The sequence below is a fragment of the Oncorhynchus gorbuscha genome, linkage group LG10, assembly GCF_021184085.1.
Source record: "Oncorhynchus gorbuscha isolate QuinsamMale2020 ecotype Even-year linkage group LG10, OgorEven_v1.0, whole genome shotgun sequence".
NCBI classification, from domain to species: Eukaryota; Metazoa; Chordata; class Actinopteri; order Salmoniformes; family Salmonidae; genus Oncorhynchus; species Oncorhynchus gorbuscha.
The window spans coordinates 58,121,792-58,176,958 of NC_060182.1; the positions used below are offsets into that span (position 1 = coordinate 58,121,792).

A 55,167-nucleotide genomic window follows, 5' to 3' on the forward strand; every position below is an offset into this window, starting at 1 on the left:
CACCTGTGTGTAAGCGTAGTTTCTTGGCTGGAGGCACACAGCCATATGCAGGGCCGACTCTAGTCTTTTGGGGGCCCTAAGCGAGATTTGGTTGGATGGATCTGTGCAAACCTGCTACAGTAAATGTATATTTTTTATTTGAAAGATTATTTCTCACTGTTATGAAAAATAAGCTCCATGTTTCAAAAGCCGTATCGCAAGCAATGATTATTGACTTTCTAAATGTTAAAACAGAGCATTGGGATCGTAGTTCACATGATCCCAACGGTAAACTGTGCGTATAGCTGAGTACCTTTGGGATAAAGCAGAATGCCTTGTTAATGCCTTGGGTTCTCGAGAGCTAGAGTAATGCATATCAGAGCCAACACGCTCATTACACATAATAGAGCTGACAACTTTCAAGGAACTCTTTGACTTTCATGCTATGTATTATGTTTATTAATCTAATGTAAAATATCAAAGGGGACTTGAACAGAAACTAAAAGAACTAAAGCCCTTCTGCCAAATCATCATTTAAATTACAAATGCACAGCCTAAACGATAAGATGAGGAGAGTAATGAATAATGATCTAGCAAGCCCATAGCATAGGGGGAAAACATATTAATCAAATCTATTTATCCTACAATACTTGAAAATAGTTAATCACTTACTTTCTCTACACAAATTACTTGTTCATAGTAGTGATGGGGGGGGGCAAAATCTATATCTCTCACGATATATTGTATCGTATTGTTTATACAATATCGGAATATTAGTTTTGCGCTAGTTTGTTGTACCTGCACCAAAACTCCAGTATTTTCCCTTCATATGCTATATATACAAAAGTATGTAGACACCCCTTCAAATTAGTGGATTCGGCTATTTCAGCCACACCAGTTGCTAACAGGTGTATAAAATCGAGCACACAGCCATGCATTCTCCATAAACAAACATTGGCAGTAGAATGGCCTTACTGAAGATCTCTGTGACTTTCAACGTGGCACCGTCATAGGATGTCACCTTTCCAACAAGCCAGTTCATCAAAATTCTGCCCTGCTAGAGCTGCCCTGGTAAACTGTAAGTGCTGTTATTGTGAAGTGGAAACATCTAGAAGCAACAACGGCTCAGCCGCAAAGTGGTAGGCCACAAAAGCTCACAGAACGGGACGTCTGAGGCACGTAGCGCTTAAAATTAGTCTGTCCTCGGTGGCAACACTCATTAACGACTTCCAAACTGCCTCTGGATGCAATGTCAGCACAATAACTGTTTCTCAGGAGCTTCGTGAAATAGGTTTCCATGGCCGAGCAGCCACACACAAGTCTAAGATCAACATGCACAATGCCATGCATCAGCTGGAGTGGTGTAATGCTCACCTCCATTGGACTCTGGAGCAATGGAAACTCATTCTCTGGAGTGATGAATCATGCTTCACCATCTGGCAATCCGACGACCGAATCTGAGTTTGGCGTATTGCCAGAAGAATGCTACCTGCCCGACTGCATAGTGTCAACTGTAAAGTTTGGTGGATGAGGAATATTGGTCTGGGGCTGTTTTTCATTGTTTGGTCTAGGCCCCTTAGTTCCAGTGAAGGGAAACCTTAACGCTACCGCATACAATAACATTCTAGACGTTTCTGTGCTTCCAACTTTGTGGTAACAGTTTGAGGAAGGCCCTTTCCTGTTTCAGCATGACAATTCCCCGTGCACAAAGTGAGGTCACTACTAAAATTATTTGTTGAGATCGATGTGGAAGAACTTGACTGACCTGCAAAGAGCCCTGACCTCAACCTTTGGGATGAATTGGAACACTGACTAATGGCGCAACATCAGTGCCCGACCTCACTAATGCTCTGAGGCTGAATGGAAGCAAGTCCCCACATCAATGTTCCAACATCTAGTGGAAAGCCTTCCCAGAAGAGTGGAGGCTGTTATAGCAACAAAGAATGGAAGAACTCCATATTAACGTCCATGACTTTGGAATGAGATGTTCGGCGAGCAGGTGCCCACATATTTTTGGTCATGTAGTGTAGCTTGTTCTCCATCTTCTTTTTAAACAGGGAGACTATTTATTTTCAGTCCTTTTATTTCCATGACTGATCAAAACCCGTTTTCGCATGTCTCTTTGTTGTCCGTCTGCAGCAGACATATCGTGAGCAATATGTTTGGAACATCGAATCGCAAAAATCACAGTATCGAATCTCAACCCATAAGAATCGTGATAATTGCAATACATATCCTATTGGTATCGTGAAAATATTGTACAGTGAGATCTCTGGCAATTCTCAGCCCTAATTCGTAGGTACCATCCTAAACTGTCCAAACAGTCATACTTTTAGATTGTCATACACAATAAAAAACAGTTCGTAAATTACAAAACTGAACAGCTGATGGAGAATTGTATACTTTTGTAATTGAATAACAATGCTGCAGTTAATAATTAGTGTAACTAATGCTTTGTAATAACTAGAGTATAAAACAATGTTATACCTACGGTAGTACAAACTTATGGTTACCTCTATCTGTGCAAGGATTCCCATTCCAGAGGGACGGTGGAAAGCAAACCCTAGGAGATATGGAGAGTTTTCGGATATGACTGCTGTAGAGTCAGGTCACCAAGCTCAGCATTTCCTGTCGATAAAGCACTGCGGTGTGGGGGCATATAGTGGGCCTATGTGCATATTTATGAAGCTCAGAACGCCCTTCCAACCACCCCTTCCAGCAACAGAAATTGATTATGAGTGTGACATATTCAGAAAAAAATTGCATATTTTACAATGACGGCTCGTTTATCCATAAGTCTTCTGTCTGCCAAGTGAATAAATTAGGTACAAACCTATCATTAGGGTCCTGTCTTCCTCAAATGGTGATCCTAGAGCTCATGAATGACAAGGGCACTGCATAATGACATTGGTCATGCCCTTTGCTCATGCTCCATAGCTTATGAATGAGGAAAGGTCATGCTCAAATTGCTCTGGTAAAATATGAAACTCTGGGCATTCGAGCCAACTCCTCATAGCAACAGTAAGTGATACGATTGTGGTGGAGTATCATGCAATATTGATAGGATAGAGGCTATGATAAACATTTGAAGTGTGCCAGTTTAGCAGTTTTTATTTTTTATTTTAGAACCAATGACTATCAAAGCTGTTCATCAGCAAATCCTCATCTACTCAAACTATACTGGGTTTTGTGAACACTGTATAGGCCTGGTTGTTTGTTTTGTTGAAGTTCTTTGTTCACATCATAAGTGTATGAAACAAGCCAAGGAAGAGGGTGACACGCTGTGGTGGAAAAAGGCATTTTCAAGGGTGTTTTTTGATTACGGCTCTCTCTCAACAAATGATGATTTCAACTCACTAGAAGCAGGGTCATATTCATTATAGGCACCAAACTGAAGAAAACAGACTGAACTTGTCCAATAAGAAACAGGTGTTTTCTGTTTTGCTATGTTTGCAGTGTGCACTAGTGATTAAAACCCATGCTGATTTACCAGGACAGTTTGACTGAGAGAACAATACCGGCCTCTACGCCTCAGGGGTTTGCACAAATCAGTGTGCCTGATTGTTCTTCTAAAATATTCAGTGGAATTCAATAGAATCTGAACTGTGCAAAAACATGACTGAGACACTATTTGAGACACTAGTTATGTCTAAAAAATGGTAATAAAGTTGAAAATAGCCCATCACAATGGTCTCAAGAACAGCCAACCAGTTTGGGTTGAGGTTTATTAAATGTAAAATCTGGCATTTCAGGAATAGTTTCAAATTCTAATTCAAGACCTGTGAAGTTCCACAATTTAAATTTCATTGGATATTTTTCAATTCCAAAACTTCCTGAATGGACCCAAAACATAAAATGACTGATATACTGTTAACAAATATTTAGAATTCTAACAATAATTTAGGCTAAGGTGCTTAACATTGTTATGATAGCTTTTGAACAATAGGCTATCTTTACAGAAATGTTGAGTTTTAATCCTCGCCTCTATCTTGCCATTCAAGCCATTTCAGATGCAAAATCGAGGCAAAATATCACTGTAGCACGACATACAAATCATTTCCCAATCTACTGTAGAGTAAAGGCATAGAAAGCAAGCCCGTGCATGGGTGTCTAAGAAACCCCATTGACGAGACAAAACTCGCAGCGTGAACGTGGCAGCCATTTTACATCCTCAAGAGTGAATGAGTGGAGCCGAACTAGTGCCGGGAGTTGTACACTTTTCCTCTTGTAATTATCAAAATTTCCTTCCGAAATAATCAACACCATACAAGTTGGTGATCCATCGGCAGGTATGATGAATACTACTAACTGGTCACGTGATCATAGCACAATTTATAGCTAAAGTAGTTGAGCGTGTGGTGTTTCAAACAATGTGGAAACGGGTGGTTGGGACGGGTTCTCCAGACCGGCTTTTTGAAAATGGACTCTCCCTATGTGGCGGCACGTTGACAAACCACGAAGCTAGCTAGTCACCATACTACAAGGCCTCTCTCTGCTCCACATATGGACATGTCGAGCCGAATTAAGTCAACCATCAAACTATATATGAGCTTTCGCGGTTTTAATGGTGTCGCTAGTTAACTCAGCCAAGTGGGATAATTATGCTACATCATGAATGACTTGATCGTTGTCACTACCTAACTGAACCAGCCAACCAGGGAGCTAACCTCTGAGCGTGTAAACTTCGAGATAATTGCCTTTGTCAGATAGTTTTGATTCAACTCGCGAACTAACGTTAGTTTAGCGTAACCAATTTGGCTAGCAAAACATTTGGTCGTCACTCCGCTAATTGCCTAGCTAGTATGGATAACTAGCTAGGTTTGTTATTGTGACTTGACAGGGTTGGAGGACCGTGATAATTTAGATTGTCGTGCTATTATTTAGCTGGCTAGCTAACGTTATGGATAACGCAGCTAGGTGATGTCTGAACACTTGTGGTTATAGCTAACTAAATTAATTTAAATATGAAAACGTAACGATGTTGCTTGTCAGGTTTAGCTAGATAATTGGGTAACGTTAGCTAGTTCGCAAACGTTACGTTAGTTGGCTGCAATGAATACTTTTTGCATGAGCACAAACTGAAATGGCTTCGCGTTAGACTGCTCCCTTTACCCTAACTAGCCAAATTTGCTATCAGTGGTTTGCGACACGTTATCAAACATTTGAACTAGATAGATGTAACGTTAGTCTACCACACCATGTAATTTGCTCCTGCACAAATGCTTGCGGACTGTCTTATTAGTTACCGGAAACGGGTGGCTTAGAAACTCTGTCGCGGTACTCTACCGAAGGAACACGTGTATCAGCTAGCTAGTTAGTCCTGAAGTCTGCAATCAGTAGGCTAATTTAGTAATCAGTCCATGCCATTGTACCCAGCGGGAGATTAACGTAATGTTAGCAGCCATAGTGTTGTGCCAAGTTGTTATTCTAACACAGTCAAAGGCGGGAAATGTATCATTACGTGTACACATTTCACCATGTAGCCTATGCTAACTCTCCTCATACATTGCACATGCAAACGAAAATAAGTATACGGTGTGCAGTTATCATAAATATCAATTGATACTTTTATTGGGTGTCAGCATTTTCAAAATTGATACAGACATGCAAATTCCAATATCGTAATTGAAATGTGACTTGATTCCACTCTTAAGGGACCACATGAACCCACATGTGTGCCTGTTGCACATGACACCCCCCCCCAAAAAGCTATCAACAGTCTTGCACTTGAACCAGGATTAATTTGGCTCATTGCATTTGCACAGATTTCTGGAGACATGGCCACAGAACATATTAATGGAAATGGTCCAGAAGAACCAATGGACACCACTGCTGCAGTTACCCATTCTGAACACTTCCAGACTTTATTAGAAGCTGGTTTACCACAGAAAGTTGCTGAAAAACTAGATGAAATTTACATAGCAGGTAAGGCACATTGAATATCCAGCATATTCGTACACAAATTATACTTTTGCTATTGCATGTGCTGTCATATTTTACATTAACTTTGAATGTGGGAATTGGGATCCTCAAGCAACTTTTTGTGGTTTCCTACCAAAATGGGTACTGCAGTGTAATGGACAAAAGAGAATTCATACACCACCAATATCGATGTAAAATAAATGTTTTGGGTACATTGTCTTAAAGGTATATCTGGGCAGAGCACTGGTGTCACGGACACTTTTTTTCTCAACAATTAAAGTGTAGCAGCATCGATGAGCAAAGAGTTAGGGCACAGTTCAGCGGAGGTCTCTGGAAAGTCTCAGGCAGAGAGTGCAGCCAGATGGGCACATGCAGCAACAATGGCAGCAGCTGTCGGTGGCTGGGACAGGTGATGGGCCCTCCAAGAGCAGAATGTGCACAAGCTCATTAGGGGCGTACAGTGCACAGGACTGCCATATCAAGTTAAAACATCATGTCTGTTGTGATGAGTTTTGCAGAGGTTGAAGAAAGTGCTTTTACTCAATGCACTTTGTCCATTTTAAAATATCTCCTGAGATGGTTCCTTTTCTCTTATGTTATGCAAATTATTCAAATTTAAGCAATAAACTAAAGAAGTCACAGAAATAAGTGAACTTTGATACCCCCAAACATGCATTGTGGCTAGATCCGTTTGAAAAGATGTCATCCCGTAGTTCTGTTCCTGCTTATAGTAACCAATGTTTTTTTGATGTCCCTCAGGTTTGGTATCACACAGTGACCTAGATGATAGAGCGATTGAGGCTCTGAAAGAGTTCAACGAAGAAGGTGCTCTGCAAGTTCTGTTGCAGTTCAAGGACAGCGACCTCTCACATGTTCAGGTATGTATGGCGAGGGATGGTGGATTATTTGCATATGGGATCACGTCTTGAAATCAAATGCTACCATTTCGTCCTCTAAAGTGTACAGATTTTTCTTTCATCGACAGAACAAAAGTGCCTTTCTTTGTGGAGTTATGAAGACATATAGACAGAGGGAGAAACAGGGTACCAAAGTCTCAGACTCCAATAAAGGACCAGATGAGGCCAAAATCAAAGTATGGTTTTAACGAACATTCTTGAAGTGATAATGGAGACATGTCATCATTATCATATACTGTGCAGTTGTTCTCTGGAAGGCGTTTGACTTCAATCATGTTATTTCAATAAACAGGCCCTGTTGGAGAGAACTGGCTATACGCTCGATGTGACAACAGGTCAGCGGAAGTATGGAGGCCCCCCTCCAGATTCTGCTCACACAGGGGCACAGCCCACAATTGGTACAGAGGTATGTCTCTACAATAATTCAATGGTGTATTTGATTAGTGCGTTATAGTTTACTTAAGTGTGTATGATAGTGTTTCTGCATTCTGTCCAAATAATGAAAATGTGTCATTTTTCCTGGAGTAACTCAGATTGCGCCGTTTTACTGCTAAGATCTGACTGTATTTTGGAGATTTATTGCGTAACAATGGCCCAATGTTTCTTTCACACCAAGTTAACCTAATTTTGCTTTCATCTCAGATTTTTGTTGGCAAGATCCCTAGAGATCTATTTGAGGATGAGCTGGTCCCTCTGTTTGAGAAAGCCGGGCCCATTTGGGACCTGCGTCTGATGATGGACCCCCTCAGTGGCCTGAACAGAGGTTACGCCTTTGTCACTTTCTGCACTAAAGAGGCGGCGCAGGAGGCTGTCAAGCTGGTATGTACCACTTGTTGAAATCCTCTCTCATGATAGGAATGGAGAATTTAGCCCACCCAATCATGACATGTCATGCACTCTCTCATACCCACTCCCCTCTTTCCACAGTGTAACAACAATGAAATTCGACCCGGCAAACACATTGGTGTGTGCATCTCTGTGGCCAATAATAGACTATTCGTTGGCTCCATCCCGAAGAGTAAAACAAAAGAGCAGATTGTGGAAGAATTTGCCAAAGTCACGGGTAAGCAGCACCTCTTTTTGTTAAATGATCTTCTGGGACAAATTGACATTTTGCTTGGCCAGTCATATTCGGTCTTGACAAAGATTTATATTTACTTTGACAACTGTGTTTAAACATTGCCTTATGTTACTGAATGCAGCAATCATGATCAACTGCTAGTGTGTTAGATTGCATTTAGTCTGAGTTTAGGTTTATGTACGTACGGTATGCTATGTAAAGCTGGGCTATATTTGCTCAACAGTTTAATTGCTCATTTCCAATGTCAGAGTTCAGTGTCTAAATGATGAAATACATCTATTCTATCCTGGAGTAACTCTGGTTACGCTGATAGTTTACCGCTAAGATCTGACTGGACACTTTGCACTTAACTAGGCACAAATCCATGGTCTCAAGACTTGTCCAAAGAGAACAGCTGTGTCAAAGAAAGGGGACACTAAATGTTTTGACTAAACCGAAGGAAACATTCCATGAATGTGTGATATTTTGTTCTGCTGCCAACTGTTTTAGTAAGGTACTCTCTAGAGTAACTCCGTTCCATTCCTTTTTGCTTAGCATTTTGCATGGAGATGGAGCAAGCTTTCTTGTGCACTGGTCACTGTTCAGCTAGGATACCTTTTTATGCCTTTCCCCTTCTGCCTCTCTTTCAACAGAGGGTCTTAACGATGTCATACTGTACCATCAGCCAGAAGACAAGAAAAAGAACAGAGGCTTTTGCTTCTTGGAATATGAAGACCACAAAACTGCCGCTCAGGCCCGCCGCCGGCTGATGAGTGGCAAGGTCAAGGTGTGGGCGAACGTGGTGACTGTGGAGTGGGCTGACCCCATAGAAGACCCTGATCCTGAGGTCATGGCCAAGGTAAGTGGAGCAAAGTTAACAGGACTCATTTCGCCTGAGATAATTTGTATTTGTATTGTCCACCCATTAAACTTGTGAAATATTTCAGAGTTAACATTGATTTGATTTCGACGTTGTTTACCAGGGTGTAGGAATGTAAGTAACCACCAGTGTATGAGACAGGACAGAGACACAGACTTTAAGTGTAATTGATAAGCCACTACCATTTTCCTTCCAGGTGAAAGTGCTGTTTGTTCGAAACCTTGCGAGCACTGTAACGGAGGAAATACTTGAAAAGGCCTTCAGTCACTTTGGCAAGTTGGAGCGGGTGAAGAAGCTGAAAGACTACGCCTTCATCCACTTTGAGGAGAGAGACGGCGCAGTCAAGGTACATGCTGGAGTCTTTATATTACTCTCACCAATGTATCACAAAACTGGTAACAATGGCAGTTTTTTGTGTAGTTATTCAACTTGCCTCTTTTGACAGGCCTTGGCCGACCTGAATGGGAAAGACCTGGAGGGAGAGCACATTGAAATAGTCTTTGCAAAGCCACCAGACCAGAAGAGGAAAGAACGCAAAGCCCAGAGACAAGCGGCTAAGACACAAATGTAAGCAAAGACAATTGATTTTCAATTACTTGAGACCTGCAAATACTGGCCAAAATTACAGTTGCGTTGTTGGGCGGCCTTTCACCATTGATTTCTTTTGAATGATTGAATAGAAAAGTTAGCGTGATCTAACAAGCGCAAATGCATCCTGTACGGTTACTAAACAAGTGCATATCCTCTCCCCAGGTATGACGATTACTATTACTACGGCCCACCTCACATGCCACCTCCCACAAGAGGCAGGGGACGAGGTGGCGGCCGAGGAGGCTACTCTTACCCCCATGACTACTACGGCTATGAAGATTACTACGATTACTATGGCTACGACTACCACAACTACCGGGGTGGCTATGAAGACCCCTACTACGGCTATGAGGACTTCCAAGCTCCCAGCCGAGGACGAGGGGCCCGAGGCGGAGCCCGTGGTGGTGCCACCCTATCCTCCCGGGGCCGTGGAGCTGCCACACCCAGGGGCAGAGTGGGTGGCTTTTCTCAGCGAGGTGGAAGTGGCCCTGGATCGAGCAGAGGTGTGCAGGGGACCAAAGGGGCACTGGGTAAATAGGGACTAGCTGTGTTGGCAAATGGTTGCTATCAGCTACACAAAAATGCAAACATACTAGTTGGGTAGGACTTACCCCCCCCCCCAGACACACACTTGAATAACCTTAAACTAATGTTATCAGCCTGCATTAATTTCTTCCTTATGGCATAAATTGGCCGTAGTTCGCTATTTGCATTCTGTGTAAAATATAGGCCTTGAAAGTAAGGAATCATATAGATGCAGACCTGCCAACAGGCATGTATCTTGCGTACCATGCATGCAATTTGATGTCAAAGTACGCTGGTACGAAAAACAACCCTAAAATAAATAGGCTTCTAGTTGGCACATTGTGGTTTTTGACAACTGAACCAATCCACTTCCATCCATTGATACTACTGATGTGTGAGGGGAAAATGGAGAACGAACTGTTTGCCGACTACATTTTCCAGAATTGTATGTGTTAGTTACAGCGTTTAGCGAGTACACTTTTCTTGGTCGCACATGCTTTGATCTCTGCAAAGGTAGTAGGCGCGAGCGCATTGATGAGCAAGGAAACGGTGAAGTGTTGCGGTAGTGTGTGGATGGCAATAAACATGGCAGAGAACTGTTACGCTAATACCGTCCTTCACAGAAAGTTATGTTCAAGTGTAGTAGGCCTATGTTAGTTAGTCAGTTCTTGGTCTGTCCTCTTGATATAGCTGTCAACAGTAGGCTGCTAATGACGTGCTAATAGGTAGTTCGCCAATGACCAAGGTATGTTGAATGAATGGCAGCCTAGTAGTCCAACCTAATTTGACAGATTATGTCAGGGATGGAGATCTGAAACAAGCTCAAAGGCCTAGTTCAGTTTCATATACCAAATAGCCTACAGTAAACCAGACTACTGAATGTTACATTGCATCCAGTAATTTAATTATATTCAGAATTCTCTCCCCAAACTAAATTAAGCCCGTTTTACACTTTCACTAGACTATCCACATAAAGACACCTATTAATTAGAATAATCAACCCCCCTAAATTTAACAGAATTTAAAATTTTTGGATCAAACAAGACTTCTGTTGACTACATTGTTTGATGTACTTTAAGGCTGTTTCAGGAAATAGCAGTTACAGGTTTTTCAAAAATTATAAATCCTAACTTCCTCTGGACCACCCCCTACCCAGCCTACATCTGTACCACCTTTGTAGTTATCTACTGAAGAGCAGCCACTTACCAAGTACCCATAACAGTCTAGTCTACCATTCCTACTGAGCCAGTCTTCTGCCAACATTAGGCAAAAAAAGGAGGCGCATTTGCCTATGATTTGAGCAGTGTGGGTGTCGACGCGTGCTGTAATGGGAGCTGGGGGTGCCGCCACCACGCTGAAGTGGTACTTGTAAAAAATGATTCAATGTTGGCAGGTCTGCACCATTTTTATTCCTTGTCTTTTGAAAGCTGAGCCTCACATTCAATTGGTAATTTTCAATGTACAGATATGTATTTGGCTTTCAGTGTCCAAATGATGACAATATGTATATTCTATCCTGAATTAACTCTGGTTACGCTGATAGTTTACTGCGAAGATCTGACGACATGTTTGATATTTTTATTTATTTCTGTCCATGTCTTTAGAAGACTTCCTCAAATTAGTGATGAGTATTAGTGATGGGTATGTATGCGTAACATTTGAAAACACCTGACTTTTGGCCTTAGGTCGAAACCTTGACAGGTGTCACCTGCTCCTCTGCAGATTTAGGGTCACCCTTTTTTAAATGTAATTTTACATGATTGGATGTCATTAGTCATGTTTATGTCCTGTGTTGTGATTTGTTTTTTATTATTATTTTGAATTCCAATCCTGTCTCTTATTTGCTTGGTCAGCAGGGAAAAGGGGTCGAGGCCGGTCCTGACCTGTCACTATGAAGACTGACTTACTGTGTTGGGTTACACCAGAAGCTGCAATGGATATGGATGGAAAAGTCAGCAACATGGTCCAATATTCCAGCCTTACAGAAGCATCTCCCCCAAACTGCCACCTAAACAATCAGCGGATTATTTAGAAAAACTTGCCTCCCCCTGTATGCCCACACCCCTCAAAAAATGCCATTTTAAATAATTATTGAAGAATTTGCACTTTTTAAGTTTCTTAGTTTGAAGTGGCTCAAAGGAGCTTGATGCTATTGTATATTTTTGTGCTAATCACAATTTTTATTGTTGGAATATCCCTGTTAATCTTAATAGTTTGATTTGGATGTTTGAAGAGAACATTTGCAGGTTTTAGGTGTAACCACCTGGCATGGATAAGTCAGGCATTCCAGGAAAGTGGTTCTTTTCAGAACTTGTCTTTTTTAAAGGGTTGGTTAACTACCTCAGTACAGAGGATTAAACTACCCGGCCTGTACTGTAAATAGGGAAACTATATTGATGAAAGCAGGGCTTGTTTCCTACAAAATATGCACAAGAGCAGCAGCACAACCGGAAGGACTTGCTGCAGCTCTGACATGGCAAACAGTCAAACTGGGCATGCAAAAATAATCTCATATGATGAGCCTGAACAAGCCCTGCTTTTATCCTATTTTGAACTGAATAAGCCACCTTGCTTCTTCAGATTATTGTAGTTACTGGTTGTATAGTTTGGAAAATGTTACTTTTGTAAAGGCTTGAACATCAACAAGGGTGTCAACTGCCTTTGAAAAAGCCCTGCAGTGTCCCTTTGCCACTCCCAATTATTTTGATTGTTTTTAGAATAGATCAGAATTATGTTCAGTACCACCCCCTTTACTGTAAAATAAATATCCCAATCATGTGACATCTTGAATGATCCCTCTAACTCTAAGCCAGCTACTATGTAATCAAGTCTTTTGATTAAAAAGGAATTGCCATACTGCCCAGCCAGCGAGCATGTGTGCCTGTAGCTGTTTTGAAGGGGATCGTGATCATACAGTGGTAAAAGGGATACTGCAGCTGTTATTCGTATTCCATGTATAGCGAAAAGGAGACTGAACTATTCATCTGGTTTTGTACACTGTTAACTCCCTCAATAAAATAATTACAACCACCTTTTGAAAAAATGTTAGCAGTTTTAAACTATTGTTGGTGGCCAACCACGTTTTTGCATTCCTGCAAATAAATTGTTTTATACTGTAAAATGGAGGTGAGTGTAACTTATTTTTGTAATAAAGTTTTTGATTTCTATCTGTGTCTTACTCTCTGTATGACATCTTGTTAAACCATGTCACACATTTTATGCACTGATTATAGTGTAAATACCCTGGGTTTATAGCTTCTTCTTTTTATAGCTTTCTAATGCGCATCACACAATCACTTTCTCATTCCCAGGGAGGCTTCAACCAGAGGCGCATGTGTAACGTCACTATCCTGTGATTTCAATTGAATAATTACATTCAGTTATAATAAACATTTCGCTGACAGTGAAAACTGCTGCCACGCATGTTAGTCGTTTGCTTCCAGCATGCCACAACACGAAATCAGTACTATAGCAATGTGATTACATTTTGGAATATTGTATATTCACCGTTATGTTGGCAGGTGAAATGGGCTATAAAAAAATAACGGGCAAGAATGTTGCACGATCCCATAATGAACCGGATGTGACATCAGCCCGACGACGACTGACTGTCCAGTTATTTTTAACGACGAAAATACATACACATGGTGAAGTTTGGTGGACATTGATAATAATTATATTCAGAAGTATATAGACGGTGAACGCATGAGAAGCCGTTACTGACTCGACTGGTTACACAGGTTTACAGCAGACTGGCGCGTGTCCTGCACACGTCAAAGAGCGTGCGCATGTCTATGAGCGCGCTGCGTGCAGTATAGAGAGGGGATGTTGACGTTTGGCTAGCGTGATGATAGATAGCGTTTCATACATCAACTATCTAGCTTGACTTATCCTGCATATTGGATTGTGGTGAGTATAGACGACAAATTATCAAATTGCACCGTTATTCTGCATAGCCTAGGTATATGACGTTTCTAACATCGCACTTATTTGTCGCAGTGTTTATCATGGAAGGTCCTCCATTGCTCTCCAGTGAAAGTGCAACATAATTACGTGATTATAATTACTTGTGTACGTTGTCCATCCTGACAATGGGATGCATCAGAGTCTACCTGCAGAAGATGAGGCACAGGATGAAGCTGGACCTATTGAGAGAACTGGGCCGCCAGTATCCAGTATTCTGCTTCCTTCTACTTGTCTTGCTCTTATCCACTGTTTTGTTGAACAGGTAGGTACAAATAGGCCTACTGTATTCTTACAATGTTTCACACGTTTACAGATTGTAGGCCTGTCTACAATAAAACAGACTATTGCATGATGCTCAGAATCACGAATAGGCAGTATTTGCATCAGTTTGAGTTAGCATATCGATTTAGCAATGACTGAGGTAGACTAATGAGTCACAATACATTCCCAATGTAAGCATATGTGTAAAATGTTATTGAATTCACAGATATCTGCACATTATTATGGTTTTCTGGTCGTTCCTGGCTGGAGTTGTCACATTCTACTGCTCTCTTGGCCCAGAGACTGTTGCCTAATTTCTTACTGTCTATAAAGCCAAAGACAAAGGTAGGTTTACCTTATGTACAGAAAATATACACCTGTAACTAGAGGTCGACCGAATTTATTATTTTTCAAAGCCCATACCGATTATTGGAGGACCAGAAAAAGCCGATAACGATTAATCTGACAATGTAATTTTTTATATATATTTTTGTATGTGTAAAACAATACTCAATGAACACTTATTTTAACTTTAATATAATACATAAAATATGTTTATTATCTCAAATAAATAATGAAACATGTTCAATTTGGTTTAAATAATGCAAAAACACAGTGTTGGAGAAGAAAGTAAAAGTGCAATATGTGCCATGTAAAAAAAAGCTCATGTTTAAGTTTCTTGCTCAGAACATGAGAACATTTATTTATTTATTTTATTTAACCTTTATTTAACCAGGAATGCAAGTTGAGAACAAGTTCTAATTTACAATTGCGATCTGGCCAAGATAAAGCAAAGCAGTTCGACACATACAACGACACAGAGTTACACATGGATTAAAACAAACATACAGTCAATAATACAGTATAAACAAGTCTATATACGATGTGAGCAAATGATGTGAGATAAGGGAGGTAAAGGCAAAAAAAGGCCATGGTGGCAAAGTAAATACAATATAGCAAGTAAAACACTGGAATGGTAGATTTGCAATGGAATAATGTGCAAAGTAGAAAGAAAAATAATGGGGTGCAAAGGAGCAAAATAAATAAATAAATAAAATACCGTAGGGAAAGAGGTAGTTGTTTGCGCTAAATTATAGGTGGGCTATGTACAGGTGCAGTAATCTGTGAGCTGCTCTGACAGTTGGTGCTTAAAGCTAGTGAGGGAGATAAGTGTTTCCAGTTTCAGAGATTTTTGTAGTTCGTTCCAGTCATTGGCAGCAGAGAACTGGAAGGAGAGGCGGCCAAAGAAAGAATTGGTTTTGGGGGTGACAAGAGAGATATACCTGCTGGAGCGAGTGCTACAGGTGGGAGATGCTATGGTGACCAGCGAGCTGAGATAAGGGGGGACTTTACCTAGCAGGGTTTTGTAGATGACATGGAGCCAGTGGGTTTGGCAACGAGTATGAGGCGAGGGCCAGCCAACGAGAGCGTACAGGTCGCAATGGTGGGTAGTATATGGGGCTTTGGTGACAAAACGGATTGCACTGTGAAAGCTGGTGGTTCAATATTCCCAGTTCTTCAATATTCGCAGTTAAGAAGTTTTAGGTTGTAGTCATTATATGAATTGTGGCGTGTCGACTTTCTCTCTATAGCATTTCTATTTCATATACCTTTGACTATTGGATTTTATTATAGGCACTTTAATATTGCCAGCCTAATCTCGGGACTTGATAGGCTTGTCAATCATAAACAGCGCTGTGCCTCAAGCATTACTAAGAGCTGCTCGCAAACGCAGTAAAGTGCTGTTTGAATTAATGCTTACGAGCCTGCTACTGCCTACCACCGCTCGGTCAGACTGCTCTATCAAATATCAAATCATAGACTTAATTATAATAAACACACAGAAATACAAGCCTTTGGTCATTTGATATGGTCAAATCCGGTTTAGTCGTTCAGTGAAATACAGAACCATTATGTATTTTGTCGAACAGTTTGGCAACCCTATGTCTAAATATTGCTGTTACATTGCACAACCTTCAATGTTATGTCATAATTAAATAAATATTCTGGCAAATTAATTATGGTCTTTGTTAGGAAGAAACACTGTTTGCAACGAGCAGGCGGCCCAAACTGTTGCATATACCCTGACACTGCTTGCACTGAACGCAAGAGAATTGACACAACTTTCCTAGTGACTATTGCCTGCTAACACAAATTTCTTTGAACTAAATATGCAGGTTAAAAAAAATATATACTTCTGTGTATTGATTTTATGAAAGGCATTGATGTTTATGGTTAGGTACATTTGTGCCAGGATTGTGCTTTTTTCGCGAGTGCGATTTTGTTAAATCATCAACCCGTTTGACGAAATTGAAGTAGGCTCATTCGATGATAAATTAACAGGCACCGCATTTGATTATATGCAACGCAGGACAAGCTAGTTAAGCTAGTAATATCATCAACCATGTGTAGATTGATTGTTTTTTTTATCAGATAAGTTTAATCCTAGCTAGCAACTTACCTTGGCTCCTTGCAGCCACAAGGTCCTTTTGACGCTGCACTCGCGTAACATGTGGTCAGCCTGCCACCCAGTCTCCTCGTGGATTGCAATGTGATCGCCCATAATTGGCGTCCAAAAAGGCAGATCACCGATTGTTATGAAAATTAGGTCCGACATCAAATTAATCGGTCGACCTCTACCCTTAATTATATATTTACTTATAGTCCAGGTTGATAGAGGGTGGTATTGTATCTGTTAGCAGGACCAACAAGAGTTGTTTCCCTTGGGTCACAGCTGTGCAGTCTGCGGGAAAATAAAGTGCAAAAGGCACAGGTGAGATCACTGCTCCAAAAATACTGCATGTGAATGAATGTTGATTAGGACGTTGGCCTTATTGTATTTATGTGGGATTGAGAGTGAATGATACTGCTTGATGTTCCTACTGTTGGGTCTCTGTGAGTTTACTGTTCATCTCTCTCTATTAATTTGACAAAATAGCGCAGGAACATTCATTGACTGGAGTTGTTGATTTTGTCTATCAGCAGTGCGTTTTACTGCACCCCCAGTGGCAAAATGGTATACTGGAGCACATAATGGAATTGAAAGTGTCCCACATTGGTAGTTTTAGTAATTTGGCTAGATGAGACAACAGAATGAACTCATGGTTTTATCAATATTTCATACTAATTGAAAACAAAAAGTGGAGTTAATTGCCATTATGTACAGTACCAGTCAAAAGTTTGGACACACCTACTCATTCCATGGTTATTCTTTATTTTTTACTATTTCTACATTCTAGAATAATAGTGAAGACATCAACATTATGAAATAACACATATGGAATTATGTAGAAACCAAAAAGTGTTAAACAAATCAAAATATATTCTATATTTCAGATTCTTTGAAGGAGCCCTCTTTGCCTTGATGACAGCTTTTCACACTCTTAGCATTCTTTCAAACAGCTTCATGATGTAGTCACCTGGAATGCATTTCAATTAACGGGTGTGCCTTGTTAAAAATTAATTTGTGGAATTTCTTTCCTTCTTAATGCATTTGAGTCAATAAGTTGTGTTGTGACAAGGTAGGGGTGGTATATAGAATATATCCCTATTTGGTAAAAGACCAAGTCCATATTATTGCAAGAACAGCTCAAATAATCAAAGAGAAATGACAGTCCATGATTACTCTCATGAGGACTGCCACAGGAAAGGAAGACCCAGCTGCAGAGTACAAGTTAATTATAGTTAACTGCACCTCAGATTGCAGCCCAAATAAATGGTTCACAGAGTTCAAATAACAGACACATCTCAACATCAACTGTTCAGAGGAGACCGCGTGAGTCAGACCTTCATGGTCGAATTTCTGCAAAGAAACCACTACTAAAAGACACCAATAAGAAGAAGATACTTGCTTGGGCCAAGAAACATGAGCAATGGACATTAGACCGGTGGAAATCTGTTCTTTGGTCTGAGTCCAAATTTGTGATTTTTGATTCCAACCGCCGTGTCTTTGTGAGATGCAGAGTAGGTGAACGGATGATCTCCGCATCTGTGTTTCCACCGTAAAGCATGGAGGAGGTATGATGGTGTGATGGTGCTTAGCTGTTGACACTGTCTGTGATTGATTTAGAATTCAAGGCACACTTATCCAGCATGGCTCCCACAGCATTCTGCAGCGATACTCCATCCCATCTGGTTTGGGCTTAGTGGGACTACCATTTGTTTTTCAACAGGACAATGACCTCCAGTCTGTGTAAGGGCTATTTGACCAAGAAGGGGAGTGTTGGAGTGCTGCATCAGATGACCTGGCCTCAACAATCACCTGACTTTCACCCAATTGAGATGGTTTGGGATGAGTCAGACCGCAGAGTGACGGAAATGCTACAGTAAATGTTTTACAGTGCAGCCAACAAGTGCTCAACATATGGTGGAACTCCTTCAAGACTGTTGGAAAAGCATTCCTCATGAAGCTGGTTGAGAGAATGCCAAGAGTGTGCAAAGCTGCCATCAAGGCAAGGGTGGCTACTTTGAAGAATATATTTTAATAACAATTTTTCTTTTTTGGTTACGACATGATTCCCATGTGTTATTTCATAGTTTTGATTTCTTCACTATTATTCTACAATGTAGAAAATAGTTTTTAAAAATAAAGAGAAACCCTTGAATGAGTAGGTGTGTCCAAACATTTGACTGGTGCTCTATATAAATAATGTTCTATTGACAGACCAACATTACTATTGGAAAACTATCAACCATGGCTGGACTTGAAAGTCCCCTCCAAAGTGGATGCCTCTCTATCAGAGGTATGGGACACTGAAAAAAATCATTTTATTTTGTGCCTTCTGGAAAGTGCTCCTGTCAATCTAAGATGTGATATGTTTTTGCTCTGTTTCAAGGTTCTGGAACTGGTTCTTGAAAACTTTGTGTATCCCTGGTATAGGTTAGTTACTGTATATTACTCACAAGTGCTCCATGTTGCACTAAATACATCCTCTGGCATGGTATATGCAGACATATGACCTGTTTTTTCTTCCTCCTGTGAAGGGATATCACAGATGATGAGGCGTTTGTGGATGAGCTGAGAGTGACTCTGCGTTTCTTTGCCGCTGTGCTCGTACGTCGAACTCAAAAGGTGAAACAGGATTTAGACTATTCTAGATATCCGATTTAAAAAAAATATATATATTTTTTAATAATATTTATGTCCTGTGTTCTTTCTCAGGTTGATATCCCAGGTCTTATCACAGCCAAACTGCTTAAAGTTTCCATGAAGCACATTGAAATAATAACCAAAGCAAGGCAAAAAGGTCATCATCTTAATTTTAAAAAATCTTTTACTGCCAGAGTTCTTTCCAAAGAGTGGAACTTTGACCAGTGGACCCTTGACTTGTTTCTACCCCCTAGTGAAGAACGCTGAGTATCTACAGCAAGCAGCACTGGAGGAGTACGGCCCTGACCTGCACGTGGCACTACGCAGTCGCAGAGACGAGCTCCTCTACCTCAGGAAGTTGACTGAGATGCTCTTCCCCTATATTTTGCCCCCCAAAGCCTCTGACTGCAGGTAACATGGCACCATATTTCTTGAGGCAATATAGGTCATTGTCTCCTGGGTTGAGTTCATTAGGGCACACTTATGACAGAAAACAAAATTTAGCATTTCTTATTAGTTGTTCAGATAGTGCCTTCTTGTTTCGGGGAGTTTCTGTTTAATGCTAACTGTATATGAACCCGGTCTCTGTTTTCCCATTTCTCTCTTTCATACCCATCTCTCCACTATCCTCAGATCGCTTACTCTTCTGATAAGAGAGGTGTTGGCTGGCTCTGTTTTCCTCCCCGCCTTGGACTACCTGGCTGATCCTGTAAGTGCTTTGTAGCCATGAAACAAAAAATATTTCACCTTTATTTAACCAGGTAAGCTAGTTGAGAACAAGTTCTCATTTACAACTGCGACCTGGCCAAGATGAAGCAAAGCAGCGCAACAGAAACAACAACACAGAGTTACACATGGAATAAAAAAGCGTACAGTCAATAACACAATAGAAAAAAAACAAAGTCTATATACAGTGTGTGCAAATGGCGTGAGGAGGTAAGGCAATAATAGGCCATAGTAGCAAAGTAATTACAATTTAGCAGATTAACACTTGAGTGATAGATGAGCAGATGATGGTGTGTAAGTAGTGATACTGGTGTGCAAAAGAGCAGCAAAGTAAATAAAAACAATATGGGGATGAGGTAGGTAGATTGGGTGGGCTATTTACAGATGGACTATGTACAGCTGCAGCTATCGGTTAGCTGCTCAGATAGCTCATGTTTAAAGTTAGTGAGGGAAATGTAAGTCTCCAGCTTCAGCGATTTTTGCAATTTGTTCCAGTCACTGGCAGCAGAGAACTGGAAGGAAAAGCGGCCAAAGGAGGTGTTGGTTTTGGGGATGACCAGTGAGATATATCTGCTGGAGCGAGTGCTACGGGTGGATGTTTTTATCGTGACCAGTGAGCTGAGATAAGGCGGAGCGTTACCTAGCATAGACTTATAGATGACCTGGACCCAGTGGGTCTGGCAACGAATATGTAGCGACGGCCAGCCGACAAGAGCATACAGGACGCAGTGGTGGGTGGTGTAAGGCGCTTTGGTAACAAAACGGGTTGTACTGTGATAGACTGCATCCAATTTGTTGAGTAGAGTATTGGAAGCTATTTTGTAGATGACATTGCCAAAGTCGAGGATAGTCAGTTTTACTAGGGTAAGTTTGGTGGTGAGAGTGAAGGAGGCTTTGTTGTGAAATAGAAAGGCGATTCTAGATTTGATTTAGGATTGGAGATGTTTGATATGAGTCTGGAAGAAGAGTTTACAGTCTAACCAGACAGCTAGGTATTTGTAGTTGTCCACGTATTCTAGGTCAGAACCGTCCAGAGTAGTGATGGTGGGCTGGTGCGGGCAGCGAATGGTTGAAAAGCATGCATTTGGGTTTGCTAGCATTTAAGAGCAACTGGAGGCCACAGAAGAAGTGTTGTATGGCATTAAAGCTCATTTGAAGGTTAGTTAACACAGTGTCCAAAGAAGGGCCAGATGTATACAGGTGTCGTCTGCGTAGAGGTGGATCAGGGAATCACCCGCAGCAAGAGCGACATCGTTGATGTATACAGAGAGAAGAGTTGGCCTGATAATTGAACCCTGTGGTACCCCCATAGAGACTGCCAGAGGTCCGGACAACAGGCCCTCCAATTTTACACACTGAGCTCTATCTGAGAAGTAGTTGGTGAACCAGGCGAGGCCGTCATTTGAGAAACCAAGGCTATTGAGTGCCGATAAGAATACGGTGATTGACAGAGTCGAAAGCCTTAGCCAGGTCGATGAAGACGGCTGCACAGTACTGTCTTTTATCGATAGCAGTTATGATATTGTTTAGTACCTTGAGCGTTGCTGAGGTGCACCTGTGACCAGCTCGGAAACCGGATTGCTTAGCGGAGAAGGTACAGTGGGATTCGAAATGGTCAGTGATCTGTTTATTAACTTGGCTTTACAAGACTTTAGAAAGGCAGGGCAGGATGCATATAGGTCTGTAACAGTTTGGGTCTAGAGTGTCATCCCCTTTGAAGAGGGGGATGACCGCGGCAGCTTTCCAATCTTTAGGGATCTTGGACGAAACGAAAGAGAGGTTGAACAGACTGGTAATAGGGGTTGCAACAATGGCGGCGGATCATTTTAGAAAGAGAGGGTCCAGATTGTCTAGCCCAGCTGATTTGTACGGGTCCAGGTTTTGCAGCTCTTTCAGAACATCTGCGATCTGGATTTGGGCGAAGGAGAAGCTGGGGAGGCTCGGGCAAGTAGCTGCGACTGGTGCGGAGCTATTGGCCGGGGTTGGGGTAGCCAGGAGGAAAGCATGGCCAGCTGTAGAGAAATGTTTATTGAAATTTTCGGGGGTGACTGTGTCACCTAGCCTCAGTGCAGTGGGCAGCTGGGAGGAGGTGCTCTTGTTCTCCATGGACTTTACATTGTCCCAAAACGTTTTGGAGTTAGATCTACAAGATGCAAATTTATGTTTGAAAGCTAGCCTTTGCTTTCCTTACTGACTGTGTGTATTGGTTCCTGACTTCCCTGAAAAGTTGCATACCGCAGGGACTATTCGATGCTATTGCAGTCTGCCAGAGGATGTTTTTGTGCTGGTCAAGTGCAGTCAGGTCTGGAGTGAACCAAAGGCTATATCTGTTCTTAGTTCTACATTTTTTAAAAGGGGCATGCTTATTTAAGATGGTGAGGAAATTACTTTTAAAGAACGACCAGGCATCCTTGATTGACGGGATGAGGTCAATATCCTTCCAGGATACCTGGGCCAGGTCGATTATAAAATCCTGTTCGCAGAAGTGTTTTAGGGAGTGTTTGACTATGATGAGGAGTGGTCGTATAGCTGATAGCTGACCCATAGCTGATTCGTATAGGATTGTTGTTTTCAGGCTTGATGTGATTTGCAAGTCTTTCCCAGGACATAAATATGCCAGAATGGGCATAGATTTTCTGTTGTAAATCAATACTCATTCCCATTTTAGGACACCGTGAACCATTTGCTTCTCATATTCATCAACAACTCTCCTCCCGAGGCCGCCATGGAGCCCAGCTCAACCTTGGTTCCCTTCCTGCACAAGTACTCTGACGTTCGCAACAAGAAGCCCTCTGTAAGTAGCCAAGTAACCCATCCTGTCCCACTCTTCTCCCCATATATTGCCCTTCCAAACCACTCATCTTCACCCCTCTTTCTCAGGTGCTGAAGCTGGAGCTGAAGGAGATCAGGGAGCAGCAGGACCTGCTCTTCCGCTTCATGAACTTCCTCAAGCAGGAGGGGGCTGTGCATGTTCTCCAGTTCTGCCTCACTGTGGGTAAGCAGGCTTTGGCCATTCGCCATTATCCCAGATATAGATGAATACAGACTGACAACTATGTCCTGGCCCAGAAACTCCCCCCTTCCCAGTGTTTGGACAGTCTGAAGGAAAATGGATAAGTGTAGGGTGTCCAATCAAAAAAGCATCTTTTGACCAATGGTTAAAATATGTTAATTGTGTAGATACTTTTCTAAGAAAACAAATGGTCCAAAACTCATATCTGTATCACGATTCGTTCAAAGTTATTGCAGGTTTGACCCTTGTAGGATGACCAGAATGAGGGTTAATAAAGCAATGGAGGCCAGAGGTAAAACATGTTTGTCAAAAATCTGGAAAATTACATTACTGGCTATCTGATAGGCTCACTTTCCTGTTGATCGTTCTTCTCGAATCCACAGGACATAAAACAATATAGAGGTAAGATGGATATCGATTTTAAGACTTGACCATAAGTACACCCTAATAATTCAAAGTAATACGCTATGAAAGCGACGTGTTATTTACGAGCAAGATGGTGGCATAGGAGTTTTGCTCACTTTTCTGCAAAGTTTTTAAATGCTAATTTGAGTGTTCTTTTGACCGTCTGAACTAATCACGTACAAGAATGAGCGCTGAAATGCCTGCCAAGAGAAATATCAACATGTTGGAGCCGGCTACTCCGTCTCCGTCTACAAATCAAGAAGATATGAAATAGAAGCTGTTAGCATCCCTCTGTACATGGGTCTACAGGGACGCAGCTCCCCGTCAAAGAGGAGTTGGTTCTATCTCACTTGCTCCTGATGTCGGGAAGGCTTGCTTAGCTAAAAGAGTCTATCCGAAATGTGCACTGATGTGAAAACTACTAAAGTTACAGTGATCGCCATCTTCGCAGACATTGAATCATTCAAGATGAAATTCACTCAATGTGAGATTGAAATTGCGAAGGTAAACCAGTCTGGCACAACACAATCAGCCCGCACAGACACAATACAAGCGGAACAGCGTGAACACCATGATATCAACATCGATGCGGAGAACATCCAGGGCATGACTGATTGTTTAGCCGAGATGGAGGATTATTCATGCCGCTCATCCCTACGCCTGGTCTCGTTTTCTGAGACCCAGGAGGGTAGCGACGCTATATCATTCCCGCAGAAGCCGCTACCTGTTGTGCTCTTCAGCCTATTATCCCGCGGGGTGATTGAGATGGAATGCAAACACCGCAACTACACTAGACCTATACTGCATTGTGGTAATATTATTTTCCCTAAAACATACCATTTCATCTGTATGGGTCATTTTATTTTGCTCATAGTCTTTCATTTTGAGGCCTGAGCATGAGAGAGAAGTATCATAGAGTATTCTAAAGTCTTCTATTTCTTATAATAAAATTGCATGCCTTTATGTGAACTTCCTTTTTTGCTGCTTACATTTACATTTACATTTAAGTCATTTAGCAGACGCTCTGCTTCACTGCATCTTTTCCTTGGAGTCTTGAGGCTGGTTTATATTATGAGTGTAGCGGTTTCACTCTGCAGTGGATTTAGTTTATATCTAATATATAGAGAACATTATACCTTTTTTGTTGTGTATGGTTTGCATGGTGTTCCCATATTGTCATCATATGGGGGTATCTGGTGCCCACGGGGGTATGACTCGGCATCTGCATATCACCAATGCATGGGGAAAGGGAAAGAGCAGGCAGCATTAATGGATTGTTGTGTGACCTACACTGAGTGTACAAAACATTAAGAACCCCTTCCTATAAGGCACTGCATCGCAGTGTGCCACCAGAGATTCTGGGTTCGAGCCCAGGCTCTGTCGCAGCCGGCCGCGATCCGGGAGGCCCATGGGGCATTATAGACTCCTGGAATGACAGTGAAGGCAGGATCCTTTATCTCTCTGTATGCTCCAGCCATATTTGATAAAACCTTAATTTTACTATCTAATATATGGATTCAATTGTCCTTTTATATATATATATATATATATATATATATAATTTATTAAAAAATTTATTTACAAATTTGGTCAAAGAAGCACACATGCCTGCAGTTATTAACCCATGTTTAGATAGATCCAATTGAAAAACCGAAAGACCGAAAAATCCATCTTCTAAAGAGTTTACTTTCTTTTATCAGAGACATCAGTATTACTCAAGGATTGATTACATTTTGTCCTCTGTCACTATGTCCATTATTACAGAGCACTTAGATCCTCCATTCTACTTTATCAGATCACCATGCAAACTGTTGTATTTTAGATTTCAACTCCCAAACCCAGAGCACCTTGTTGGAAATTGAACATATCTTTACTCCAGAGTTCATTTCTTTAAATATTAATTCAGGAGTTGTTTGTCTGGTTAGGCTATTTTAAATGATTTGTAAAGGACAATACAACATGGTTTTGCACCCCATCTGAATAAATCTAGAACGACGAGAATATCTGGTTTAGAAAATAAATCTTAATCTCTGGATTTAACCCAGCAATCCTCCTTTTGTGATTCAAAGGCTCTTCAGCTCCGTCTTTAAGAAGCAAGCTGAATTCCTTACTCAGGCATCAAGTCAAAAAAATTTTTTATCCAGAGGTCATTGCAAAACAATTTAAAGTAATGATAGCCATCCATCACATCTTCTCACCATTAAACTCTGTTTCTAATGAACGGCTGCCCTCTCGTCAATTAATTCTCAAGGAGACATTGTCACTGTTTACATTCACAATTAACTACATATTGTCTGATTTTACTTTGATCAATTTCTTAAATCTGAGTTATAGCTTCATACAGGGAATTGTCAGGTCTTTCTTGACAATATTGATCTTCAGAAGCTGTCAGGCTGAGGCTGATGATCTGGGCAAAACATTTAAAAAATAATAATAATAATAACCTGGGCCCGATGGAATCCGTGTGGATATGTATTTCTTTTTTTGTTGCTTTGGTAGGTTGTGCGTGTACTATTAGTTTGCTTCCGATTGGTTGCCTAATCAACCCTGGGTTAACTCTAGTTGGACCTTTCCCTTTATCCCCACCAGAGGAATTCAACGACAAGATCCTATGTCCGGAGCTGTCGGACTCTGAGACGCTGATGCTCCACGAGGAGGTGAAAAAGATCTACGAGACCTACTGCCTGGATGAGAGCATCGACAAGATCCGCTTTGACCCCTTCATTGTCGAGGAGATCAAAAATAGTGAGTCATAGGGACTTGTTTGACATTTCCCATTTTAAGGCACGATCATTGTATTCGTCATGGCTTTTGTCATTGCTCAGTCATAGCTTTTTGTTATTTTCTCTTTGAGAACTTATAATACCGTGTCCTCTCCTTCAGATATGGATTTTAATATTGTATCTTCAGCCTTATCAACAGAATGTCTAGAAGTACTGTTTATAAATAGCCATATGAACAGTTTTATTAACAGAATGTTCATTATTACGAATGGCAGCTTGGTTAGGTTATGCTCATGTGGTAGGTTTCCCTCCCCAGTTGCTGAGGGCCCTTATGCCGGGGTGGTGAAGCTGCAGACCATGCGCTGCCTGTTCGAGGCCTACGAGCATGTCCTGTCCCTGCTGGAGAATGTCTTCACCCCCATGTTCTGCCACAGCGACGAGGTCAGGACTCGGGTTGCAAAGGGAGGGTATATTACTGGAAACTTTCAAAGTCTACCAGAATTAGTGTCTTTCAAGGATTTTATGTAATCTATCACAAGACATCTAGTGGCCCTTTTGGGTACTTCAGATTACCACAGGTGTCTGTCATGTCTCTGGCCCTCTTGTGTGGCCTTATCACATGTACTCTGAACAAAAATATAAATGCAACATTTAAAGGGTTGGTCCCATGTTTCATGAGTTGATGTAAAAGATCCCAGAAATGTTCCAAATACACAAAGCTTATTTCTCTCAAATTTAGTGCACAAATTTGTCTGCATCCCTGTTCGTGAGCAGCTCTCCTTTGTGACGATAATCCATCCACCTGACAGGTGCTTCATATCAATAAGCTGATTAAACAGCATGATTATTACACAGGTGCACCTTGTGCCGGGGAAAATAAAAAGCCACTCTAAAATATGCAGTTTTGTCACACAACACAATGCCACACAACACAATGGGAGCGTGCAATTGGCATGCTGACTGCAGGAATGTCCATCAGACCTGTTGCCAGAGAATTTAATGTTAATTTCAACTACCATAAGTCACCTCCATGCCGTTTTAGATCATTCGGTATTACATCCAACCTGCCTCACAACCGCAGACCACGTGTATGGCTTCATGTGGGCGAGTGGTTTGCTTATGTCAACGTTGTGAACAGAGTGCCCTAATGGGGGCGGTATGGGCAGACATAAGCTACAGACAACGAACACAATTGCAATTTATTGATTGCAATTTGAATGCACAGAGATAGTGTTACACTGCATGAAGCAAATTAGGCACTACATACTGACTGCTTTTCTGATCCACAACCCTTTTTTTTAAGGTGTCTATGACCAACAGATGCGTATCTGTATTCCCAGTCATGTGTAATCGATAAATTAGGCCCAATTGATTTATTTCAATTGACTGATTTACTTATATGAACTGTAACTCAGTAAAGTCTTTGAATTTTTTTGCGTTTTATATTTTTGTTTAGTATAACATTTACATATAATGAAATATAAAATTTATTTATATATATATATATAAATTATTGAATACCATTGGTGTTTTAATATGAGGGTCTCACCATAAAATATACTTTTATATTTGTTTTACACACCTGGGGATTTATAAAAATAAATAAAACTATATGTATTTGTTGTCAATGTCTTGGCGTCAAACTGGTTGCGGTTGGTAAATTACAGGTAGCTTTGCAACCCTAGTCTCTCACACACAAACACACGTGAGATCATGTCATCAATACTGGACACACGACTGATCAATGAGCTCGTGCAGCAAGTCATCATGCATTACACTATACAAATTCTCTCATTTGATCATCATACTGAAACATGAGGTGAAATAGTGTCGTCTTCTACTGATCCCTGAATACATAGAGTATCTGGAAAGTAGTTATTCGTAAGAGTCTTTAGATCTCATGGTTATTGCCTGGTGTTTTTTCTGTTCATGTCAAATGATCAGGAAAAACGCCAGGACCCGACCACGGTACTTTGTTCAGTGTTAAATAGATAGTCAGGGAGGGGAGGAGGTCCTAACATGTGTGACTGGTTTCCTCCATGCCCCTTTTTCCCAGTATTTCAGGCAACTGTTGAGGGGGGCCGAATCCCCCGCCCGGAACTCTAAACTGAGCAGGTGGGTGCTGTTTTTCCATGGCCATAGAACGATGTTTGTATCTATATTGTGTCTACGTTCTGTCTTTTCTTAACGTAGGCTTGTCTTTACTGTGCACCCGTGGTGTCGGTAGACTAGTTAATCTCGAAGGCACAGTTGAGCTTTTTGGATCCTTTTTGTGCTCACAAGTACATAAATTCTCCCATCAGAATTTGGTTTTGGACCAAAAGGGAAATCCGAAGCTCCTCTGTGCCATATTACATTCACCAGGGTTTCTATCACAGGAGGTTGCTGGCACCTCAATTGGGGAGGATGGGCTCGTGATAATGACTGGAGTGCGAAGGTTGAATGGCATGAAATACATCAAAACGCATTGATGCCAATCCATTCGCTCCGTTCCAGCCATTATTATGAGCCGTCCAGGTGTGTACAGACTTAAAATTGGACTTATACTACTCAAGCTAAATAAAGATGGACTTTTATCTGTACACACCTGTCTTACAGTGGCTAAGTTCAGTCAGTGTCTGTCGACTGGTAGTGTGTTTGAGTGGCCTGTCATCTTTAACTCCTTGTGCCTGCTATTATTCCAGAAATAGCCTGAGTTTGGATGACATCCGGTGAGTATGCCCCCTCAGTATGGTGCTCAGCAATGGCTGTCCATTGCTTAGTTAACACTGCACGCAAGATATGTAACTATACTTGCCTGAATGCAGTCTGAGGAAAAGAATACTGCCTTTGTAACAAACTCGACAAACCCTGGTGGAGTTTAGCCAACGGCGCTATGTATAAACAATCCCCTCCTTTTTATAACGCACATTGTTAAAGAAAAGTTAGAAAAATTGTATTTTTTTTTGCACAGATCTGTGCTCCCTTGCAGCAAAAAGGAAGGTAGGGTGGGTAATAGTTCTTGTTCTCTCGTAGGAACAGTCTTTGTTATAAAGGCAGTGGTCAAGGCAGCATGGACTGTGTGGTTGTCAGAAGGGAGGAGGTGAACGAGGAGAATTTTTAAAGTAGAGAATGGCACTTTCTGCTTCGGCACCCCCATTGCGTGAACACTGGCCCTGTCGCTAACCCCCCCCCCCCTTGTCTGTCTCTCTCTCACCAACTGCTCGCCTACATCCACCATCTTGGACAGTGCTTGTTTTTTTAAAATCCATCCATCTCTCTGGATGTTCCATGCCTTACACACTGATGGCTCTAAAGCTCCTGGGAGTGGGACTATGCCCAGAGCCCTGAGTCCCCGTCCAGCACCCCTGGTTCCTCCTCACCTGCATCTGTTAACCACCACCTTCATGTCCAGTCCATTGTAGCCCTCCCATCCGGCTCTTATGGCTGTCTAACCTCACGCCCTGGCTCGCTGAAGTAAGTCGGGGTCCATTGCGAGGCCTGTGTGTATCCTACATTCCCCCTCTATAAATCGCCCCTCGCCTCCCATCTCCTACGCATGGGTACTTGTCTTGTGGTGCTAATGTTTCTTGATTTGTTCCCCTACCAGCATGGCCTCATTGTTTGTGACAGTTCTGTGTCTTGATTTGAATATGTCAATTTTGTGTTGCCTTTCAGTGTTCATTTTTTGTTTAGGGTGACGACACAGTGTCATTCACAAAGTGTCAGTGTTGTAATTGTACTTTTTTACTTGGCTAAAGGAACATTAGTTTGTTTTCCAATGAGTGTGGTTTGAGTGTATACCCCAAGCCACTCTCATCCTATAATCTCGTCAATGATTTTTCATCCACTTCTATTTTATTGAAGTGTTCACTGTTATCTGTGGTCTGGTGTGGCTACCCTGGCTTCTACCTCCCCCACCTCAACCCCAAACCATATACAGTATCCCTTCTGTCTTACAGTCCTGCACCCACACTGCATGTGATGTGCTGAAGCCATGCACAACTCCTGCATTGTCACAACATTAAACAATCTCTCTTCTTTGGCCTGCAGGAACACCTCGAAGCGGGGCGAGTCGTTTGGGATCGGCCGCATCGGTAGCAAGATCAAGGGGGTGTTCAAGAGCACCACCATGGAGGGAGCCATGCTGCCCTCTTACGGACTGGTGGAGGGAGAGGATGACATGGTGAGTAGTGTGTGGCCACTGGGCTGCAGTGTGGAGCCAGGATTAGTTAGGATTGCACACTCAGGAAATGAAGGATTCATGGTAGAGGTGAAACTATGGAAGTCTTGGTAGATATGGTTTCTGTTGAATTCATATGGTATATGATGATGTCATCCTGCAGAGTGTACCTTGAATATTAAAGATGGGCTTGGAACTTTTTTTGTTGATAATTTGAATATTGAAATGAATTCGCCAGAGACTTTATGAAGCAATACTGATTGCCAAGAGGAGTAATTTTTTTAAGGTTGTGAGTTTTCACTAACCTTTTCATTGGAAATCTGGTTAATAGATTACAATTGCACGGTCAGGTAGATAAATAAACTGGAATGGGGGCCTGTTGACCCAATTTCAGCATCAGATGTACTCTTTTTGTTCCTTGTCCTCTGGCCCAGTGCCCATATACATCGTACGGTGTTGTACTGGCCTGTATGTTTGCTTTTTCAATACCATGATGTGTTTCTGTCTTTGTACTAAGCAGACAACAATTAGGTTGAACTTTTTGTTGGTATATAATTTCTACTTGATGTTATTGGTGAACAAACACCCTGCAACAAATTCACCAAAGGGGAAATCTTTAGCGTTTCTGCTCAGAAAATATATAATGTTGAACTCAACTAAAAATGGTTTATGATCATGTTTGATGCACTGACAGAGACCACTGTCCTGCCCCCTCTGACTAGGTATCATCATCATTCCCACAGCATTGCACAGCCGACCTCAGTATGTTTCTCTTCTTCTTCTCCCAGAGCCTTCAGTAGCTGACCCACTAGATAGTTCACATTCTAGCTATATTTTACCCCCCCCCACTAGAGCTGCTGTCACTGAATACATCTCCCATTTTACATCCTGTATTTTGTTGTTTATTCTAGTATGTCTTGTATATGTCACTCAATATCAGTGGACCTTTGCAGTGTGTCTCCCTTTTTACCTTGTGGTTCTGTGCAGCTTCACACAAGCTTTACCATGTATGGGACCACAGACCAGGCACGTATTCACAAAGAGTCTTGGAGTAGGAGTGCTGATATACATACACCAGACAGTTTATTAGGTACACCTGTCTAGTACCGGTTCGGACCCCCTTTTGCATCCAGATCAGCCAGAATTCTTATATATAATACATACCATTTAGTAGACGCAGTTTACAGACATGCGTGCATACATTTTACATATGGGTGGTCCTGGGAATTGAACCCACTATCCTGGCATTGCAAAGCCATGCTCTACCAACTGAGTTAGAGGACCAATTATTTTGGACATGGATTCTACAAGGTTTCGGAAACGTTCCACAGGGTTGTTTGTCCATGCTGATGCGATGGCATCACGCAGTTGCTGCAGATTGTATGGTGGTACATTCATCCTGCGAACAGCCCATTCCATCTCATCCCGAAGATGCTCTATTGGGTTTGGGCAGCAGCAATGTTCAGATACACTGTGGTGTTCAATTGGTATCAAGGGACGTAATGTGTGCCAGGAAAACATTCCCCACACCTCTACACCACTGCCACCAGCCTGTATTGTTGACACCAGGCAGGATGGGTCCATGGACTCGTATTGCTTACGCCAGATCCTGACTCTGCCATCAGCATGACGCAACAGAATTGGGATTTGTTGGACCAGGCAATGTTTTTCCACTCCTCAATTGTCCAGTGTTGCGTGCCCACTGAAGCCGTTTCTTGTTTTTAGCTGATAGGAGTGTTGCAATAGCCTACTCTGAGAACTTTTTTGTGAATAGAGGCCCAGATTCCATACCAAACTTTGACTGTCATTCATTGTTTTGACCTTCACCCTCTTATGTCTGACCGCCCTCTGTCTGTGTCTGGGCTCTATCAGGTGGAAGAGGCCATGATGGTTCTGGAGGATGACTCCCCCATGGAGGCCGTCAGTACCCCCAGCACCCCTCGCAATCTCTCAGCCTGGACCATCACCATCCCCTACATAGACTTCTTTGATGATGACATCAAGAGGGAGAGGATCCCCGTGTTCTGTATCGACGTGGAGCGCAACGACAGGAAGGCAGGTGAGATTCACAGGATGCTCTGGGATCTGTGTGGCTTACAGGTGAAACTAGGCCCAGGGGCTTAAGTATTACCTACAGGCTGGTCTGGGATCAGTGTGGTGTACAGGTGAAACCAATACTGCTGATACTGTACAGTTGAAGTCGGAAGTTTACATACACTTAGGTTGGAGTCATTAAAACTTGTTTTTCAACCACTCCACAAATTTCTTGTTAACCTCTGGGATTGTTCGGGACGCTAGTTTCCCACCTCGCCAACAGCCAGTGAAATTGAAGGGTGCCAAATTCAAACAACAGAAATCTCATAATTAAAATTCCTCAACCAAAAAGTATTTGACACCATTTTAAAGATACACTTCTCGTTAATCCAACCACAGTATCCGATTTCAAAAAGGCTTTTCTGCGAAAGCAGAACATATCATTATGTTAGGTCAGCAAATAGTTACAGAAAGCATTCAGCCATTTTCCAACCAAAGAGAGGTGTCTCAAAAAGCAGAAATATAGATAAAATTAATCATCAGATGACACTCCCAGGACTCAATGTTACACAATACATGTGTAACATTGTTGTGGAGTCAACAAAAGTCATAAATAGCATTATAAATCTTCACTTACCTTTGCTGATCTTCGTCGGAATGCACTCCCAGGACTCCCACTTCCACAAGAAATGTTTGTTTTGTTCGATTACGTCCATGTTTATGTCCAAATACCTCAGTTTTGTTTGCACGTTTAGTTCACTATTCCAAAGGCACAATGCTCGAGTGCAAAATCCAGACACATTTTTACTATGATTAAATGTCAGGAATTGTGAAAAAATGATGTATTTTGCTAAGGTGTATGTGAACTTCCGACAACTGTATATGGGTCTAAAAGGGCTTTTTTGAATAGGTTTAAATCTACAATGGCTAAACAAGGCTGTTCTATACTCCATTAGCACTGGATGAAATTCAGCTTCATTATCTATCATCATGCTGCCTGTTGCTGACATAATGCAAGTCATTCGATGACAACTCTAACTCTATTACAGAACTTCCTCTGTGTTCTGTCAGTCATCAACTTTTTCTTTCCGTCAAATATTTCAAATACCTTATAAGCTTCCCATTTATAGCAGAACAGATACACAGGGGATGATTTTGCCGAGATATTTAGAGTATGTAGGCCTACTTTATTCATACCCCTTGACTTTTTCCACATTTTGTTGTTTCAGCCTGAATTTAAAATCGATTAAATTGAGATTGTTTTTGTCACTGGCCTACACAGAATACCCCATAATTTCAAGGTGGAATTATGTTTTTTAAATATTTTTATTTATTTTAAGAAGCGCTGAAATGTCGTGAGTCATAATGTGCTTAATAAGTTGCATGAACTCTGTTTGCAATAATAGTGTTTAACATGATTTTTGATTGACTACCTAATTTCTGTAACCCACACATAACATTATCTGTAAGGTCCCTCAGTCGAGCAGTGAATTTCAAACACCGATTCAACCACAAAGAGCAGGGAGGTTTTCCAATGCCTCGCAAAGAAGGGCGCCTATTGGTAGATGGGTAAAAAAGCACACACGGAAAATTCTTTGAGCATGGTAAAGTTATTCATTACACTTTGACGGTGTATCAATACACCCAGTCACGACAAAGATACCAGTGTCCTTCCTAACTTAGTTGCCGGAGAGGAAGGAAATCGCTCAGTGATTTCACCATGAGGCCAGTGGTCACTTTACAACCGTTTAACGGTCACAATACTAACCCAATTGACAGAGTGAAAAGAAGCAAGCCTGTACAGAATAAAACTATTTCAAAACATGCATAATTTTTGCAACAAGGCACTAAAGTAAAACTGCTAAAAAAATGTTGCAAATGAATTAACTTTATGTCCTGAATACAAAGCTTTATGTTTTGGTCAAATCCAATCACTGAGTACCACTCTTCATATTTTCAAGCATGGTGGTGGCTGCATCATGTTATGGGTATGCTTGTCATCTGCAAGGACTAGGCAGTTTTAAGATAAATGCCATTTTAAGATAAAAAATTAGCTGAATAGAGCAAACCACAGGCAACATTTTAGAGAAACCTGGTTGTCGGCTTTCCAATAGACACTGGGAGACAAATTCACATTTCAGCAGGACCATACACAAAGCATAAAACACAATGCCCAAATATACAGTGCCTTCGGATAGTTTTCAGACCCTTTGATTTTTTCCCCCACATTTTGTTAGGGTACAGCCTTATTCTAAAATTGATTAAATTGTTTTTTTCCCCCTCATCAATCTACACACAATGCCCCATAATGACAAAGCAAAAACAGTTTTTTTAATACATTTTTACTCATTTATATATATATATTTTTTTAGAAATATCACATTTGCATACAGTACCATTCAAAAGTTTGGACACACTTACTCATTCCATGGTTTTTCTTTTAGTTTGACTATTTTCTACATTGTAGAATAGTAGTGAAGACATCAAAACTATGAATTAACACACATGGAATCATGTAGTAACCAAAAAAGTGTTACAAATCTAAATATATTTGAGATTCTTCAACGTAGCCAGCCTTTGCCTTGATGACTGCTTTGCTCACCCTTTGTCTCGATCCTAACTAGTCTCCCAGTCCCTGCCACTGAAAAACACCCCCACAGCATGATACTGCCACCGCCATGCTTCACCGTAGGGATGTTGCCATGTTTCCTCCAGACGTGACACTTGGCATTTATGCCAAAGAGTACAATCTTGGTTTCATCAGACCAGAGAATCTTGTGTCTCATGGTCTGAGAGTCTTTAGGTGCCTTTTGGCAAACTCCAAGCGGGCGGTCATGTGCCTTTTTACTGAGGAGTGGCTTCCGTCTGGCCACTCTACCATAATGGCCTGATTTGGTGGAGTACTGCAGAGATGGTTGTCGCTCTAGAAGGTTCTCCCATCTCCACAGAGGAACTCTGGAGCTCTGTCAGCGTGACCATCGGGTTTTTGGTCACCTCCCCGACCAAGGCCCTTCTTCCCTGATTGCTCAGTTTGGCTGGGCAGCCAGCTCTAGGAAGAGTCTTGGTGTTTCCAAACTTCTTCCATTTAAGAATGTGTTCATGGTGACCTTGAATGCTGCAGACATTTTTTGATACTTGCCCATATTTGTGCCTCTACACAATCCTGTCTCGGAGATCTACCGACAAGTCCTTCGACCTCAAGGCTTGGTTTTTGCTCTGACCTGCACTGTCAACTGTGGGACCTTTTAATATAGACAGACATGATTTGGAAAAGCACATATCTAATCAATTCAATTTACCACAGATGGACTCCAACCAAATTGTAGAAACATCAAGGATGATCAATGGAAACAGGATTCACCTAGAGCTCAATTTAAATTCTCATATCAAAGGGCCAGAATACTTAAGTAAATAAGGTATTTCTGTTTTTTATTTTGAATAAATTAGCAAAAAAATCAAAAATATCTGTTTTTGCTTTGTCATTATGGGATATTGTGTGCAGATTACGGAGTATTTTATTTGATCCATTTTAGAATAACTCTAACGTAACGAAGTGGAATAAGGCAAGGGGTCTGAATACCTTATGAAGGCACTGTACACTGGTTATTTACAAGATGACATTGAATGTTCCTGAGTGGCCTAGTTACAGATTTGACTTAAATCAGCTTGAAAATGTATGGCAAGACATGAAAATGACTGTCTAGCAATGATCTGCAACTAACTTAAAAGAGCTTGAAGAATTTTAAAAAGAATGTGCAAATATTGTGCAATCCAGGTATCCAAAGCTCTTACAGACTTACCCAGGAAAATTCACATCCATAGTCACTGCCAAAGGTGATTCTAACATGTTGGGGATTGAATACAGTTGAAGTCGGACATTTACATACACCTTAGCCAACTACTTTTCAACTCAGTTTTTCACAATTCCTGACATTTAATCCTAGTAAAAATTCCCTGTCTTAAGTCAGTTAGGATCACCACTTAACAAGTCCTAACCGATTTGCCAGAACTATAGTTTGTTAACAAGAAATTTGTGGAGTGGTTGAAAAATGAGTTTTAATGACTGCAACCTGAGTGTATGAAAACTTCCGACTTCAACTGTACTTATCTAATCAAGATAGTATATTAGTGTTTTATTTGTCATTTTGTTTTCCCAATGTTAGACTTTTTCTTCCACTTTGACATTAGAGTATTTTGGGTAGATCGTTCACAAAAAAAGACAATTAAATCCATCTTAATCTTACTTTGTAACACAACAAAATATGGAAAAAGTCAAGGGGTACTTTCTGAAGACCGTATGTCCACCCTTAATATTGATGTATTGTTCCCCTTTGTATTTCACAGTGGGTCATGAGACCGAGCACTGGTCTGTGTACAGAAGATATCTGGAATTCTATGTCCTTGAATCAAAACTCACTGAGTTCCATGGTAAGTACATGTTTTAGATGATTTCTTCAGGTTTCAGTCCCTGTAACCACTCATCGCATCGTCCATTGTAAATTGACAGCCAGAACACATGAATTAGTTCTAACAGTATTTTCACATTGTTTGATTGTCTTCAAGCCTTCTCATACAGGATTTGTTTTTATTTTGTGCTCCTCTGTCACAACAGGCTCATTCCCAGACGCCCAGCTGCCTTCCAAAAGAATCATCGGCCCCAAGAACTATGAGTTCTTGACCTCCAAGCGGGAGGAGTTCCAGGAGTACCTCCAGGTAGGTAGTCATTATGGACTAAATAAGCGCCGGGGTGACGTTTCCCATAGGTACAGATGTAGGATCAGCTTCCCCTCCCTGAATCCTAACCTTAAACATTAGTAAGGACAATACAAAATTGACTCAAGATCAGCGTCCAGGGGAAACTTCACCTTACAAACAGAGAGGCCATGCTTCGGGAAATAGCTGGTCTCTCCCAATGGATCTATGTCAGCTTATGTAGCTGATGTAGAGGCTAGAGAGGTATTAGCAACCAGAGGGTTTATGGTTCAAATCCCAGGGCTGCTGGGTTCAGAATCTACCACCAAACCCCAAATATAGGGTTACTGTGGTTGACCCTGAATTGGTTCCAGCTTCTCAAGTATGTGTGCTGACTCGGGGTGGGGAGCCTAGGACACGTTTCCATTGTTACAAATGAATAACAAAGTGCTATTCTATGCCAGCCCTCACTGAATATGTCAACAAAGTGAAGATTGTTGAGTCCTTCTGTTTATTTTCCAGAAACTGCTCCAACACCCTGAGCTGAGCAACAGTCAGCTGCTTGCAGACTTCCTCTCCCCTCACAGTATGGACTCTCAGTTTGTGGACAAGATGCTCCCTGATGTCAACCTAGGTATGCAACACTGGCCAAGTAGCCTCGTCCCAGATACGTTTGTGCCATCTTGCCGACTCCTATGGTCATTGTAACGTGGCCAAGAGTTCTATGTTAGTAACATCTCTCACAACCTGCTCTCCTGTTGAACTCATTTGAGTTTAACATTGTTTATTTTCCGACAGGGAAGATCATCAAATCAGTGCCCAGCAAACTGATAAAAGAAGTAAGTCATCCATTTTCGACTTGGGTTGGGAAAGAACGTTGTGGCGGCATCCTTGTAAAATAATTCCTGGGATAGTCATTTAGGAATGTAAGCCACACACGCCTGTGGAATCCACTTATAAGTCATGTCAGCTATGTTATTAGAGTATGCCAGTTGAAATAAATGAATGAACAGCAGGGATCCAGTGACTCAAATGTCAAATAACACATTTCACTGTGCTTTCACAGTAACCTATAAGGAATCTCCCCTGTGTTATTTTCCGTTTCAGAAAGGGCAGCATTTGGAGCCATTTCTCAATTCCTTCTTTAACTCCTGTGAATCGCCCAAGCCCAAACCCAGCCGGCCAGAGCTGACCATCCTCAGTCCCACGTCAGAGAATGATAAGAAGGTGGGCTTACACTACACCTGGGTCTAAAGGGTATTTAATTTCTTTCAAATATTTTATGTGCGCTTGATTTGGCTTACCTAGCCTGCTGAGTTGGGGTGGGGGAAGGTTAGACTTTGCACTAGTCCATTGGTTCCATTAGACTGGGGAAGCTAATTCAAATGCACATGAAATATTTGGAAGAGATGCAAATACTTTTTTTGATCTGTGTCTGGCATGCTTAGACTCCCATACTCACACACGCTTACCTTAGTTGACAAGTGTTTCGTGTTTCTAGTTAGGAGAGCCACTTAAATGCTCAGCCAAATTGGAACAGATCCTTTAAATATAACTGCTGGGTGTGTTTTTACATGTTGTTATTCCCCTACATTTTAAAGTGTTGTTGACGTTTGCTTGAACTCCCTAGCTCTTCAATGAACTATTCAAGAACAACGCCAACCGATCAGAGAGCACGGAGAAGAAACATAACCAGAACTACTTCATGGAGATGATCACTGTGGAAGGAGTGTATGACTACTTGATGTTTGTGGGTAAGTCGGCCCCACCCATAGCATTTGTCTATCCAGCGACAAAGTAGTGCAGGAATGTAACGCTCAATACTAAATTGGTCTCTACTAGGCACTAGTGGAGATATGAGAGAATTAAGTAGGTGTAAACAATATGGTGGAAATTCTATCTAGCCAATCAGAGGGTAAATCAGTGTTATTGTCACCTTACGTAAATCCTATACCTATTTAGAAAATCAATAATTGCTTGGACGTAACCTAGCATCTCATCACTCTCCCACTGCTTGACTGTCATTGGCAGGTCGAGTGGTCTTTCGCATCCCTGATTGGCTGCACCACCTGCTGATGGGCGGGAGGATCCTGTTAAAGAACACCCTGGAGGCGTACACAGACCACTACCTGCAGCATAAACTGGACAAGGTGTTCCAGGAGCACCGCCTCATTTCTCTCATCACCCTGCTCAGAGGTCGCTAGCTTACCTCCGACCTGTTTTCTTCTTCCAATTTCTACTTTTTCTTCATTTTATTTATATTATTTTCTATTATTATCCTTCTGTTTTGTAAAAACAAAAATATATATACTAAAGCAATGAGTGATATGAGTCTTATTTTGATGTTTGTCCTTGTGTACTAGATGCTGTGTTCTGTGAAAACAGTGAGCCACGCTCCTTGGAAAATAAGCAGAAAAGGGCCAAGAAGACCTTTGAGGAAATGACGAAATACATTCCAGGTCCTTAGTAGATCTCTTAGGTTCAGATGTTTTCATGAAGTACATCTCAAGTTAAAGTGGGAAACTTGGCAAGGACTATTAGCTCTTATTTTGGGTTCTAAGTAGTTGAAAAAGTGTTTTTATTTTTTACTATAAAGTCAAGAAAAAATTTATTATTAATTGAAAACGGTCAGAGGTCAATTGATTTGACCCTCTAAGATGACGAGTGTTTTCCCTTCAGAATTCCTGGGCAAGTGTATTGGAGAAGAGGCCAGGTACGAGGGGGTCCGCCTGCTCTTCGATGGACTACAACAGCCTGTTCTTAACAAACAGGTACGACAATGCAGCGAGGCATCTAAAGTTACAACTAGCATCACACAAAGTACAGGAGAATGCAGGGTTGAAAAGAATACTATCATTGTTTCAAATGCACGAAAGCTCATTTAGCGTCCTCAGGCATTGTAGAGTCCTCAGGCATTGTAGTAGTTGGGAGGCTTGTGAAGGCCAGTTAGTCAGTGAATTTTTATCCTACATGTAAACACCAGAAAGGCAGCTTATTATTATTATTTCATACTGATGTTACACATGGTCTGTCTAAGGTTGCGACATATGTAACTCATGGGCAGCTAACCTAAAACATAATGAGAACAGTGTGTTTAGTAAAATACTGTATGATCTAGACAGCAGTAAACACATTTTAGATCAGTGATGAAAAATCAAATTTAGGAATTTTGTAGTCATTCTAATGATCCTTCTGCATCATTTTTCCTCAGTTGACCTATGTCTTGCTGGACCTTGCTCTTCTAGAACTGTTTCCTGAACTGAACAAGGTAAATGGATTATTTCAATTTAACTTCAAAAGGGAGACGCCCGCATATCTGGTAAGAGGTGTGCTGGAACATGAAATTCGATTTACAAGACGTTTCTGTACACTACTTACTTGAAATGTTTAATTCACTTAATTGAAAGGCCAACATTTTGGTCTACCGACTGACGAGTATAAGTGCATTGTGTAAAAAGCCTGAACCGTCATCCTATTATCATTCCAGCAGTAATCATTGTTTTAGACATTGTATACATATTTTTAATTAATGGATTTGATTATTTTTTTTCACCAGCAGCCGGGACAGAAGGAGACTCCTAACATGGCTCCATGGATGTAGCAAGAGGATGGGGACTCGCTTTAGTCTTTGCTTTATCTGTTGCATGTGCAATAGACTGTGTACATACAGCACTTAAACCATTGATACCACTGCACTTGTGATCATTTTTACTGTAAGCTGTGCTTAGCCTGTCATTTTTTTACCATTGACAATTTCCTAAGATACAGATTCGTAAAAGTATAACACTGGAAAAATGTGTTTTGAAGATAAGCATGATTATGCTAATAAAATATTTATTGATCAAATAAAAAAACATCCTGATGTTCCTGACTGTCAAGACTCATGACATTAATCCGACTACGCTTGTCCAAACTTGGTCACTGATTTTGTCAACTTCCCCATGTGGTTTCTGGTTTCCTGTCTGGCCTTATATCAATACGTGTTCAGATCCATGACTCATCTGAGGCTGCACTCTGCGGTAGTCATTAGCAACATGCAGTCTTCCCTTCTCGGCAAGCCTTCGAAATAGGGCCGCTTTAATACCATGAGTATTTCAGAAAGGGATGTGGAACAGGATTCTTTAGATTCCTCCATCGGTCTGTCAACACTTGAGGTGAAACATAATGGCTCCCCCGGCAGATGTACAGGACAGTCAGACTTATTCATATACTGCATGCAAAGACATTTGACATGTCAGTTCTTAATCTTAGAAATAATTTAGAGGTCTGAATATCAAAGTTTTTGCCTAAAATATTTTATATTCCTTTATGAACATGTCAGTCAGTGGAAAAAAATCTGCAAGAAATATACAGGGCTCTAGAAAAGTGACAAAACTAAATTTTCTTGGCAGTTCTTCCACTTAGCTGTACTTATAGGTAACTGACAAAATACATGAAACCCTTGTAAATTAAGAATACAAAGTATATTGAAAGCAGGTGCTTCCACACAGGTGTGGGTTCCTGAGTTAAATAAGCAATTAACATCCATCATGCTGAGGGTCATGTATACAAATGCGAAGTTACCCATTATTTTGGCTAGAAGAGATCCCAGTGACTTTGAAAGAGGGGTCTCAAATGATCGTAGGGGTTTAAATGGTTCGTTTGTGTCAGTCACCAGATCTCAACCCAATAGAAATTCTGGAGTGGTGTCTGGGGGCGTTTTCCACCACCATCAACAAATTATGGAATTTCTCGTTGAAGAATGCTGTGGCATCCCTCCAATAGTGTTCCAAACACTTGTCAAATCTATGCTCAGGTGCATTGCAGCTGTTCTGGGGGCTTGTGGTGGCCAAATGGTGTATTTACAGTGAGGCAAAAAATTATTTAGTCTGCCACCAGTTGTGCAAGTTCTCCCACTTAAGATGAGAGGCCTGTAATTTTCATCATAGGTACACTTCATCTATGACAGACAAAATGAGAAAGAAAAAAATCCAGAAAATCACATTGTAGGATTTGTAATGAATTTATTTGCAAATTATGGTGGAAAATAAGTATTTGGTCAATAACAAAAGTTTATCTCAATACTTTGTTATATACCCTTTCTTGGCAATGACAGAGGTCAAACGTTTTCTGTAAGTCTTCACAAGGTTTTCACACACTGTTGCTGGTATTTTGGCCCATTCCTCCATGCAGATCTCCTCTAGAGCAGTGATGTTTTGGGACTGTTGCTGGGCAACACGGACTTTCAACTCCCTCCAAAGATTTTCTATGGGGTTGAGATCTGGAGACTGGCTAGGCCACTTCAAGACCTTGAAATGCTTCTTACGATGCCACTCCTTCGTTGCCCGGGCGGTGTGTTTGGGATCATTGTCATGCTGAAAGACCCAGCCACGTTTCATCTTCAATGCCCTTGTTGATGGAAGGAGGTTTTCACTCAATCTCACGATACATGGCCCCATTCATTCTTTCCTTTACACGGATGAGTCGTCCTGGTCTCTTTGCAGAAAAACATCCCCAAAGCATGATGTTTCCACCCCCATGCTTCACAGTAGGTATGGTGTTCTTTGGATGCAACTCAGCATTCTTTGTCCTCCAAACACGACGAGTTGAGTTTTTACCAAAAAGTTATATTTTGGTTTCATCTGACCATATGACATTCTCCCAATCTTCTTCTGGATCATCCAAATGCTCTCTAGCAAACTTCAGACGGGCCTGGACATGTACTGGCTTAAGCAGGGGGACACGTCTGGCACTGCAGGATTTGAGTCCCTGGCGGCGTAGTGTGTTACTGATGGTAGGCTTTGTTACTTTGGTCCCAGCTCTCTGCAGGTCATTCACTAGGTCCCCCGTGTAGTTCTGGGATTTTTGCTCACTGTTCTTGTGATCATTTTGACCCCACGGGGTGAGATCTTGTGTTTAGCCCCAGATCGAGGGAGATTATCAGTGGTCTTTCTTGTATGTCTTACATTTCCTAATAATTGCTCCCACAGTCGATTTCTTCAAACCAAGCTGCTTACCTATTGCAGATTCAGTCTTCCCAGCCTGGTGCAGGTCTACAATTTTGTTTCTGGTGTCCTTTGACAGCTCTTTGGTCTTGGCCATAGTGGAGTGTGAATGTTTGAGGTTGTGGACAGCTGTCTTTTATTCTGATAAGTTCAAACAGGTGCCGAGTGGAGGACAGAGGAGCCTCTTAAAGAAGAAGTTACAGCTCTGTGAGAGCCAGATATCTTGCTTGTTTGTAGGTGACAAAATACTTATTTTCCATCATAATTTGCAAATAAATTCATTAAAAATCCTACAATGTGATTTTTCTGGATTTTTTCTGGTATGTGCCACACCACCACATAAAGCAGCCATATTGTAATCTTGTGGACAGTGTCTCTCAGGCGTGTGGATAGGCCCCATAGCAGATCTAGCAGTAACAGAGTCAGACAGTTGGTTGCTAAACTTATTGAGGCCCTCCACGGTTTGGTAAGCCAGCTTCATCTCAGTGATATAGTTGGAGAAAACAGAGCGGTCCACATCACCTATAGACAAGAGTAAAGAAAAGTGGAGGTTAATCTTTTTGCTATAGCAAGGTTAGATTAGAATAATTTGATTTCAAACACATGCAGTACAGTAATGGTTCACTGTGTGGCTTGGGGTCAGGCATCAAGGTTATCACAGACAATATTAGCTAAAAAGATATTCATTAACTAGGTCATTCTGTTAAAATGTTTAATGCATTTTAATGGCATATTTTTAAGCCTGTGTGGCACATAAGCAAAGTCGGCAAGTATTTAAAGCCTGTACTCGTGAAGCGATAATTCACTTCTGTCAAGTACTCAAGTGTTCCTATAACTAGGAGGCTTTATTTATAAGTCTCTTCACAGATATTTACTGGAAATCGAAGGCCATTTATTTATTATCTGTAATGTCATATATTACAGTCTTAAAACAGCAGATCCTGAGGTGACCAATACAGAAGTTTCTGTCAAAGACCTGCATTGGGTCTGAGAAGCAACTCTGAAGTGTTTAACAGGGCCAGAGTACCCACAATGCTAATGAATTCTAACACCAGCTGTTACTCTTCAGTGACACTCACTGGTCGATTTCTCATTTGGGACTTTTCATTCGGATGTTAATCTTCTAAAATAGTTACTACATAATCCTATTTGGCATTTATCATGAGGCACAGGGTATCTTATTTTTCTCATACAATGTCTATACCAACAGGGCCTCAGTACATTTACAATTGTGCTAATCAAGTACAGTATATTCAGTGAGGTGAAACTGAATCATTAGAGTTCACATAATTCCCTATTTTACATGACAATTTCCATGTGAATGTTCTGTATCGTTGCACCCTCCTGAACAGTCTCCTGTTCTGTTCAAAACTAACTTCTGCCACCCTGCCCAATGAGCTCATCAGCATCATGTGTCAGCTTCTCCTCCTTGATCATGGTAAAGCCAACCTGGGCTTAAAAATGAAGTTTAGTAATTAATTTAACATCGGAAAATGTCAAAACAGGACCCCGTTGCCCCCTATGGGCATGACGCCTCTGCCAGCTCCACTGACTGTCATCAACCTTCTGGGACGACAACTGAGGACCCCGGTCAGAGAACCTGTCCATTGGCAGTCCATGGATCCGGAAGACATGCTGCACCAAGAGCTGGGCCGTCTCTTTGGCAGAGGGTAGCTTGGGGATGAGGAATGAAGTGGGCGGCTTTGGAAAACTGATCCACTACAGTCAGGATGGCGCTGTTGCCATCAGACGGGGGAAGACCCGTGACAAAGTCCAGGGATATGTGAGACCAGGGGCGGTGAGGGATAGGCAGAGGTTGAAAGAGACCAGCCGAAGCTTGCCGAGGAGTCTTGTTCTGTACACAAATCGTGCATGCGGTGACGAACAGGGAGACGTCAGGAACCATGGTAGGCCAGTAAAAGCGTTGTCAGAACAAAGGCCAGGGTGGCAGGCAAACCTGGAGAAGTGTGCCCGCTCCAGGACCAAGGAGCAGACCGTGTCAGGAACGAACATCTGGTTATCTGGGCCTCCCTGGGGTTTGGCTGGGAAAGCTGCGCCTCACGAACCTTCTCCCCTATTCCCCAGCTGAGTGCAGTCGTCAGGCATGAGGTGGGAAGGATGGTCTTGGTTTCCGGGTTTGAAGCTATGGGGCTATAGCGGTGTGACAGCTCATCCGGATTGACATTCTTGGATCCCGGCCGGTATGAGAGGGAGAAGTTGAACCGGGTGAACAGCAGGGCCCACCTAGCTTGCCTGAAATTGAGGCGCTTGGCGGTGTGGAGATATTCCAGGTTCTTGTGGTCAGTCCACACAATGAACGAATGTTCCGTCCGCTCCAGCCAGTGCCGCCACTCCAACGCCATCTTCACTCCAAGAAGCTTGTAATTCCCCACATCATAGTTCCTCTCTGTGGCATTGAGGCGGTGGCAGAAAGCGGAGCAGGGATGTATAACTTGAGGTCCAGGGCAGAACGCTGGGACAGGACAGCCCCCACTCCGACATCCAAAGCATCAGCCTCCACCACAAACTGGTGGGACGGGACAGGATGAACCAAGATGGGAGCTGTGGTGAAGTGGTGTTTTAGATCCCAGAACGCCCAGTCAGAAGCTGGGGACCATTTGAACAGAACCTTAGGAGAGGTGTGCAGACAGAGAGGGAGCCAGGGTGCTGTAACCCCGGACAAAGCAGTGATAAAAGTTGCTGAATCCCAGGAAATTTTGCAGTTGCACCCTAGATGTAGGGGAGGCCAATCCACCACAGCTCTCACCTTTCCGGGATCGATCTGTACACTCCCTGCGGCGATGATGTAACCCAGAGCCTGGAACACAGCAGGAGTGTTGGTAAGGCTAAATGGCATGACCAGATACTCGTAGTGACCGATGCCCGTGTTGAAGGCATGCTTTCACTCGTCCCCTTCCTGTATCCGCACCAGGTGGTAGGCATTCTGTAGGGCCAGCTTGGAGAACACGGTGACCTCCTGGAGAGGCTCGAAGGCCGAGGAGATGAGGGGCAGCGGGTAGCGGGTCTTCACCTAGATGTCATTGAGACCCCGGCAGTTGATGAACGGGCGCAGGGTTTTGTCCTTCTTCTCCACAAAGAGAACCCTGCGCCGGGTGGGGAGGCAGAAGGACGGTTGAACCCTGCAGCCCTGCAGCCTCAATGTAGGTCTCCATAGCCTTGGTCTCCAGACCCGACAGAGAGTACAGTCATCCCCAAGGTGGAGTGGTGCCTGGGAGAAGGTTAATCCTGCAGTCATATGGTTGGTGCAGCAGAAGCGAAGTGGCCCGGGCCTTGCTGAACACCTCCCGGAGTTCCAGGTACTCTGCGGGAAAGGTGGAGAGGTCCGGGGCAACTTCCGAGCCCACTGGAAGACATCACAGGGCAGGCTGCGCTGACTTCAGGCAATGGGCGTGGCAGAACGGGCTTCAGCCCATGATGGCACCAGCAGACCAGTCAATGAGGGGATTGTGTTGCTGGAGCCAGGAAAATCCCAATAACACGGGAACTTGAGGAGACTTAAAACCTCTTAAGGATCTGCCCCCTTTTAAAAAAAAATCACCTAAAATGACATACCTAAATCTAACTGCTTGTAGCTCAGGCATTTAAGAAAGGATATGCATATTCTTGATACCATTTGAAAGGAAACACTTTGAATATTTGTTGAAATGTGAAATTAATGTAGATGAATATAACACAGATCTGGTCAAATAAAATACAAAGAAAAAAACTGTTAAAAATGTTTTTGTACCATCTTTGAAATGCAAGAGAAAAGCCACACATTCAGCTTGGAAGCTGGAGGTAATTTAGATGGTGTCCACAAGAGGGCAACAGTATATGTGCAAAGACTGATAACTTCAAGAATGAGTAAGCTACATGATATTTAATATGACGTCACCCAGGTGTCCTTCACGATTTGCCCAAGTACCCAAGTGACCGAATTGGTAAATTGATACATTTTCAAGAACATAACTTTAGAAAACATACAAAAATGCTACTAAAAAACGCTACTAAAAAATACAAGTTTACACACTCCCAGGAATGTCATACATTATGGATCATTAGCTTCCCTACATAAATTGTACTAACAGGAGACGTGACAAGAATGCTGATCCAATGTCTCTAAACATAGAAGTGAAATATTTAAATAAAGGTTACAAAAATAAAATAATAAAATAATTGGTGCACACTTCACCACAGTGTTCTCCACTCTATATAATATAGGTTTATAGATGTGGTGTTTATTTGATGTATTGCTAAATTAAAGGTTGAATAAAATAAATAATAAGCTTGAGTTCTTACTGATATTTAAAAAAAAATCTTCAATAGTGATAAAGACTGACTTCGAAGAGACCACATCTAAATCCTCCATCCCCCACTTAGTCTGACGGCTGTTCTCTCTGGTTCCACTACAAACCCCCGCCCGGACATCTAGAGGTGTGAATACCCAGCCAGCCTACAAGTAGAGGATGGTAAGTGCTTTACAGCAGAAAGAGACTTGGGACTTGGGACCAGCAGCACAATCTTGTGTAGAGGGTGTTCTAAATACTGTAATTGTAAATAGTGTGTACATTTGATTTATTTTTACTTTGTGTGTGTGTGTGGTTTGTGGTGTGTTCACTTATGACATTAGATCAGTGTTGGCTGCTAACTTGGCCCTTATCTTAACTAGGCAAGTCAGTACAAATTCTTGTTTACAATGACGCCTAACCCGGCCAAACCCGGACGACGCTGGGCCAGTTGTGTGCCACCCTATGGGACTCCCAATCACGTCCGGATGTGATGCAGCCTGGATTCGAACCACAGTGCCAGTCGGGAGCCCAATGTGTATTCTATGTTGACTTTGACATGTTGTGGCTTTCGAGTGCCTTGTTAGCTATTCATACACATATGTCATTAGGGAATATATATACAATTGAAGTCAGAAGTTTACATACACTCAGGTTGGAGTCATTAAAACTAGTTTTTAAACCACTCCACAAATGTCTTGTAAGTTAAATAATCTGTCTGTAAACAATTGTTGGAAAAATGACTTGTGTCATGCACAAAGTAGATGTCCTAAATGACTTGCCAAAACTATAGTTTGTTAACAAGAAATTTGTGGAGTGGTTGAAAAACGAGTTTTAATGACTGGAACCTAAGTGTATGTAAACTTCAGACTTCAACTGTATGTGTGAGTGTGTGGGTAGAGTCTAGTGAGTGTGCATAGAGTCAGTGTAAGAGTCACTGCAAAAAAGTGTCAATGCAATAGTCTGGGTAGCCATTTCATTAACTGTTCAGCAGTCTTACGGCTTGGGGGTAGAAGCTGTTTAGGTGCCATTTGGTCCCAGACTCGGTGCTCCAGTACCACTTTCCGTGAAGTAGCTGAGTGAACAGTCTATGGCTTTGACAATTTCCTGGGTCTTCCTCTGACACTGCCTGGTATAGAGGTCCTGGATGGTAGGGACGTCGGCCCCAGTGATGTACTGGGCCATCCGCCCCATCCTCTGTAGCGCCTTGGGATCGAGGGCGGTGCAGATGCCATACCAAGAGGTGATGCAGCCAGTCAAGATGCTCTCAATGGTGCAGCTGTCGAACTGTTTGAGGATCTGAAGGGCCATGCCATGTCTTTTCAACCTCTACATGGTTCCATGTGTTATTTCATAGTTTTGATGTCTACACTATTATTCTATAAATGTAGAAAATAGTAAAAAAAACGAATCTCTTTCATAATTTCTTTAAACAAAAAAGAAGCTAATTTAACAACATAAAAAAAAAAATGATATATAGCGTTTTGGAATGAAACTCTTCTTAAGTTGCTCTAAGAGTTGTGCAAAGTTGGTAGAATCTTATTCAAAATTATTCACAGCTGTAATGGATGCCAAAGGTGCGTCCACCAAATATTAGCTCTGGGGTGTGAAGACATCGGAAATCAAGACATCTTTCTTTTTTTACTTTTAATTAGGAAAAGTTTCTAAAGATTTTCTTTCACTTTGAAAATGTGGAGTAGGTTGTGTACAAGGGAAAAATCTAATTCGTCCATTTTTAGATTTCACTTTGAGGCAGCAAAATGTGAAGACTGTGCAAGGGGTGTGTAGACTTTCACTAGGCACTGTGAAAGTATTCAGACTTGACACATATTGTTAGGTTACAGCCTTGTTTTAAAAGTGATTGAAGTGATTAAATAGTCCCCCCCGATCAACACACAATACACCCTAATGACAAAGCAAAAACAGGTTTATAATTTTTTGCTATGATAAGAAATAAAAAACAGAAATATCACATTTACATAGGCATTCGGACCCTCTACTCAGTACTTTGTTGAAGCATATTTGGCAGCGATCACAGCCTCGAGTCTTCTTGGGTATGACGCTGCAAGCTTGGCACACCTGTATTTGGGGAGATTCTCTCATTCTTCTCTGCAGATCCTCTCAAACTCTGTCAGGTTGGATGAGGAGCATTGCTGCGCAGCTACTTTCAGGTCTCTCCAGAGATTGAGAAAAAAGAAGAAAAAACCAGTCTGCCACCCCTTCCCTCTTACCTGCACCTTTCCCTGGGTGGCCACACCTCAAACGTAAGAAGGAAAAATGGAAGTAACCACAAGTCTCAATTAATCAATCAACTAACAAACACTAAATTAGGAGCACATACGCAATAATAATAATAAATGAGGGCATTCATCACACCTGTGACATCTTGATATATCATCATGCGCTTTATCCTCAACAAAGTGTAGAAAAGTTCCACTATTGACACTATGCTGTATTTACACAGGCAGCCCAATTCTTATCTTTTGCCCAATTATTGTCAAAACAGCTGATCTGATCAGGCAAAAGACCATTAAGTGTAAAAAAAAATCAGAATTGGGCTACCTGTGTAAACGCAGCCAATGAGTACATTGACTCTTCAATGATCCATACCATGACATCCTAGCATAAATAAAAGCCGATCAGCTCATTTCCTGCGACACAAGACTACTCATGAAAATGTGCACTTATGAAATGGTCCTCCGATGCATTCTGGCTAAAGCATTAGGAGAACTCCTGTTACACCCTGTAGAGCTGCTCTATTAAAGATCTTAAAAAGCTACTTTGCTCTTCACGGCCATCGTACTAGACCACCATGTAGGGCTGCATAAAATGACATAGCAGTCTCAAACTGGGCAGCTTCAACTCCCCAGTCTGGTCATTAGTTTTAGGAAACTTCAAAAGGAACCAGTTGAAAATAGTCCCCTTCTCCCTTTGGAGAAGGATTTGACTGGCGTAGCCAGCACCATACAATATGTCATCCTCACACAACTAAGACTTCAACCAGTCACATGGATCTGAAGCTCATCATATGGCCTATATTTGATCCTCTCTGCAATGTTTTTGCATGCCTTCCAGGTTAAGTATCAAATCAAATCAAATCAAATCAAATCAGGTTAAGTATCTGACAAGTATATGATTGTTTGAACTTGAAATTGAAATCACGACTGCAAAGGTGAAACAAAGTTCCCAATGACTTTCGGTCAGCTACGGAGACCACTCACTAACTGTCTCCCTACACTGTGTGCATCCAGTTTATTGACTTAGCTATGTAATGTGACCCCAGGCATTACTGACCTGTCAACCTTGCCTCGGGGGTAGACCTAAAATAGTCAACGTAAATCTGTCTCCCACCATTTACATTGAACAAAAATATAAACCCATCATGCAACAATTTCTAAGATTTTACTAAGTTACAGTTCATATAAGGAAATCAGTCAATTGAAATGAATTCATTAGGCCCTAATCTATGGATTTCACATGACTGGGAATACAGATATACATCTGTTGGTCACAGATACCTTCGCATAGTGTTGATCAGGTTGTTGATTGTGGCCTGTGGAATGTTCTCCCACATTTTGCTGGATATTGGTGTAAACTGGAACATGCTGTCATACACGTCAATCCAGAGCATCCCAAACTCAATGGGTGACATGTCTGGTGAGTATGCAGGCCATGGAAGAACAGGGACATTTTTAGCTTCCAGGAATTGTGTACAGGTCCTTGTGACATGAGGACGTTGATTATAATACTGAAACATAAGGTGATGGCAGTGGATGAATGGCACGACAATGGGCCACGGTATCTCTGTGCATTCAAATTTCCATAGATAAAATGCAAAATATAGTCCGTAGCTTATGCCTGCCCACACCATAACCCCACCGCCACCATGGGGCACTCTGTTCACAACGTTGTTATCAGCATACCGCTCGCCCACACAATGCCATGTCTGCCATCTGCCCGGTACAGTTGAAACTGCGATTCATCCGTGAAGAGCACACTTCTCCAGCGTGCCAGTGGACATCGAAGGTGAACATTTTCCCACTGAAGTTGGTCACGGCGCCAAACTGCAGTCAGGTCAAGACCCTGGTGAGGACGACGAGCACGCAGATGAGCGTCCCTGACAGTATTTGCAGAAATTATTTGGATGTGCAAACCCACAGTTTCATCAGCTGTCCGGGTGGCTGGTCTCAGACGATTCCGCAGGTGAAGAAGCCAGCTGTGGGCTGGCGTGGTTACACATGGTTTGCGGTTGTGAGGCCGGTTGTACGTTTTGCCAAATTCTCTAAAACGATGTTGGAGGGAGCTTATGGTAGAGTGATAGAGAAATTAACATTCAAGTCTCTGGCAAGTCTCTGGCAACAGCTCTGGTGGACATTCCTGCAGTCAGCATGCCAATTGCATGCTCCTTCAAAACGTGAGACATTTTGGCATTGTGGTGTGACAAAACATTTCAGAGTGGCCTTTTATTGTTCAAAGCACAAGGTGCACCTGTGTAATGACCATGCTATTTAATCAGATTCTTGATATGCCACACCTGTCAGGTGGATGGATTATCTTTGCATGAAACATGGGACCAACACATGTTGCGTTTATATTTTTGTTCAGTGTGGTATGATAGATTTATTTTCATATGGTATGTATTCATTTGTTAATGTCAATCCTCCATTAGTATGGTAATGGACTCCCAAGTGGCGCAGCGGTCTAAGGCACAGCATCTCATTCGCATTTATGTAAAGAGTTATGGGATATTAGAATCATCTTGTATTAACCTTTGTTTTCTTCAACCTAGATTCATTCCACTACAACTGTGAACCAAACATGGGCCAGTAACAAAACTAAAAAGTCATCCTAAATACACTGAGTGCACAAAACATTAGGAACACCTTCCTAATATTGAATAGCACCCCCCTTTGCCCTCAGCAGAGCCTCAATTTATCGGGGCATGGTCTCTACAAGGTGTCGAAAGCGTTCCACAGAGATGCTGGCCCATGTTGACTCCAATGCCTCCCACAATTGTGTCAAGTTGGCTGGATGTCCTTTGGGTGGATGACCATTCTTGATACACACAGGAAAATGTTGAGCATGAAATACCCAGAAGCGTGGCAGTTCTTGACACACTCAAACCAGTGCCTCTGCCACCTACTACAATAACCTATTCAAAAGGCACTTCCATTTTTTTCTCTTTCCCATTCATTTACATTTACATTTAAGTCATTTAGCAGACGCTCTTATCCAGAGCGACTTACAAATTGGTGCATTCACCTTATGACATCCAGTGGAACAGTCACTTTACAATAGTGCATCTAAATCTTGAAGGGGGGGTGAGAGGGATTACTTATCCTATCCTAGGTATTCCTTAAAGAGGTGGGGTTTCAGGTGTCTCCGGAAGGTGGTGATTGACTCCGCTGTCCTGGCGTCGTGAGGGAGTTTGTTCCACCATTGGGGGGCCAGAGCAGCGAACAGTTTTGACTGGGCTGAGCGGGAGCTGTACTTCCTCAGTGGTAGGGAGGCGAGCAGGCCAGAGGTGGATGAACGCAGTGCCCTTGTTTGGGTGTAGGGCCTGATCAGAGCCTGGAGGTACTGAGGTGCCGTTCCCCTCACAGCTCCGTAGGCAAGCACCATGGTCTTGTAGCGGATGCGAGCTTCAACTGGAAGCCAGTGGAGAGAACGGAGGAGCGGGGTCACGTGAGAGAACTTGGGAAGGTTGAACACCAGACGGGCTGCGGCGTTCTGGATGAGTTGAAGGGGTTTAATGGCACAGGCAGGGAGCCCAGCCAACAGCGAGTTGCAGTAATCCAGACGGGAGATGACAAGTGCCTGGATTAGGACCTGCGCCGCTTCCTGTGTGAGGCAGGGTCGTACATTCACCATATGAATGGCACACATACACAATCAATGGCCGCGATTCAAACACTAAAAATACACACCACATCCCCCTCAGCCCTGAAATTAAGTGGACACTTCTGCTGACGTATCAAGACGTCTGAGGAGTATACACTTTCAGGGCAGGGGTTAAGGAATTACTTTTAAATGGACCACACTTGGTCGGAAATTCATCATCATTAGTAGCAAAATGTGTTTCTTATTTGCATTCAGTTTTACTTACACTTGCATGTTGACTACTCTATTGATGTTGTTTTTAAGTTTTCGCGGACTTTGCGGATGTACAATGGTCACAAATTGAATTATGGGGAGTTTCAGGACCCAGAGTGAACAAACTTGTCCACTCGCAAAGCTTACTGAAAACGAGGCATGAGGGGCTTTCGTTGCAAACTTCCCTTGTTTGGCTAATCACTTGGACCACCCTCCAAGAAGGCGATGGGGATTTCCCCCAAGGGCATAAATGGATGAGGTTGTGTCTTTTAAGGGTTTGGACCGCAGATAGCCATTGTGATTTTACTCTACTCACCAAAGCACCTGGAGTGGGTCACTTTCCCCAAGGCCTACCTTCCAACTGAGCTAGGTACACACAGGATTTTTTTTTGTGATTCATGGATACTTGGGTTTTTTCCTTAATGGATGGTAAAAACATGAAATTCATCCTTTATATATTAAACAAAACATAACCAGAGAGATTATATTTTAGGTACATTTCTGTGTACATTACTTATACAGGACAGAGGATACAACTTTGTTGTTACAACTTTGTTTACATACAGTCAGGCTTTTAGTGGGGACAGAGATTGAATAAAATGTATACCGCCAGTATGTGTCCTATGACGTGGCTGACTGAGGCTGTGAATTACAGCTTGTGGGACCTTTTAGTTCTTCACAGGCTTCAAGTTTCCTTGCAGATCTGGAGACTATGAGTTCACAACGATGAGTCCCACTCACACAGTGGGAAATGAGAGAAAGGGATTTGGGGGAAGGGATCGGATTTGGGGGAAGGGATCGGGTCCAGGCTGGCAGGGGAGTCAAATGACAAAGAACAGTCATAACAATGTGGTTTAGATACATTTTATTTTGTTTTTCTTTTTGTTCAAACTTAATGAATATCTTTAATCTAATCTGAGTAACATAAAACAAAAAATCCCTATAATCCGTCAGTTTAAACTGGAGATATCATTTTGTGGTGGAAGGTGGTCGAGCTACACACTATTTGTCAGAACATGAGACATCCCGAAAATCAGTCTTCTAACGAAAATGTCTGTAGCATTTTGGCCTACAAACTATTATGACCACTCTATGGAAAGGGGAAACTCTCACGAATACAATGGTGTTTTCCGATGATCTCCTTATGTTCTATGATCACAAGTGTTATGGGACTCATCTGAATGTAACCCATACTAACGAATAGAAGTATGGAGGAAGTTTTGTGACAACAAAAATCTACTAGATATCTAACAGTCTCTTCAAAGCCTTAATCCTTATGATTTATTTTTTGACTCTCTTTTGCCTTTCATGAATGTGTTATTCAATGTGTTTCTATGGGCTCTAGTAATAAAAGCCAAATTCAACATTTAATATAAAAATGTTTTTTTTTAAAGATACCCTAAGATTACTAAATCTAAATCAAGTAGCTAAATGATCCATGGTGTGACCATCTTAAAACAATTCTATATGTTAGCGTTCTTGACTTGGGCCCAGGTTACCCAAAAGCATCTTAAGGCCAAGTTCATCGTTAGAACCTTCATTGGAGCATCGTTAAATCTCTGAGCTGTTTCCCAAAACCATTGTTAATAAATTTGCACTTGAAACCGCTATTTATTTATTATTTATTATTTTTCAAATTGCACTTGAAAACACTAACGTTATTTGCCGATTGCCTCAGACAACTCATAGAACAGCTTAGTGCGTCATTAGATGCTTTTTTTGCCCTTCCGCATCACTTTATACACAGAAGATGTCAGCTAAACATGTAATCAATCTGTTTTTCTGTCTCTCTGCGACCCACCATAACGAAGTTGACTACAAATACAAAGTTGCCAATGTCTTTGCAATTGAACAAGCGA

General features: G+C 41.8%; 2 protein-coding genes across 5 annotated transcripts; both read left to right on the plus strand.

The window, feature by feature from the left end:
- The first annotated feature begins 4,110 nt into the window (after positions 1-4,110).
- Positions 4,111-13,041, plus strand: LOC124046288 (heterogeneous nuclear ribonucleoprotein Q). 4 transcript variants are annotated; one of them, XM_046366474.1, is made up of 12 exons: positions 4,111-4,268; positions 5,745-5,904; positions 6,661-6,779; positions 6,887-6,994; positions 7,111-7,224; positions 7,461-7,637; positions 7,746-7,881; positions 8,532-8,737; positions 8,955-9,104; positions 9,204-9,325; positions 9,512-9,879; positions 11,728-13,041. In XM_046366474.1, exons 2-12 carry the CDS (start codon positions 5,757-5,759, stop codon positions 11,754-11,756), a joined length of 1,677 nt encoding a protein of 558 aa, XP_046222430.1. In that variant the 5' UTR covers positions 4,111-4,268; positions 5,745-5,756; the 3' UTR covers positions 11,757-13,041. The 4 variants fall into 4 exon arrangements, with proteins under 4 accessions (XP_046222430.1, XP_046222431.1, XP_046222432.1 ...); XM_046366475.1 differs by having other exon boundaries at positions 9,512-9,852; XM_046366476.1 differs by having other exon boundaries at positions 9,512-9,852; positions 11,731-13,041.
- Positions 13,042-13,478: 437 nt separating this feature from the next.
- Positions 13,479-40,811, plus strand: LOC124046289 (sorting nexin-14-like). Its single transcript, XM_046366479.1, is given in 30 exon segments — positions 13,479-13,783; positions 13,874-14,102; positions 14,328-14,402; positions 14,404-14,446; positions 16,804-16,874; positions 18,765-18,843; positions 18,937-18,980; positions 19,085-19,172; positions 19,263-19,347; positions 19,445-19,601; positions 19,824-19,899; positions 22,585-22,710; positions 22,797-22,911; positions 25,924-26,079; positions 26,374-26,498; positions 28,114-28,172; positions 28,742-28,768; positions 30,090-30,222; positions 32,092-32,278; positions 36,598-36,681; positions 36,866-36,966; positions 37,468-37,579; positions 37,744-37,784; positions 38,053-38,172; positions 38,576-38,699; positions 38,977-39,141; positions 39,309-39,404; positions 39,625-39,716; positions 40,157-40,213; positions 40,502-40,811. Coding segments are annotated over 29 exon segments (2,820 nt in total). The 5' UTR covers positions 13,479-13,783; positions 13,874-13,965; the 3' UTR covers positions 40,547-40,811.
- Positions 40,812-55,167: the final 14,356 nt, after the last annotated feature.

Bases quoted from the DNA above. Each gene is read 5' to 3' on its own strand.
- LOC124046288 (XM_046366474.1), top strand. From the start codon at position 5,757: ATGGCCACAGAACATATTAATGGAAATGGTCCAGAAGAACCAATGGAC. The intron at 7,882-8,531 runs GTAAGCAGCACC...CTCTTTCAACAG, and splicing joins AGAATTTGCCAAAGTCACGG to AGGGTCTTAACGATGTCATA. The intron at 8,738-8,954 runs GTAAGTGGAGCA...TTTTCCTTCCAG, and splicing joins ATCCTGAGGTCATGGCCAAG to GTGAAAGTGCTGTTTGTTCG.